The 72,089-nt window shown below is 39.9% G+C and overlaps 1 long non-coding RNA gene across 1 annotated transcript; it reads left to right on the forward strand.

Annotated features, from left to right (window-relative positions):
* Nucleotides 1-3,081: 3,081 nt before the first annotated feature.
* Nucleotides 3,082-54,816, forward strand: LOC128664179 (uncharacterized). The gene is made up of 3 exons (XR_008402927.1): nucleotides 3,082-3,172; nucleotides 32,531-32,677; nucleotides 54,278-54,816. It is a non-coding gene; the product is annotated as an uncharacterized LOC128664179 (long non-coding RNA).
* The last annotated feature ends 17,273 nt before the right edge of the window (nucleotides 54,817-72,089 follow it).

A 72,089-nucleotide genomic window follows, 5' to 3' on the forward strand; every position in this document is an offset into this window, starting at 1 on the left:
GTAAAAGAAAATACAAACAACCCCCCCAACAGTAAAGCCCACCACTCACATAACCAAACCCCCCAAATAAAAGCCTATCTAAAAAACCTAAGCTCCCCATTGCCCTGAAAAGGGCATTTGGATGGGCATTGCCCTTAAAAGGGTATTTAGCTCTTTTTTGGTGCCCAAACCCCTAATCTAAATATAAAACCCACCCAATAAACCCTTAATAAAACCTAACACTAACCCCCGAAGATCCACTTACAGTTTTTGAAGACCAGACATCCATCCTCATCAAGCTGGGAGAAGTCTTCATCCAAGCAGCAAGAAGCCGTCCTCCAGACGGGCAGAAGTCTTCATCCAGACGGCATCTTCTATCTTCATCATTCCGACGCGGAGTGGCTCCGTCTTCAAGACATCCGGCGTGGAGCATCCTCTTCATACGGTCCAAGCTGTACACTGAAGGTTCCTTTAAATGACATCATCCAAGATGGCATCCCTTGAATTCCGATTGGCTGATAGAATTCTATCAGCCAAACGGAATTAAAGGGTAAAAAATCCTATTGGCTGATGCAATCAGCCAATAGGATTGAGCACCAATCCTATTGGCTGATCCAAACAGCCAATTGGATTGAGCTTGCATTCTATTGGCTGTTCCAATCAGCCAATAGAATGTGAGCTCAATCCTATTGGCTGATTGGATCAGCCAATAGGATTAAAGCTCAATCCTTTTGGCTGATTGCATCAGTCAATAGGATTTTTTACCCTTTAATTCCGATTGGCTGATAGAATTCTATCAGCCAATCGGAATTCAAGGGATGCCATCTTGGATGACGCCATTTAAAGGAACCTTCAGTGTACGGCTGGGACCGTATGAAAAGGATGCTACGCGCCGCCTGGAGGACGACTTCTTGCCACTTGGATGAAGACTTCTCCCGGCTTGATGAGGGTGGATGTCCGGTCTTCAAAAACTGTAAGTGGATCTTCGGGGGTTAGTGTTAGGGGTGTTAGGGTTAGGGTTAGACTTAGGGATAGGGGTAATATATTTATTTAGTGTTAGTGATGTGAGAGGCCAGAGGTTTAGGGGTTAATAACTTTAGAATAGTGGCGGCGGCGATGTTGGGGGCAGCAGATTAGGGGTTAATAACTTTAATGTAGGTGGTGGCGATGTTAGGGGCCGCAGATTAGGGGTTAATAAGTGTAGGTAGGTGGTGGCGATGTAGGGGGCGGCAGATTAGGGTTTAATAAGTATAATGTAGGTGACGGCGATGTCGGGGGCGGCAGATTAGGGGTGTTTAGACACGGGGTTTATGTTAGGGTGTTAGGTTTAAACATACATTTTCTTTCCCAATAGGAATCAATGGGGCTGCGTTACAGAGCTTTATGCTCCTTTATTGCAGGTGTTAGGCTTTTTTTTAGCCTGCTCTCCCCATTGATGTCTATGGGGAAATCGTGCACGAGCACGTAAAACCAGCTCAAAGCAGCTCTGGTATTTGTGTGCGGTATGGAGCTCAACGCAACCATATTGCCCGCAAATGCAGGTTTTTGGAAAACCTGTAATAGCAGCGCTATTAAAGGTGAGCGGAGGAAATAACTTGCAAGTTATTGCCGAGCCAGCCATATCACAAAACTCGTAATTTGACTGCAAATTTGAAAAAGTAGGAATGTAAGCTTAAGATCCGGGCCCATTTTTGGTTCAGCACCTGGGTAGCGCTTGCTGATTGGTGGCTAATTGTAGCCACCAATCAGCAAGCGCTACCCAGGTGTAAAACCAATAATGGGCTGGATCTTAAGCTCCTAACCTTACATTTCTGCTTTTTCAAATAAAGATAGCAAGAGAACAAAGAAAAATGATAATGGGCGTTAATTAGAAAGTTGCTTAAAATTGCTGTTCTATCTGAATCATGGGTTTAGTGTCCCTTTAATATAACAAATACAGTAGAGACACAGCACAGAGTGCTGCAGCTTGACCCATAACCAAGCAACTAAGCTTGGTTTGGAAATCCTTTTAAGAATTCAATGAAGTTTCCTTGGTTGCAGTTGTGCTACCTTCATGAGTGAGGTATAATTAAAGGGCTAGTGTCAGATTATGACAATTTAGTTGGTGGGGCTACTCGGTAAAAAAAATTTTTGGAATAACCATGTACTGTATATGTGGAATCAGTTGCTGGTGTGTGTCTCATTTTCTGTCTCCTGCCTAGGCTTGTGGAATGGGTACATTTGTTTTGTGTGGCTACTTGGGAAGTGAATGTTCTAGGTATTATTTTGTGCAAAACACTTTTTTGCTTGGAATGGCCACTTGTTTGTGGATTGTGGGGTGGATATCTCTCCCACCTAATCTTACTGAACTGATTAATTTGCTTGGTGTAGGGACATGGGATGTGAGCATCATTACCTATTATGCGCAAGAGTTTTGTGGCTGGAACGAATATCTCTCTCCCACCCCTAGCCTTGTGGAACATATGAATTGGGTTACTACTCAAGAAGTGGGTGTTCCAGGTCATTCCGTTCAGATCCATATTATTGTTTTAAGTTTTTAAACTCTAACATATTGTTCTGAAGGATCTTCTCTTTTTTTTATTTTTATTTTTACAAGGGGAGCTCTAAATATCGCTTGAGCTCAAGCAATATTAGCACTCCACTGAGTAATAAAACCACACGTTAATGTGCGCTGGTATTACAAGTTAAGCACAATGCGAACGCAAGCTTATGTTTGCATTGCTAGGAAGCATTGTGCTTACAAGAGCGCGTTTCTATAGGCTCATGAGAGTCTCGTTCTGATGCTCAGTGAATTTAGCAGCCTACAGTGGACTGGCAGTTACTAAAATCTCTAGAAGTAAATTGCTTCAAAGTTTTTGAATAAAGTTGGGAACATTTGACTGTCCTGGGAAAATAGGGACAGTTTTCAAGTATAGCAGCATGGGTTCTGATTTCTAATTGTTATATATATGAAATATTAGTCATGAGAAAATAAATAACTATTGAATTTTCCCATATAAACAGTACTGTATTTACCTTTAGGGACGGGATACCTGTTCTGCAACTCTTTTCATATAAAGATTGCAATTGCTTTTAGTTTCATTTCTTTGTTACTGAGATTAACTCTACTATATAAATGTGTGTTTATTTTCACTGCAGATATATTTTGGCAACTCCTCGATGGATTATACTCTGCTGTAACTCCATAGACTTGGTAAGTAAATTTGTATGTATTTTAATATGTGCAAAAAATATGTTAGCAGAAAAATGTCAAAATTTAGTCTAGATTATCTGGTAACTTCCCCAGTTTATCATGTCTTTTCATTTTAGAAATCAAACATTTACTACATTTTATTTATCTCTCAGTTTCTCTGCAAATAGGTTCCATAAAATAATATAAAATCTGGAAAGACTGGATTGATTGCACAAGACTAATATGCAATATTCTAAAATGTCCTATTTTTTTCTTCATTGATTAGTATAGTCATTAGAGAGGATTATCTCTGTACAGGAATTTCTCATCCTATTGATTAGGATTAACTCATGGTATCTAATGGAAGTTTGAAATACATTTAAATATTATTATGTTTAATTAATTGTATAAAATGGTTTGGTTGAGATGGTATTACACTGCTTTCCAAACATACGGCTAGATTACGAGTTGTGCGTTAGGCTTAAAAAGCAGCGTTGGCCGGTCCCAACTCTGCTTTTTAACGCCCGCTGGTATTACGCGTCTTGCAGGTACAGGTGTACCGCTCACTTTTTTGGCCAGACTTGGAAATACCGCAAATCCACTTACGTCAATTGCGTATCCTCTTTTTTCAATGGGACTTGCTAGCGCCGGTATTACGAGTCTGACAAAAAGTGAGCGGTAGACCCTCTCCCTTCAAGACTGGTACCGCATTCTAAAGTCAGTAGTTAAGAGTTTTACCCTACAACGCTGTAGCATAAAACTCTTAACTAAAGTGCTAAAAAGTACACTAACACCCATAAACTACCTATTAACCCCTTAACCGAGCCCCCCCCCACATCGCAAACACTAAAATAATTTTTTTAACCCCTAATCTGCCAAACCAGACATCGCCACCACTATAATAAATATATTAACCCCTAAACCGCCACATTCCTGCCTTGCAAACATTAGTTAAATATTTTAACCCCTAATCTGCCGTCCCTAACATCTCTGACACCTACCTACATTTATTAACCCCTAATCTGCCGCCCCCAACGTCTCCGCCACTATACTAAAGTTATTAACCCCTAAATCTAAGTCTAACCCTAACCCTAACCTTTCCTAACTTAAATATAATTTAAATAAATCTAAATAAAATTCCTGTTATTAACTAAATAATTCCTATTTAAAACTAAATACTTACCTATAAAATAAACCCTAAGCTAGCTACAATATAACTAATAGTTACATTGTATCTAGCTTAGGGTTTATTTTTATTTTACAGGCAAGTTTGTATTTATTTTAACTAGGTAGAATAGTTACTAAATAGTTATTAACTATTTAATAAACTACCTGGCTAAAATAAAGAGAAATTGACCTGTAAAATAAAACCTAACCTAAGTTACAATTACACTAAACACTACACTATAATTCAATTAATTCCCTAAACTAAATACAATTAAATACAATGAAATAAAATTAGCTAAAGTACAAAAAAACCCCACACTAAATTACAGAAAATAATAAACAAATTACAAGATTTTTAAACTAATTACACCTAATCTAATCCCCCTAACAAAATAAAAAAGCCCCCCAAAATAAAAAAAAGCCCTACCCTACACTAAATTACAAATAGCCCTTAAAAGGGCCTTTTGCGGAGCATTGCCCCAAAGTAATCAGCTCTTTTACCTGTAAAAAAAATTACAAATCCCCCCCAACATTAAAACCCACCACCAACACAACCAACCCTACTCTAAAACCCACCCAATACCCCCTTAAAAAACCCTAACACTAACCCCTTGAAGATCACCTTACCGGGAGAAGTCTTCACCCAACCGGGCTGAAGTCCTCAACGAATCTGGCAGACGTGGTCCTCCAGATGGGCAGAAGTGGTCCTCCAGATGGGCAGAAGTCTTCATCCAGACGGTATCTTCTATCTTCATCCATCCGGCATGGAGAGGGTCCATCTTCAAGACATCCGACGCGGAGCATCCTCTTCTTTCCAAGGCGACTGAATAATGAAGGCTCCTTTAAGTGATGTCATCCAAGATGGCGTCCCTTAGATTCCGATTGGCTGATAGAATTCCATCAGCTAATTGGAATTAAGGTAGGAAAAATCCTATTGGCTGATGCAATCAGTCAATAGGATTGAACTTCAATCCTATTGGCTGATCCAATCAGCCAATAGGATTGAGCTGGCATTCTATTGGCTGTTCCAATCAGCCAATAGAATGCCAGCTCAATCCTCTTGGCTGATTGCATCAGCCAATAGGATTTTTTCTGCCTTAATTCTGATTGGCTGATAGAATTCTATCGGAATTGAAGGGACGCCATCTTGGATGATGTCACTTAAAGGCACCTTCATTCTTCAGTCGCCGTGGAAAGAAGAGGATACTCTGCGTCGGATGTCTTGAAGATGGACCCGCTCCGCGCCGGATGGATGAAGATAGAAGATGCCATCTGGATAAAGACTTCTGCCTGTCTTGAGGACCACTTCTGCCGGATTCGTTGAGGATTTCGGTCCGGTTGGGTGAAGACTTCTCCCGGTAAGGTGATCTTCAAGGGGTTAGTGTTAGTTTTTTTTAAGGGGGTATTGGGTGGGTTTTAGAGTAGGGTTGGTTGTGTGGGTGGTGGGGTTTAATGTTAGGGGGGATTTGTAATTTTTTTTACAGGTAAAAGAGCTGATTACTTTGGGGCAATGCCCTGCAAATGGCCCTTCTAAGGGCTATTTGTAATTTAGTGTAGGGTAGGGCTTTTTTATTTTGGGGGGCTTTTATATTTTGTTAGGGGGATTAGATTAGGTGTAATTAGTTTAAAAATCTTGTAATTTGTTTATTATTTTCTGTATTTTAGTGTTTTGTTTTTTTTGTACTTTAGCTAATTTTATTTAATTGTATTTAATTGTATTTAGTTTAGGGAATTAATTTAATAGTAGTGTAGTGTTAGGTGTTATTGTAACTTAGGTTAGGTTTTATTTTACAGGTACTTTTGTATTTATTTTAGCTAGGTAGTTTATTAAATAGTTAATAACTAGTGATGTCGCGAACCTAAAAATTTCGGTTTCGCGAACGGGCGAACCGGGCGAACCGCCATTGACTTCAATAGGCAGGCGAACTTTAAAACCAACAGGGACTCTTTCTGGCCACAATAGTGATGGAAAAGTTGTTTCAAGGGGACTAACACCTGGACTGTGGCATGCCGGAGGGGGATCCATGGCAAAACTCCCATGGAAAATTACATAGTTGATGCAGAGTCTGGTTTTAAGCCACAAAGGGCATAAATCACCTAACATTCCTAAATTGTTTGGAATAACGTGCTTTAAAACATCAGGTATGATGTTGTATCGATCAGGTAGTGTAAGGGTTACGCCCGCTTCACAGTGACAGACCAAACTCCACGTTTAAAGGTACAGTCTACACCAGAATTTTTATTGTTTTAAAAGATAGATAATCCCTTTATTACTCATTTCCCAGTTTTGCATAACTAACACATTTATATCTGTTTATGTTACAACAGATATGAGTGGTGGCACTGTGGGCAAGTGGGCCTGGCACACACGCTGGCAGTCAAGTAACTGCAATTAGATTACACTAGCAGACTGATGTTTCACAGTCAAAAAAGTTTTTTTTTTAAATTTACACTACTGTTACAACAGATATGAGTGGTGGCACTGTGGGCAAGTGGGCCTGGCACACACGCTGGCAGACAGGCAACTGCAATTAGATTACACTAGCAGACTGATGTTTAACAGTCAAAAAAGTTTTTTTTTTTTTTAAATTTACACTACTGTTACAACAGATATGAGTGGTGGCACTGTGGGCAAGTGGGCCTGGCACACACGCTGGCAGGCAGGCAACTGCAATTATATTACTCTAGCAGACTGATGTTTCACAGTCAAAAATTCTTTTTTTTTTAAATTTACACTACTGTTACAACAGATATGAGTGGTGGCACTGTGGGCAAGTGGGCCTGGCACACACACTGGCAGGCAGGCAGGCAACTGCAATTAGATTACACTAGCAGACTGATGTTTCACAGTCAAAAAAGTTTTTTTTTTTAAATTTACACTACTGTTACAACAGATATGAGTGGTGGCACTGCAGGCAGGCAACTGCAATTAGATTACACTAGCAGACTGATGTTTCACAGTCAAAATTACACAGGCAAAAAAAAAAGACTGATGTTCTAGCCCTAAAAAGGGCTTTTTGGGGTGCTGTCCTTACAGCAGAGATCAGATGAGTCCTTCAGGACTGTAGTGGACACTGAATACACTAGCCTAAGCTATCAATTTCCCTATAAAATCAGCAGCAGCTACACTATCCCTCCTCTCACTAAGAATGCAGGATCAGAATGAATCTAAAATGGCTGCTGTCCAGGAGCTGGGAGGGTCTGGGAGGGAGTGTCTGCTGCTGATTGGCTGAAATGTGTCTGCAGACTGTGAGATACAGGGTCAAAGTTTACTCAATGATGACGAATGGGGGGCGGATCGAACATCGCATATGTTCACCCGCCGCGGCGAACGCGAACAAGCTATGTTTGCCGGGAACTATTCGCCAGCGAACTATTCGCGACATCACTATTAATAACTATTTAGTAACTATTCTACCTAGTTAAAATAAATACAAACTTGCCTGTAAAATAAAAATAAACCCTAAACTAGATACAATGTAATTATTAGTTATATTGTAGCTAGCTTAGGGTTTATTTTATAGGTAAGTATTTAGTTTTAAATAGGAATAATTTAGTTAATTATAGTAATTTTATTTATATTTATTTAAATTATATTTAAGTTAGGGGGTGTTAGGATTAGGGTTAGACTTAGTTTTAGGGGTTAATAAATTTAGAATAGTGGCGGCAACGTTGGGGGCGGCAGATTAGGAGTTAATAAATGTAGGTAGGTGGCGGCGATGTTAGGGACGGCAGATTAGGGGTTAATAATCTTTAACTATTGTTTGCGATGCGGGAGTGAGGCGGTTTAAGGGTTAATATGTTTATTATAGTGGCGGCGACATTGGGGTGGCAGATTAGGGGTTAAGAAGTGTAGGTAGGTTGCGGCGACATTGGGGAAGGCAGATTAGGGGTTAATTAATATAATGTAGGTGTCGGCGATGTTGGGGGCATCAGATTAGGGGTTCATAAGTATAATGTAGGTGGTGGCGGTGTACGGAGCGGCAGATTAGGGGTTAATAATATAATGTAGGTGTCTGCGATGTCGGGGGCGGAAGATTAGGGGTTAATAAGTGTAAGATTAGGGGTGTTTAGACTCGGGTTCATGTTAGGGTGTTAGGTGTAGATATAAAATGTATTTCCCCATAGGAATCAATGGGGCTGCGTTAAGGAGCTTTACGCTGCTTTTTGGCAGGTGTTAGACTTTTTTTCAGCCGGCTCTCCCCATTGATTCCTATGGGGAAATCGTGCACAAGCACGTTACACCAGCTCACCGCTAACATAAGCAGTGCTGGTATTGGACTGCGGTAATTAGCAAAATTTTGCTCAATGCTCACTTCTTGTCTGGGTTGTAAAAACCCGTAATAACAGCGCTGTCTGTAAGTGAGCGGTGAGCATAAACTGCTCGTTAGCACCGCACAGCTCAAAATGAAAAACTCGTAATGTAGCCGATAAAGAGCTAGTTTACAAATGGTGAGCTAAAATTGAAGGGGTATGACTCTCTAACAATGTTAACTTGTAATTAGCGTGCCTCTCTCAATCAGTAGTGATTTGTAATTCAGCCCTAAGTATACTATTTACCAATGCATTTAATTATTCAAATTACTTTCATTGTAATTTAAATGGATCAGATGTATATAACAAAGAAGAAAAAGAAAAAAGAAACATACATTAAAAATCTTTCTATTGTCTTTTTAAATAGGTGTCAGCTTTGCAGGTTTTTTTTTTTAATTATTTTTTTATTGAGGTTAAGAAAATACAATTGCAAATATCAGTTACAGCAACAAATCAAAGAAAAAACAGTACCATGACGTGACATTGTTAACAAGACATCAGTACACAAAGATAAATGACAAACAGCAAATGCAATGTAACATAGACCTCTTTTAATTGTATAGATTATTTATCTCCTTCTCCATGACGTCACTTGTGGGTTTTCTCACAAACAAGTACATCTACTTAGAAGTAAATATTATAAATAAGAAGATATGAACATCTGGAACTTGTAATCATGTATACCAAGGCCCCTATTTATCAAAGGTATTGCGGACCTGATCCAACAGTGTGGATCAGGTCCGCAAGACCTCGCTTAATGCAGAGAGCAATCCGCTCTCCGCATTTAACATTGCACCAGCAGCTCACAAGAGCTGCTGGTGCAACGCCGCCCCCTGCAGACTCGCGGCCAATCGGCCGCAAGCAGGGAGCTGTCAATCAACCCGATAGTACTCGATCGGGTTGATTTCCGGAGATTCCTGTCCGCCTGCTCAGAGCAGGCGGACAGGGTTATAGAGCAGCGGTCTTTAGAAAGCTGCTTCATAACTTGTGTTTCTGACGAGTCTGAAGACTCGCCAGAAACACAGGCCCACAAGCTCCGTATGGAGCTTGATAAATGGACCCCCAGTATCTCTCTCACAAGCCAGGTCTATCAATCCACCATAAAGCTCTTGCAGATCTAATGACTTAGTGCTTTTGTGAAGTTTGGTTTGAGGGGTAGAGGGAGGTGGAGTTGTAGGTAGGTAAGTGATGTTGCAAGTTAGAAGAAGGGGGAAAAATAAGGAGTTCAGTTTTGGAGAGATTTAGCTTAAGGTAGTGAGAGGACATCCAAGATGAGATATGAGAAAGACAGTTAGTGACACTGGTTAGTAAGGAAGGAGGTAGTTCTGGTGCAGAGAGGTAGATTTGGGTGTCATCGGCATATAAATGATATTGAAACCCATGGGACTTTATTAAGGAACCTAATGATGACGTGTAGATTGAAAAGAGAAGGGGACCGAGGACAAAGCCTTGAGCTACCCCAACAGAAAGTGGAAACGGGGCAAAGGATGCTCCAGAGAAGGCTACACTTAGGATTAAACACAAAATCCTCACTCTGACATACAAAGCCCTCAACAGCACTGCTCCCCCCTATATTTCAGAACTTGTCTCCAGATACTCTCCCTCCCGTCCCCTTCGATTTGCTCACAATCTCCTCCTCTCTTGTTACTTCCTCACATTCCCGTTTACAGGACTTCTCCAGAATGGCCCCCATCTTGTGGAACTCCCTGCCTCACTCCACAAGACTCTCCCCTAGTTTTAACAGCTTCAAGCACTCCCTAAAGACTCTACTATTCAGGGATGCATACAACCTACACTAACCTTTCCTAACTCCATTGCTTTCCCCTTGAACCCCTTATAATGTAAGCCTATGAGCCCAGCTGTTTGCAGATCGCCTTCATAATTGCCGACTACAACAGTGAAACTCTCGGCAGGGCCCTCTATCCATTTGATCCCTACAAAAGTTATCCTGTATACCGACTATGTTTACAGCACTGCGGAATCTGTTGGCACTCTACAAATACCTGATAATAATAATAATAAGGAGAACAAAAAGGAAAGAAGGTAGCACTCTGGTAACAGGAAACACCTTTATTGGAGCAAGGCTACTTGCCTCTTTCTCAAGCTTACATATACTAAATTGTGAACAGAACTTTATTCACAAGGCAATTAGTGAAGGGCCAATCCCCAGGCTCACAAGGGGCGTGTGCAACAAAATTACATCACACAACAACTTAGTGTCAAAATTCATCAATTATTAACCCATTAGAGACTGACTGGAGGATTGGTCCAACAAATATATACAATTTAAAAACAATATAGCTACACAGAATAGGAGGAAAGCACAATAGGATCTGATTCACAATGTTAAACTAGAGCAAAAAGATCAAATTAATGGCATAAGGTCAAATTCTCTATTAAGCCCCTTTGGTGTCATAGTATCTAATAACCAAATCCATTTGGCTTCTTTGTATAATAAATCCCTCAACCTGTCGCCTCCTCTGGATTTTTTACTGGCATGGTCTATGACCATGAATCTTAATTGATTGGCTTGATGGCCTTTATCAAAAAAGTGGGAGGGGACAGGAAGATGAGATTGTTTATCATTACCAATATTGGATTTGTGCTGACAGAAGCGGTCCTTGACCTTCTGAGTGGTCTTGCCTATGTATTATAGGCCACATGGGCGCGTACACCACATATTTGGAGATACATGTAAAATACCCTGGGATCTTAAATTTCTTGCCTGTATAGGGATGCGATATTTCTCCTCCTTTAATAACGCTATTACATTGGGCACACCCCAGGCATGGGAATGTCCCATTCCTAGGGGTGCCCAAAAACATTTGACCCTTGGTAGTGGTATTAGTATGTGCACAAACCAATTTCTTACCCATGGTATTGCCTTTACGGAAAGCTGCTCTGGGGAATTCTTTAAATTCCTGTATGTCAGGGCAGGCTTCTTTTAGCATAAACCAATTTTTCTTAATAATGTGAAAGATACTGTTACTCATATTGCTAAATGTACTAACAAATGAGATCCTATTATGGAACCCTCTAGTTTTAACCACAGCATCAACAATAGGATCCATCTGGATCTGGCTAAGTTCATGTGGGCTATACCCTCATGTGAAAGATACTGTTACTCATATTGCTAAATGTACTAACAAATGAGATCCTATTATGGAACCCTCTAGTTTTAACCACAGCATCAACAATAGGATCCATCTGGATCTGGCTAAGTTCATGTGGGCTATACCCTCTCTTGATGAATTTCTCCACCATTTGGCCCGATCTTTCCTGACGTTTCTCTGGATCACTAACAATTCTATTCACTCGTATGAGTTGAGACTTAGGTACACTTCTAAATACTCTAGGCGGATGAAAACTAGATCTATGCAACAAAGTGTTGTGATCAGTCGGTTTGGTATACAAATCCGTCTGTAATTTGCCTTCAGAAACATATACCATGGTGTCAAGGAACTCAATATTAGTCATGCTTGTTTACACACTAAACCTTAAGAATGGGACTTCCCTCTCTATATCACCTTTAAAAGCACTAAGTTCCTCAGGGGTGCCCCACCACAAGATGAACAGGTCATCTATATAGCGGACCCACCAAATACACCTTTTCTGAAATAGAGGATGAGTGTATACAAATTTCTCCTACACCCAGTTCATGGTAAGACATGCATAAGATGGGGCCACATTTGACCCCATCACCGTCCACTTCTTTTGTAAAAAGAATTGATTGTCATACATGAAATAATTATTAGTTAATACCATCTCAAGTAACCGGATTAAAAAATCACATTGTATATCACTGTACAGACCACATTGGGACAATGCACTATGTACACTCTCAACCCCCACGCCATGGGGGATGACAGTGTACAGAGATGTCACATCCCAAGTTGATAACAGAACATCTTGTAAGCCCTCATATGGTTAAATTTTAGAAATAAAATCCAAAGTATCTTTGACATAAGACTTGCCAGTACTGACTAGAGGTGACAGTATTTTATCCAGAAACTGGGCTGTAGGACTTAACACTGAGCCTATGCCTGCCACAATAGGGTGGCCAGGGGGATCAGTGAGTCTCTTATGAATTTTGGACATCACATAGAAAACTGGAGTGATAGGATTCTTAATTAACAAAAACTGGGCTAGTTTTTGACTGATAATCTCATAGCGTAAGCCCCTTTCAATCTCTTTCTTCAATAATTTTATAATATCTCTTAGAGGGTCACTATCCAATTTTTTGTAAACAGCAGAATCTCCCAACTGTCTCAATATCTCAGTGTTGTATTTATCAGTGTCCAAAATAACCAGGGCCTCGCCCTTGTTGGCCGGCTTGATAATAATGTCCTTGTCATTCTGTATAGAGCTAAAAGACTGACATTCTTTTTTAGTCAAATTGTGATGTATTTTTGTATGTGCTTATCAACCACAGTTTTAAACTCAGTCTCTATGGTTTTAATGTAGGTCTCCACAGCTGGATTGTCCCCTGAAGGGTTGAAGGTACTTTTATTACATAATCCCAGGTTACTGATGTCAAATGGGTCTGTGTTAGATTCAAATGGAGCATTCATAACAGGCCTATTAGGAGTATTAAAAAAGGCCTTCAATCTAAGGAGCCTAAAGAAACGGGTCAGGTCAATCATCAGGGCAAATGGATCAGGCTCCTCAGTGGGGCAAAACGATAACCCCTTGTTAAGTACAGACATGTCATAAACAGATAATGTCCTTGAAGACAGATTAACCACATTTACCTCTTCCTGCGTTGTTGATAGGTTCTCGCTTGAGTGTCCACTCCTCTGCCCACCGCCGCATCGCCTTGTCCGGTGCCACTTGCAGGACTTGTCCCCGCACCTAAAAAAGAAGAAGAGGACGGAGTAGTGGAGATAGCCACATAATTTGGCTCTGTCACGGACCCTTCAGACCTAGATGATGATCTAGTGTTGGATCCGGCATTCCGCTGAGTATAATAATTAGGTCTCCTGGCAAAAGTATTGCCTGTTCTCCTCCTGCCGCGGATCCACCTATAGACACTTCCGGTGGTATAGTCCTGTTCGTCGCGCCTGAACTTCCGGCGCTTTCTCTCCTCCACTTCCTGTTTGAAAATATCAGTGACCTCTTTGATGTCGGTAACTGCCTTTTCGTATTCTTCCTCACCGGTCGTTTCCCGGGGTTTGTTTTGTTGTGCAGTGATAGCTGGTCCCAATGTATTCAGCTCCATATTGGAGAATTCAATGTTTAGAGTCATAATATCCATAGATGATTTGTTGAGAATCTGATATTTAGTGCAGAATTCAGGGTTATCCGCGAAGAAGGTGGGCTGATATTAACTAATAATTATTTCATGTATGACAATCAATTCTTTTTACAAAAGAAGGGGGGACGGTGATGGGGTCAAATGTGGCCCCATCTTATGCATGTCTTACCATGAACTGGGTGGAGGAGAAATATGTATACACTCATCCTCTATTTCAGAAAAGGTGTATTGGGTGGGTCCGCTATATAGATGACCTGTTCATCTTGTGGCGGGGCACCCCTGAGGAACTTAGTGCTTTAAAAGGTGATATAGAGAGGGAAGTCCCATTCTTAAAGTTTAGTGTGTAAACAAGCATGACTAATATTGAGTTCCTTGACACCATGGTATATGTTTCTGAAGGCAAATTACAGACGGATTTGTATACCAAACCGACTGATCGCAACACTTTGTTGCATAGATCTAGTTTTCATCCGCCTAGAGTATTAAGAAGTGTACCTAAGTCTCAACTCATACGAGTGAATAGAATTGTTAGTGATCCAGAGAAACATCAGGAAAGATCGGGCCAAATGGTGGAGAAATTCATCAAGAGAGGGTATAGCCCACATGAACTTAGCCAGATCCAGATGGATACTATGGTTGATGCTGTGGTTAAAACTAGAGGGTTCCATAATAGCATCTCATTTGTTAGTACAGCATTATGAGTAACAATATCTTTCACATTATTAAGAAAAATTGGTTTATGCTAAAGGAATCCTGCCCTGACATACAGGAATTTAAAGAATTCCCCAGAGCAGCTTATTGTAAAGGCAATACCATGGGTAAGAAATTGGTTCGTGCACATGCTAATACCACTACCAAGGGTCAAATGTTTTTGGGCACCCCTAGGAATGGGACATTCCCATGCCTGGGGTGTGCCCAATGTAATAGCGTTATTAAAGGAGGAGAAATATCTCATCCCTATACAGGCAAGAAATTTAAGATCCCAGGGTATTTTACATGTAACTCCACATATGTGGTGTACGCGCTTAAGTGCCCATGTGGCCTATTATACATAGGCGAGACCACTCAGAAGGTCAAGGACCACTTCTGTCAGCACAAATCCAATATTGGTAATGATAAACAATCTCATCTTCCTGTCCCCTCCCACTTTTTGGATAAAGGCCATCAAGCCAATCAATTAAGATTCATTGTCATAGACCATGACAGTAAAAAATCCAGAGGAGGCGACAGGTTGAGTGATTTATTATGCAAAGAAGCCAAATGGATTTGGTTATTAGATACTATGACACCAAAGGGGCTTAATAGAGAATTTGACCTTATGCCATTAATTTGATCTGTTTGCTCTAGTTTAACATTGTGTATCAGATCCTATTGTGCTTTCCTCTTATTCTGTGTAACTATATTGTTTTTAAATTGTATATATTTGTTGGACCAATCCTCCAGTCAGTCTCTAATGGGTTAATAATTGATGAATTTTGACACTAAGTTGTTGTGTGATGTAATTTTGTTGCACACGCCCCTTGTGAGCCTGGGGATTGGCCCTTCACTAATTGCCTTGTGAATAAAGTTCTGTTCACAATTTAGTATATGTAAGCTTGAGAAAGAGGCAAGTAGCCTCGAAACGTTGCTCCAATAAAGGTGTTTCCTGTTACCAGAGTGCTACCTTCTTTCCTTTTTGTTCTACTTATTCCATTGGACCTTGGAGGGGGGGTCTTTGAAGGTTTGAGCACCTATTTCCTGCAGACCTTGCAGTGTTACATTTGGATGGGGATGACCCTGGAGTGCTGATCCAAATACTGACTTTACCTAATAATAAGGAGAACAAAACATTTTTAATATGGCAGCCCTCTACTAACTTCTTGCATAACATATAACAAGATTTCTATTTATTTAAGTATAACTGCCTTTATATAGATATTAAGGAGTTATTAATGCACACTTTGTACTTACTCTAACTACTAGGAAGCAATGAACCTGAAAGCAGGAAAATGTTGCCCCAATCTTCCATGAACTAAGATTAAAAATTATAATCTATCTTCCTCTACATAAATATATAATCTGATAGTGAGAAAGACTGCTAAAAAAAAGTGTACACAGTTTATAGTAACTTCTATGTTGTTATAAATGCAAATAACAAGATATAATACACATGTATATCAAAGGGCATGGAGCTCACTATACAGAGTCTGCTTCTACTGATTGTGCAATGTGCTTGTGTCTGCTAGTTTGCAATAGACTTATGAATGTAACTGTAGAAGACTGTCAATACTCAGTTATAATAATAGGTGGTACAGAAGATGGCTAAGAATAACTTATATTATATAGCAGACCTTTATACTTACAAATACAAGAGAACAGAATCTACTTTACTATGCAGTTTAACTAACAAGGTATACTTTACACATATATATATATATATATATAGAGAGAGAGAGAGAGAGAGAAGTGCACTCACAGGAACAAACAACTGGCTCAATACTATTGTTAACCTGTTCTATGGTGATTTCCCACCTGGGTGCAACTTTTTAGCCCAGTAATGCTTCTCACAGAGTAGAACTTTCCTGTAGTATATCAGTCTGATCCCGCCTATTACGGTCAGTCCAGTGCCGAAATTCCAGGCAATTCCTCTTTGAACAAGGAACATAGCAACACCAGACGATTGTTTCGGCCTTCGTTGGGCCTCGTCAGTGAAGTGTAGCCATATTTCTCTAAGCACACTGAGCAAGGAGTCCACATCTCGTTGCCCCTTTTTCCCATAGGGAGACTAAATACATACAGAGAGAAGTACACTCACAGGAACAAACAACCAGCTCAATACCATTTGTTAGCCTGTTCTATGGTGATTTACCACCTGGGTACAACTTTTTAGCCAAGTAATGCTTTTTACAGAGTAGAAATTTCCTGTAGTATATCAGTTTGATCCCGCCTATTACGGTCATTCCAGCGCCGAAATAACAGGCAATTCCTCTCTGAACAAGGAACACAGCAACCCCAGATGATCGTTTCGGCCTTCATTGGGTCTCGTCAGTGAAGTGTAGCCATATTCCTCTAAGCACACTGAGCAACGAACAACTGGCTCAATACCATTGTTATAATGGGAATCCCCCAAGCGCCTACCAAACCGGAGGCAAAGAAGGGATAATATGATGTAATCTGGTAGATAAAAAATAGATATTTATTACATAATCTAAAAACATATATTCCAACTTATGGATCCATGAAGAATAATAAACCAGACTGGTGAATAAAAGTTAATAAAAACACATAAAGAAGTAAAAAACAATGACTGGTCACAGGTAGGTGGCCTATCTCCTGCGTTGACCTAGGTACAGAGTTAAAGGTATCAATGTGATAAATACAACAAATATCAAGTGTTGAAAAACTCACAAGTGTTGAAAAATAAACGGGATAAAAGTCTCAGTGATAAACCTCAAAAAAATCCAATAAAATTGTGTCAATGAATGTCAGTAGAAAAACATCTTATGAATTGCAATTCAGATCTAAAATATAGTGAAAAAATAGAAAAAATAGTAAAAAATAGTAAAGAATAATGGTGAGAAAAAAAAAAAAATTTGTGCGAAAAAATTAAGTGAAAATAGTCACCCAGACCTATATGGATATTCCGTGCAGAAGTCCCATATGTAGTCCCATATGTAGATGTATCCTTGGGGATGTGGAAAGATGAAGAGCAGTGCCCACAAACGTGTGGAACAAGAAATCAGATATCAGTGTAGAAGTCAGATTAACTCAAAAAACGATATCCACCTAAAAATATGTGAAAAAAAGAAAATATAGTGCAGATTGTATCATACAATGTTTTTCTTGTTCCACACGTTTGTGGGCACTGCTCTTCATCTTTCCACATCCCCAAGGATACATCTACATATGGGACTACATATGGGACTTCTGCACGGAATATCCATATAGGTCTGGGTGACTATTTTCACTTAATTTTTTCGCACAAATAATTTTTTTTTTTTCTCACCATTATTTTTTACTATTTTTTTCTATTTTTTCTATTTTTTCACTATATTTTGGATCTGAATTGCAATTCATAAGATGTTTTTCTACTGACATTCATTGACACAGTTTTATTGGATTTTTTTGAGGTTTATCACTGAGACTTTTATCCCGTTTATTTTTCAACACTTGTGAGTTTTTCGACACTTGATATTTGTTGTATTTATCACATTGATACCTTTAACTCTGTACCTAGGTCAACGCAGGAGATAGGCCACCTACCTGTGACCAGTCATTGTTTTTTACTTCTTTATGTGTTTTTATTAACTTTTATTCACCAGTCTGGTTTATTATTCTTCATGGATCCATAAGTTGGAATATATGTTTTTAGATTATGTAATAAATATCTATTTTTTATCTACCAGATTATATCATATTATCCCTTCTTTGCCTCCGGTTTGGTAGGCGCTTGGGGGATTCCCATTATACATTCAATTCCATTGGTGGTTACTAGGTATCACCTCCCCCCAAGCCTCAAGGGTATTGAGTAGGCGCTAGTCCATATCCCCATCAATACCATTGTTAGCCTGTTCTATGGTGATTTACCACCTGGGTGCAGCTTCTTTTAGCCCAGTAATGCTTTTCACAGAGTAGAACTTTCCTGTAGTATATCAGTCTGATCCTGCATATTACAGTCAGTCCAGCGCCGAAATATCAGGCAATTCCTCTCTGAACAAGGAACACAGTATCCCCAGATGATCATTTCAACCTTCATTTGGCCTTGTCAGTGAAGTGTAGCCATATTCCTCTAAGCACACTGATCAAGGAGTCCATGTCTGGTTGCCCCTTTTTTCCATAGGGAGACTAAATACATGCAGACAGAAGTGCACTCACAGGAATGAACAACTGGCTCAATACCATTGTTAGCCTGTTCTATGGCGATTTACCACCTGGGTGCAACATTTTAGCCCATCAGTTTGATCCTGCCTATTATGGTCAGTCCAGCACCAAAATATCAAGCAATTCCTCTCTGAACAAGGAGAGCAATCCCAGACGATCGTTTCAGCATTTATTTGGTCTCGTCAGTGAGGTGTAGCCATATTTCCCTAAGCACACTGAGCAAGGAGTCCACGTCTGGTTGCCCCTTTTTCCCATAGGGAGACTAAATACATACAGAGAGAAGTGCAATCACAGGAATGAACAACTGGCTCAATACCATTGTTAGCCTGTTCTATGGTGATTTACCACCTGGGTGCAACTTTTTAGCTCAGTAATGCTTTTAACAGAGTAGAACTTACCTGTAGTATATCAGTCTGATTCCGCCTATTACGGTGGTTAGTCCAGCGCCAAAATACCAGGCAAATCCTCTCTGAACAAGGAACACAGCAACCCCAGACGATCGTTTTGGCCTTCATTGGGCCTCGTCAGTGAAGTGTAGCCATATTCCTCTAAGCACATTGAGCCAGGAGTCCACGTCTGGTTGCCCCTTTTTTCCATAGGGAGACTAAATACATACAGAGAGAAGTGCACTCACAGGAACAAACAACTGGCTCAATACCATTGTTAGCCTGTTCTATGGTGATTTACCACCTTGGTGCAACTTTTTAGCCAAGTAATGCTTTTCACAGAGTAGAACTTTCCTGTAGTATATCAGTCTGATCCTGCCTATTACGGTCATTCCAGTGCCGAAATACCAGGCAATTCCTCTCTGAACAAGGAACACAGCAACCCCAGACGATCGTTTCAGCATTCATTTGGCCTTGTCAGTGAAGTGTAGCCATATTCCTATAAGCACACTGAGCAAGGAGTCCATGTCTGGTTGCCCCTTTTTCCCATAGGGAGACTAAATACATACAGTGAGAAATGCACTCACAGGAATGAACAACTGGCTCAATACCATTGTTAGCCTGTTCTAAGGCGATTTACCACCTGGGTGCAACATTTTAGCCCAGTAATGCTTTTCGCAGAGTAGAACTTACCTGAAATATATCAGTCTGATTCCGCCTATTACGGTCAGTCCAGTTTCAAAATACCAAGCAATTCCTCTCTGAACAAGGAACACAGCAATCCCAGATGATTGTTTCTGCATTTATTTGGTCTCGTTAGTGAGGTGTATCCATATTTCTCTAAGCACACTGAGCAAGGAGTCCACGTCTGGTTGCCTCTTTTTCCCATAGGGAGACTAAATACATACAGAGAGAAGTTCACTCACAGGAACGAACAATTGGCTCAATACCATTGTTAGCCTGTTCTATGGTGATTTACCACCTGGGTGCAACTTTTTAGCTCAGTAATGCTTTTCACAGAGTAGAACTTACCTGTAGTATATCAGTCTGATTCCGCCTATTATGGTCAGTCCAGCACCAAAATACCAGGCAACTCCTCTCTGAACAAGGAACACAGCAACCCCAGACGATCATTTCGGCCTTCATTGGGCCTCGTCAGTGAAGTGTAGCCATATTCCTCTAAGCAAGGAGTCCACGTCTGGTTGCCCCTTTTTCCCATAGGGAGACTAAATACATACAGAGAGAAGTGCACTCACAGGAACAAACAACTGGCTCAATACCATTGTAGCCTGTTCTATGGTGATTTACCACCTTGCTGCAACTTTTTAGCCCAGTAATGCTTTTCACAAAGTAGAACTTTCCTGTAGTATATCAGTTTGATCCCGCCTATTACAGTCAGGCCAGCACCGAAATACCAGGCAATTCCACTCTGAATAAGGAACACAGCAACCTCAGACAATTGTTTCAGCCTTCATTGGGCCTCGTCAGTGAGGTGTAGCCATATTCCTCTAAGCACACTGAGCAAGGAGTCCACATCTGGTTGTCCCTTTTTCCCACAGGGAGACTAAATACATACAGAAAGAAGGGCACTCACAGGAACAAACAACTGGCTTAATACCATTGTTAACCTGTTCTATGGCAATTTACCAATTGGGTGCAACTTTTTAGCCCAGACGATCGTTTCGCCCTTTATTGCCTAGAGGGATATGGCTGCACCTCACTGATGAGGCCCATAATAGGCCAAAACATACGTCTGGGGGTTTGCTGTTTCTCTCGTTCAGAGAGGGATTGCCTGGTATTTCAGGGCTTGACTGTACTGTGAAGTCAGGATCAGACTGATATGCTTCAGGAAAGTTATTCTCTTTGAAAGGCACATGTTGAGCAAAAAGAGGTTGCTTCTTGGGTGGTAACTAACCATAGAACAAGCTTTTATGCTATTGTTTGTTCCCAGGTTGAGTGCTTCTCTCTTTTTATTTATGCAAATTATGACATTTTGGGAAGTCTCCCTAAGTGTGATGCGGGAATCCAGACGTGGACCCGTTGCTCAGTGTACCTAGAGGGATATGGCTGCACTTCACTGACAAGGCCCACAATAGGCCGAAATGATCAGCTGAGGTTGCTTCTCAGGCCTTTGGCTTGGATCAAGTGCAGTTTTCTTTGCTTGGTCTTGGTTTGCTGCCTGGAGACCTGCTCCTTCGGCCTGGGGTCCTTTCCCTTTGGGGTTTGGGCTCCTGCTGCTATTGGGGGGGTGGCTACTCCTTAGGCGTAGAGCAACTGGGTAGTAGGGCCGTCCCCTTGGCCTTGTGGCATCGTCCCTGGACTTCAGCCACATGCTGCTTTTGGGGGGTCGCTCTGAAATCCAGCCTAAAGAGGCAATAGGGCAAATATGGCTACCAATGTGCCAAATGTTCCCCATACACTTTGGGTGTTGATTTCTGAGGACTTTCGAGAGAAGATTGGTTTGGCTCATGTCCAGCAGGTGGTTTTGGAGGGTGTTTTGAAGATGCCAAGAGCAAGTTTGCATTGTGTTCAGTCATTCCCTTCAAGAGGGATTTTTGATGTGGCTTTCACCGATGAGCATTATTTACAGACCTGCTATCAACGGACTATTGATTTGACTGCTGCTCCAGAGTTGGTTGGCATGAAATTTGTTGCCTGTGTGCAGAGGGAGAGAAGAATCCCGGTGACAGTACATATGTACAACCCTTGGGTCACTACTACTTTGATGATGTTCAAGGAGGTAGCAAGCTGAAGAATCAGTTTGGGACTTTCAATGGAAAGCGCAGGTTCTGAGTGCGGTTTGTGCCAGATGAATTAGGTATTGGTGGAAAGAAACACCCTCCACAGACTTTCGCCATTGGTGGAAATAGAGGTTTCATATGCTATGATGACATGCCTCTTTTTTGCCGTAGTTGCAACCTGTTTGGTCACATTGCTGAAAATTGCCCAGGTGCCAGATGTCGAAATTGCAGTGAGGAGGATCATCTTGTTGCCCACTGTAGTAAACGCCGGACCTGTGACCTGTGTGGGTCTTCAAGTCATCTGTGCAGGATGTGTCCTTTGATGATGTTTCAGGGGCTTGATAGAGTGAAGCCTTCCTATGCTGATGTTGCAAAAAAAACATCTTCAGTTGCAGTTGAGCCATCTGTGAATGAGGAGGAGGTCTCTGATGAGGCATTGAACTCTATATTACCTCTTTTGTGTAAGAAATCTGCAGTTGGGGTCCCTGTTGGAGAGGTGTCTGATGTTCCTGTGGTGGTTCCTGTGGCTGAGAAGGTAGAGGAAGCCCAATCTCATCTTCAGGAGGTGGATCTTGCTACATCTAATGTGATAGCTGCTTCAGATGTTCTTGAAGCCCTGTTGCCCAATTCTGTGGATGATACTGTTGCTGTTCCTGGGACAGAGAATTTTTCCTTCACTGAGTCATCTTGTGATGCTGCTCCTGATGCTGTTCTTGGTGAAGGGGAGAACATTGATTGGTCTGCTGTTGTGTCCTCTAGTTCTGAGGAGGATATGGACACTGAAGGGAAAAAATCTGCCTCCAAGCGAAAAATAGATGCGGATTCTGATGGATGGGAGAGTCCTGATTTGAATCTTCCAGTAGTTAAGGGTGCAGATCCAGATACTACAAGTGATGCTGACTCTTTAATTTCAGAGTTTCCTTCTGTCTCTACTAAAGATGTTCCTTCTGACTCAAGCCAGTGTATAGGTGACTTTTCTGATGCCTCTTCTGTTGGTTATCTAGATAAAAGAGATGTGAACCAACTTGCTGAAGTTACTGGTTATGAGGCTGGCAAGGGGGAGCCTAGGAGGTCGGAACGTCACAGAGGCAGATTTAAAGGATTTCCTTTGAGTCCTAAGAAAAAGAAAGGAAAGAAGAAGTCCCGATGTTATTTCTTTTTTTGTTTTTCTTTAATTTATTTTTGTGATGTTTCTGACCATTTCTTCCCTTAATGTCAGGTGTATGACAACTATAGCAAGGAGAGCTGCAATTTTTTAATTATTATCTGTATGTTCTGCTAATATTTTTTGTTTGCAGGAATGTGGTCTCTCTGAACATCCTAAATGTGCTGACTGGGAATATGGTCCTAAAGTATGGTCTTGTTCTTCTGATAGGAATGGGGGGGGGGGGGGGGAGTTTTGTTTAAGGGGTTTAGTTTTTCTATCCTTAATGTAGTTCATATTGTCCCAGGTCGGGTACTTTTGGTTAGTTTTAGTTTTTGTGGGACTGTTTTTCATTTGTTTAATGTATATGCGTCTCCAAATAGGGTAGAACGTTTGCTTAATTTTGAAACTTTAAAGTTTTTTCTGCCAGGTCGAGAGACAACTTTTTTGTTTGGGGATTTTAATTGTATTATTAAGAATGGGGACAGAGAGGGTGGGAGTGATTGTAGGGTGGATAGCTCAGGGAAGTTTTTACTTGATTTGCTTAAATCTTTCGGTTTGAAAGATGCCTTTGGGTCTGTTTCTTTTTCAGGGGAGGGTTTTACTTTCTTTAGTGATAGTGGTGGGATAAAATCTCGAATTGATTTTTGTTTTTTATCTAAATTTTTATGTGTGGATGATTTTCCTTTAAAGCTGATGCCCTTTACGGATCATGCCCTTTTGATGTGTAAGGTGAATTGTGATTTGAAGATCAAGTATGGTAAGGGTGTTTGGAAACTGAATGTGGATTTGTTAGAAGATGAGAAGTTTAAGCGTCAGTTTGTTTGGATGTATGAAAGGTGGCGTGAAAGAAAATGTGATTTTAGTAATGTGCTTATGTGGTGGGAATGGTTGAAGGTGGAAATAAAGAGGTTTTTTTTATTAAGAAAGGCTGTGAGAAAGCTAGAATGGAAAGGGAGTTGTATGATAAATGGTATCTGAGGTTGTTGTATTTGTATGAATTGAGAAATTGTGGTATTGATGTGCATGAGGAAATTGCTGAAGCAAGAAAGATAATTAAAAAGTGTATGCATGAAAAAAAGGAAAGAAAATTGTTTTTATGGCAAGATTGGAGAAAATGGAAACGGATGAGTCTTGTAGTAAATATTTTTTTAAGAAAGCTTTTGAAGGAAAGACTGGTTTTGTTAGTGTTTTTGATAAGGTTGAGTGTGAAGTTAATGGTATGGATGGTGTTTTGCGTGAAGTTCATGAGTTTTACAGTGAGCTGTATAAAGAAAAAACAAGAGATGTTTTATTAGAAAATGAGTTGTTGGAAAACATTGAGGTTAAGTTGGAAAAATATGATATTGATTTGTTAGAAAGGGATCTAAGTTTGGATGAGATTGCAGAGGTTGTTAGGAGTTTTAAGAATGGGAAGGTACCTGGTTGTGATGGTTTGCCTGTTGAATTTTATACTTGTTTTTGGAATTTGATTGGGGTTGATATGTTGGATGTTTGTAAGTTTGTTTTTAGAATGAATGTTTTGCCTGTTTCAATGAGGAAAGGTTTGATTGTTTTGTTATTTAAAAAGGGTGATAAGAGAGATTTGAGGAATTGGAGGCCGATTACGTTGCTGAATGTTGACTATAAGGTTATTGCAAAGGTGTTGGCAAATAGAATGCGTGGAGTGATTGTTAAGGTTGTGGGTGAAGAGCAAGTGTGTGCTGTTCCTGGGCGTCAGATTTCTGAAAGTTTGTTGTTACTACGTGATGTACTGTGGTATGTGAGGGAGAGGATGAGGTCTGTTGCTGTTGCTATTGTGGATTTTGAAAAAGCGTATGATAGGGTAGTGCATGATTTTATGTTTCATGTTTTAGAACGTTTAGGTTTTTCTGGTAAGATTATTGGATGGTTTAAATGTTTGTATAGTGATATTGTGAGTCAAGTCCAGGTTAATGGTTTTTTGACTGAGGAATTTTGTGTTAAATCTGGAGTGCGTCAAGGATGTCCTTTGTCTCCTGTGTTATTTGCATGTGTCATTGAGCCATTATTAACTAGTTTGAGGAAGGATAAATTAGTTAGAGGTGTGAGTGTTCCTGGTAGTAATGGAAGGTGTTTAAAGGTGATTGGGTATATGGATGATGTGAGTGTGGTATGTGAGACTCAGGCTGGTTTGAGGAGGGTGAAAACTTTAGTTGAATGTTTTTGTATGGCAAGTGGTTTCAGAGTTAATTGGAATAAGTGTAAAGTTAAAGTTTTTGGTAATGATAGGGAGATTGATTCCTGTGGATGGCCTGTGACTGAAGGTGCAATTGAGGTGTTGGGTGTGAAATTTGATGTGGATTTGAAAGGCTTGGAAAGTTGGGAGAATGTTTTTGATAAAGTGAGTAGAAAACTTCAGTTTTGGTCTTTAAGGACTTTATCTTTGGAAGGAAAATTGTTTGTTATTAAATCGGTTTTGATCCCTATTATGTTATATTTGGCGTTAGTTTTTCCGCCACCTGAGAGGATTTTTCGGAGAATTTTGAGAGTGTTGTTTTCTTTTTTCTGGAGTTCTGGTATGGAGCGTTTGAAAAGAGATGTTGTTGTTAAGAGTAAGAATGTTGGTGGTAAGGGTTCTCCAAATGTGGAGAGATTTTTGGCTGTGAAATATGTTAGTAGGTGTGTGGTTCTGAGTGGTAAGGATAGCATGGCTGGTTGTATGGTAAAATATGCTTGTGGAAATGTTTTAAGACGATATGGTTTATTTGAGATTGATAGAAAGAAACCGGTATGTTTTGCTGTTCCGTGGTTTTATGTAAGGGTGGAATGTTGGATTAAAAAATATGGTTTGGAGAATGTTAGTAGGGAGATGTGGTGTGCAAACAGAATGGTGTTGAAAATGTTGGAGAAGAAGGAAGGTCTTGAGTTGATTGGGGGTTTGAATGAAAATGAATGTGTGTTGGTATGGAAAAATGTGTGTAATAAGTATTTGATGAATAGGCAGAAAGATATTAGTTGGATGAGTGTGCATAAGTGTTTGCCAACAAGGGATTTTCAGAGAATGCGTCGTTTAGTGGCTTCAGAAGTGTGTCCTAGAGATGGTTGTTTTCAAAGCGAGAGTGTTATTCATTTGTTTTGGAATTGTGAGTATGCTAGGGATGTTTGGAGAAGTTTGAAAAGGATGATTAAGGGTTTGACTGGAGTGCAGTTTTTTACTTTTAATATGATGATGTATGGTTTGTGTGGAAGTGGTGTGGAAAAGGAGAAAGCAAGATTGATATGGTTGTTGGCATGTTGTGTGAAGGAGGTGTTGTGGGATGTGCGTAATATTTTGATTTTTAAGAAAGAGGTAGTTACTGTAGGTAATTGTGTGGGTATGATCCGTGGGAAGTTGTTTTTGTATTTTTCTTTTGATAGGAGGCGATATGGGGAATTAGATTCTGAAGGCATCTGGAAGACAAAGAAGTGGAAGGATTAAATTATTTAGGTTTTTTTTTTTTTTTCCTCCAGTTTGTTTTTGTCTGTATTTGAAATATGTTTAATTTTATTTTGTGTGATTATTTAAGTTTAATGTTTGCATTTTGATTTTTTTTCTGATGACAAAAATTTGGGTCAATATTTCAGTTTTGTAACAAGAGATTTTTTGTTTGCATTTGTTATTATGATTTTATTTTGTATATATGCATATATGATTATTTTTCTAATAAAAGAATTACGAAATGTACGACTGGGGTTTTGCTGTTTCTCTTGTTCAGAGGGGGATTGCCTGGTATTTTGGGGCTGGACTGTACTGTTAATTCAGGATCAGACTGATATGCTTCAGGAAAGTTATTCTCTGTGAAAGGCACATGTTGAGCAAAAAGAGGCTGCTTCTTGGGTGGTAACTAGCCATAAAACAAGCTATTATGCTGTTGTTCATTCCCAGGTTGAGCGCTTCTCTCTTTTTATTTATACCTTACATATATATCTAAAGATATGGAACTTTCCATACAGAATCTGTCAACAATGATTAGTCACTGTGTTTGTATCTACAAGCTTTTAACAGCCTTATGACCTTAACTATAAGAGATCTATGAGTCTATAAAGAAGCTCACTCCTACAAACTAATACAGATTGCAGTGGATTATCTGTAGCCCAATGCATCAAGCAGATAATACCATTACAGCACTAGTACAACTGCATCATCAGATACCACATTTTATATATAATCAAGTAGAGCTTGCAGAGGCTAATGTACAAATAACCTGTAAGAGGGGCACACATTACAGGAGTTAAAACGTATTATAGTTTGCAAGAATATAACAATCAGCATCAGACTAAAATGTCATCAAATATATATACGCAATATATACACAAATATATATACTTGTACAAATATACGCAGACAAAATACACACAGACACCCATAAACATAAATCCATACACGCAAATAGACAAATACAGACACTGATAAAAAATAACATATACTACAGAGGCGCACAAATAAACACATATACAAAGAAGGCAAATATACTGTGGATTTCTATTTCTTTAAAGCTAATTTATAGTTTTTTTCACTTGCTCCCCTCAAGATTTATTAAATCATGTTTACATTTCTTACTCTTAAGTGTTGGGATGTGTTTACAAGATTTTTAAGAAATTGATTTAACTTATTTCACTGCAAACTGCAATATCCCCTGGCAGTGAAATCGTTAAAAAGTGCTTAGAGACAAAACGGCAGGGTGAGGGAGGTAGTATTACCCTGCTTACGACCTACAACCTTTTTAGATACGCAGAAGCAGTAATTGTAATGTGTGTAGAAGATATAGCAGCAGAAAAAAATTAACTAGCAAGGGGAATACATCTTACGCTCTCAATTGCTTGTGGTCTGCCTGTCAGCACTGAACAGTCTGCTTGAATGTTAAGCTACTGGGGAGATGTTTGCTCTGTATTCAGTGAGGAATCAGAGAGTATAAATAAACTAATCACCTTAGCTGACGCAGGAAAAGTAAAAGCTATGAGAGCAGGCACACACTCAACTTTTCCTCCAAGCTTAGATGTGGGGTTGGCATCTGATAGCTAGACAGGCCCCTCCGCTATGTTTCAAAATAACGTTTTTCTCCCCATACACGGTACAATCTTACCTCCAGAGACAAGAGTTGATGCATCGGTGGGCGGGGTTAAATCTTTTTCCCGGTAGCTTATTCAATTTCTTATAGGACAATGGTATGGTCCATTAGCAGGTCCCTTCTTCCCAGAAGAATGTGCTCGTGGAGAAGAAGAGGGAGGCCAGAGGGGTGGTGAATATACAACGTTAGTGATGAGTATGTGACTATGTGACATCACACTGTGGAGGCGGACCATAGGAGTTACTTAGGCAGGCAAGGCAACGATGCCTGCGAGTCATTAACAGCAGCTTGTTTGAAAACTTACAAGTAACTATGCAGCTGCTCAGGTGTCTGGCTAGCTGCTGTTGAGTGTTTCACCATTGCTCCCTCCTTGCCTGCTCCCTGTCACTGGTTTCACTGAGCACACCGCACCCACTATAGCGCATCCCTGGCTGTGCAGTAGCTTTCCTTGCGCCCCGGGCAGTTGCCCGCATCGCCCACCCCTAGAAATGGCCCTGACAGTAACCATAGAAGTAAAATAGACAAGGGGTATTTACATGCAAACAGCATTGTTTTCTCCACTGAATATTCACTACACAATCTGTAGTATTAAAAAACATTTGGGTGTGTTGAAAGGAGATGATATTCTACAACCTTTAATAAAAGATTGTAAATTTATAGCAAAGAAACCACCTACCCTAGCTTTGAAATTGTCGCCTAGCTTAGTTACTTCAAATCTAACTCAGATATCTACATGGCTTTGAGGCAAGGGTAATTTTAGATCACATCTCACAAATTTTCTAACATTTGATACTATGGACTTTGCAAAAATGTTTTATAGTAATATCACAGGAGAATCCTTTGAGATATTTTTATATGCAATGTGTCTTACTGAGTACATGGTATATTTATTGGATTGCCAATTATGTGGAGCTCAATATGTGGTCCAATCAACCAGAGCCCTCAGATCCCGTGCTAGAGAGCACTTAAGGGATTTTAAAAACTTTAATAAGGATTCTGCAGTGGCCAAGCATTTTAATTCTATACATTTTACAAATGTCCCCCAATTTAAAATAAGGGTTATAGACATAGCCAGGATCCCACAAAGAGGTGGAGATAAGGCTAAGATTCTTGACAAGAAAGAATTATTTTGGATCTATAAACTCAGAACAAAACCCTGATACTTCGTAGAATAAAATGTATATTATCTACTAATATAACAAACTGGGGCAATTCCAATTTCATAACACTGTCTTTATAATAAACTCATAATAAGATTATAAAGATCTTTTATTGGGGATTGTAAGAAGATCAGAGCTTTATATAGAGGCACTATTCTTATATCTCTTTCAATATTAATATAGCAGCACCAATTGTATAAGGCATTTCATGTAACATTGTTTCAAAAAAATGAGTCTTGATACTGTAATAATCCTGTTTTTTTCAGCATGCAGTACTTATTAAGTTTGCATAACACTGTGAAGCAATGTAACATATTATCAATATGAATAGCTTAGGTATATTACTTAACTGATGCCTGGTACTTTTGCGCTGTTTTTGTTCCAATAATATTTGAGTTTGTTTTTTTCTATTACAAGTATTTACTATTAGTAATATTTTTTTTTTATCTTCTTATGTAGCCATATTGTCACTTTCTACAAGTATTGACTAAATGTTTTTATTTGCCCACTACATTGTGAGGGCGTTACAACCGCGACTTTGATGAATGTCTATACGACAGTGGCTGCTGTTGACGTCAGTTTTGACTCACGGTTTGATTGTTTGTCTAGCGTTCAACTGTAGTGGCGCTTTTACTTGTGCTCAAAGTCTATGAGTAAGCGCCTCACGGCATGAAAGGCGTAAGACAGTTGAGCCCTCTTCATCGTGTCTGTGTATCTTTTTTATTGTTGGAATAAAGATGTCTGTTTTTTTGCTGTTGCTCAGTAGTGTTTTTTCTTTGCTTTCACTACTGACGTGTGGTCTGTCCACCGCTTTGCTACCGGCTCCACTCCACCTCGTTTTGGCTTGACCTGTTTCTCACACTCACAGAGGTTCTCTTGTAGCGGTATTCATCTCTTTTTAAGGTATATTCAGTGACTCTCGTGTGGCAAAGTGACCATGTCATGGTTAACCCTATGCCAGATCTTAGTATCTTCCCTGGGGTTTCCATCCACTGTGATACAAAAAGAGAAAAACAATCCCATAGCCCCAAAACAAGGCCCCATGGAATAGACAAATATGTCCCACATGTGTCCTTCAAGAACTACAGACTCTACCAAATTTGTGCCCCACAATTTTCAGTCAACAGTCCCTTTGCAAACATGCTTCAACACCACTCCACTTCACCAAAGAATCTGCTACTTGGTCTCTGGAAAGGCTCATATCCTGCTCAGTGGAGTCCAGCTGCTCCACCCCAGGCAGTAACAGAAAACTATGTAACCTCTTACTCTCTCATGCACCCCACAGATGAGATGCCTACTGCATCATTCTTTCCTGCAAATCACTGTAGCGGGAAACTAATCTCTACTCCTTTGTAAGTACCTCCAGAATCTCCAGTTCGTTACGTTTGCCATCAGTATGGGATTCCTCCTGTTTACAAGAGTCTGCTGGTCATTGACTGGCAAAGATCTCACTTTGTTCCCCTATGCATATCTCCATATCTTGTCCACATTGCAGTAAGTAACATGCTGGAGAGTTCACTTCCACCAGTCCTTTCACAGACTCTAAATTCAAAGTCCTCCAACATTGCCTTCAGCATTATGTAGAGCTCCTCCATATTCGTACTTAGTATAGGTAAGGTAACTGCTTATACGAGTACAATATACAATATACAGACAGTTTTAAGATGGTATAACAAAACAGGCTTTAAGCAATGGTAGAACAAAATACTCCCCTTAAAGTACAACTGCTGCCTTCCCTCAGTCTCTCCCAATGACACTGGGAGTAGGATATGGATTTGGAAGTAGGTGGGGCAGGTTTAGGGGGTTTAAGCCTTTTATTCACTCTAGAGAAAAATGCATTGTAGCGTTGAAACGTGTTGAGCTGTTTTATATTAAACACTGTTCCTAAGACCTAAGGACTTTTGTTTTTTCCTTTTTTGACATCGCTGACACCAGAAATTTATACTTGTGAGTATACTACACGTATACACCTGAATTTTGTGTATATACATCATGGAAGTTTTCTACTCCTAGTGCACCTGTGAAATTCTACTACCTCAAGGGTCGTGAGGATCCTATTTGCAAAGAAAGAATCCCTTAAACCTGCTCCACCTACTACCGAATTCACAACTGCTTTCAAGAGAAATGTACAACTCACACTCGGCGTTAAGATACGGCAGTGACCTGAAGGTATTCTGCTGGGGGGGGGTCAGTGGAACCCCTAAACCGCCGTCCCCCCACATCGCAATCACTAATAAAATGTATTACCCCTAAACCGCCATCCCCCCACAACACAAAGTACATAATAAAACCTAATAACCCCTAAACCGCCATCCCCCTACAACACAAAGTACATAATAAACCAAATAACCCCTAAACCGCCATCCCCCACAACGCAAAGTACATAATAAACCTAATAACCCCTAAATCACCATCCCCCACAATGCAAAGTACATAATAAACCTAATAACCCCTAAACTGCCATGCCCCACAACGCAAAGTACCTAATAAACCTAATAACCCCTAAACCGCCATCCCCTCACAACGCAAAGTACATAATAGACTTAATAACCCCTAAAACCCAATCCCCCCACAAAGCAAAGTACATAATAAACCTATTAACCCCTAAACCATCACCCCCCACAAATTATTAAAAGTGGGGCGATGGCGGTTTAAGGGTTATTAGGTTTATTATGTATTTTGCGTTGTGGAGGGATGGTGGTTTAGGGGTTTTGAATGGCGTTTTGACTTGTCGGTTTATTATTTTCTTTCATGGTCGATTTTTACGTGTGGATTCAACATTTTAAAAAAACTACTCTTTATTTTTAACTTACACGTGCAATATACTGGTAACTGGAGACACCAGAAATAGGGTAGTTGCGCATATTTCTGAACCTCGCCAGTTTTATCCGGCTTACTCCAGTATATAATTTGACGGTGTGTGTTATGTGATTTACCCGATGTGCAAGGTCAACTTACGAGCGACGTGGTTTTCAGCAGTTGCGCTGAAAAATACGCAACATATGTGATCATGCCCAAAATATATATATTTCAGTACAGACTGATTTTAGACAGCAAAATCTTCAAAGCTGGAGCAGCAAACAAAACTGCGACCAATTATGGCCACCACCCGGAAGTTCCCTGTGTTTTCTTTTTATTATAAATCTTATCATCCTAATTTTTTAATGTTCTTTGTTTTATTACATTGCTCTATTTATCTGTATTGCTAATTCAAAACTATCTACTGTATTATTTAACTATCATGTTTAATTAATTCTTTTCTTTTTCATATGTTTTGTTTTTAGAGAGAGAAGAAAAATACAATTATTGTACAACAATATGACCAACAAAGGGAAAACAGAAATAAAACAAACCTAGCAAATAGAGGTGTTAGTCTACTGAACATCAGTCATCTTATGGTCATTTCTTCTTCAGTTTTAAGCAGTGCAGTGGTATGTACCCATCTGATCTTGCTGTTTTGTATTGTTGCTGAACAGTTGTGCAGAATAAGTTTTTTTCTTGAAGCACAGTGTACTGCACACACATACAGCAAATTTTTTCACTCTTGGGACCAGGTAATTATATCATTTTCTTTATTTTTGTGTTGAACAGGTTTAGCTTATAGGTATATAGCAGTAGGGCATAGCTGTGTGACTAACTGCACAGTTTGCTGCAAATATGTTTGCACTCTGGGGACCAAGAAATTATATTTTTTCTTTAGTGTTAAAGAGTTGAAAAGTTTGATGCTTAAATGAATAATAGCAGTGTGATATTTGTAGTTATTTATATAATAGGCCAGCTGCCTTGGTCAAAGAAAAAAATGTAGTTTCACCCTTTCACCTGCACTAATAGGAGAATTAATGCGGCAGATCCCAGAGCTTACGTTAAAGGAGAAAAGGAGATTGCATCTTCTCAAGTGTGCTAACCCGACATGAAAATATGAATATTTAACATTCCAATGTTCTCCACATAGCAGAATGTGTTTTATGTATTCATAAATACATATTTCTACATATATCTAAATGTTTTTTTGGTGAAAAAAATAAATAAATATATAATTATTTATACTGTATATAAAAAAACACAAAAGAGAGGAGCTCAACTGGGAATGGATGGAATGGATGGTGCCCAATGGCCCACTCTATGGGATGGTCCCCACCCAGCCTCTTTCTGCTCAATCTGTGCTTTTCACAGATGAGAAATTTCCTGTATTATATTAGTCTGATCCCATCCAAAAGGACAGTCCAGCCCCAAAATACCAGCCAATTCTCATCTGAACAAAGGATTTGTACAGCCAACCCCATACGTACGTTTTAGCCTATATGGGCCTCGTCAGTGGAGGTGCAACAATATCCCTCTATGCACAGTAAGCAAGGGGTCCACTACTGGTTCCCCCCATTAACCTTAAGGAGACTAAAAACACAAAAGAGAGGCGCTCAACTGGGAATGGATGGATTGTCAGTATATAACAGGGTTAGAAATATAATTTATTTATTATTATTCTTTAAAATAACCTCCAATTAAAATGTATATCTGAAACAATTGAAATTAATATTTATTCCTAAATTCTAGAGATTAGTTAAATTTATAAACACATTGAAATATATTAAGTAGAGACTAGCGTATGAATCAATTATACACGTTTATTCCGTTATAATATTCTTTACAAAATAAACCAAACATATATCTCTAAAATGAACCTTACTTACAATAAACACCACGCAAGAGAATCCCAGCTCAGTCTATATTTATCCAGCTTAGTTCACTCTCAGAATGTGGACTATTAGCTTAACAATGCTTAGTTAAACAATATAACAAAATACTTTAACATCCAATCGATATGCCAATTTATCTGAGCTGAAATAACCTCTTATCTAGCCACCATACAACAAGTTTTAAAATATATCACAATAGCTACAAATTACTTAATACACCAGAGACATTTAACTGCAATAATAAACCTGACTTAAAGATATAAAATACAGAAAACCTTTTTCTAGCAAGTAAAATTATTTAGCATTAATGTGATTAGTTAAAACTACACAGGACTATGGATATAAATTTAAAATACCAATTGTGCTCTTTAAATTACCAGCTGCAATCTAACTGTAGCAACAAAATACCTTTGATTTAAATATAAAAGTATGAAACAACCTTTTATACGTTACAAGATCACCAGTTTGAGAATTCAGTTAATATTCAAATATGTTTATCGTCATATGTCTTGGGGGAATTATGCACATTTGTAAGAGAATTAATCTTGATAGTCTCTTATCCACAAAGAGTGTCCCAACGTATTTGTCTTATAGAAAACTGTGTTTGCACATTGGTCTCTTCAGCCAAGTTCTTTTTTTCTGTGTGCAGTCAGTTTTTTTGTCTGAGACCAAACTCCTCCCCATTTCTTAATCATTTGATAGATTTGGATACGCTCTTTTCTCTGATTGGCTACTGGGAAATGCCATTTTTAACAGCCAAATATTTTTTGGTTGTAATACTGGATTTAGGCCATCAGGGGCAGCAGACAAAGACAAACATTTTCATTTTCAACACTGCTAACAGCTTAATATCGGCTAGATTACGAGTCTTGCGTTAGCCTTAAAAAGCAGCGTTGCCCGGTCCCAACGCTGCTTTTTAACGCCCGCTGGTATTACGATTCTTGAATATACAGGTGTACCGCTCACTTTTTTGGCCAGACTCGGAAATACCGCAAATCCACTTATGTCAATTGCGTATCCTATATTTTCAATGGGACTTGCATAGCGCCAGTATTACGAGTCTGACCAAAAGTGAGCGGTAAACCCTCTCCTGTCAAGCCTGGTACCGCATTTTAAAGTCACAATGCCGTAGCATAAAACTCTTAACTAAAGTGCTAAAAAGTACACTAACACCCCTAAACTACCTATTAACCCCTAAACCGAGGCCCCCCCACATCGCAAAACACTAAAATAAAATTTTTAACCCTAATCTGCCGAACCGGACATCGCCGCCACTATAATAAATATATAAACCCCTAAACCGCCGCACTCCTGCATCGCAAACATTAGTTAAATATTTTTAACCCCTAATCTGCCAGCCCTAACATTGCCGCCACCACCTACCTACATTTATTAACCCCTAATCTGCCGCCCCTTATGTCGCCGCCACTATAATAAAGTTATTAACCCCTAAACCTAAGTCTAACCCTAACCCTAACACCCCCTAACTTAAATATAATTTAAATAAATCTAAATAAAATTACTACAATTAACTAAATTATTCATTTTTAAAACTAAATACTTACCTATAAAATAAACCCTAAGCTAGCTACAATATAACTAATAGTTACATTGTATCTAGCTTAGGGTTTATTTTTATTTTACAGGCAACTTTGTATTTATTTTAACTATGTATTATATATATGTATTTTAACTATGTACAATAGTTATTAAATAGTTATTAACTATTTAATAACTACCTAGTTAAAATAAATACAAAAGTACCTGTAAAATAAAACCTAACCTAAGTTACAATTACACCTAACACTACACTATAATTAAATTAATTACCTAAATTAAATACAATTAATTACAATTAAATAAAATTATCTAAAGTACAAAAACCCCCAATAAATTACAGAAAATAATAAAATAATTACAAGATTTTTAAACTAATTGCACCTAATCTAATCCCCCTAACAAAATAATAAAGCCCCCCAAAATAAAAAAGCCCTACCCTACACTAAATTACAAATAGCCCTTTAAAGGGCCTTTTGTGGGGCATTGCCCCAAAGTAATCAGCTCTTTTACCTGTAAAAAAAAGTACAATCCCCCCCCCAACATTAAAACCCACCACCCACAAAAACAACCCTACTCTAAAACCCACCCAATTCCCTCTTAAAAATAATAACACTAACCCCCTGAAGATCACCCTACGTCTTCACCCAACCGGGCAGAAGTCCTCAACGAAGCCAGGAGAAGTCTTCATCCAACCGGGCAGAAGTGGTCCTCCAGACTGGCAGAAGTCTTCATTAGTGATGTCGTGAATTGTTCGCCGGCGAATAGTTCCCGGCGAACATAGCTTGTTCGGGTTTGCCGCGGCGGGCGAACATATGCAATGTTCGATCCGCCCCCTATTAGTCATCATTGAGTAAACTTTGACCCTGTATCTCACAGTCTGCAGACACATTCCAGCCAATCAGCAGCAGACATTCCCTCCCAGACCCTCCCAGCTCCTGGAAAACAGCCATTTTAGATTCATTCGGAAGCTGCATTCTTAGTGAGAGGAGGGACAGTGTAGCTGCTGGTGATTTTATAGGCAAATTGATAGCTAGGCTAGTGTATTTAGTATCCACTACAGTCCTGAAGGACTCATCTGATCTCTGCTGTAAGGACAGCACCCCAAAAAGCCCTTTTTAGGGCTAGAACATAATTTTTTTTCCTGTGTAATCTAATTGCAGTTGCTTGCCTGCCAAGCCACTTGCCCAGTGCCACCACTCATATCTGGTGTAACAGTAGTGTAAATAATTAAAAAAAAAAAAAAACTTTTTTGACTGTGAAACATAAGTCTGCTAGTGTAATCTAATTGCAGTTGCCTGCCTGCCAGCGTGTGTGCCAGGCCCACTTGCCCAGTGCCACCACTCATATCTGGTGTAACAGTAGTGTAAATAATTTAAAAAGAAAAAACTTTTTTGACTGTGAAACATCAGTCTGCTAGTGTAATCTAATTGCAGTTGCCTGCCTGCTAGCGTGTGTGCCAGGCCCACTTGCCCAGTGCCACCACTCATATCTGGTGTAACAGTAGTGTAAATAATTTAAAAAAAAAACTTTTTTGACTGTAAAACATCAGTCTGCTAGTGTAATCTAATTGCAGTTGCCTGCCTGCCAGCGTGTGTGCCAGGCCCACTTGCCCAGTGCCCCCACTCATATCTGGTATAACAGTAGTGTAAATAAAAAATTTTTAAAATCGTTTTTGACTGTGAAACATCAGTCTGCTAGTGTAATCTAATTGCAGTTGCCTGCCTGCCAGCGTGTGTGCCAGGCTCACTTGCCCAGTGACACCACTCATATCTGGTGTAACAGTAGTGTAAATTTAAAAAAAAAAACTTTTTTGACTGTGAAACATCAGTCTGCTTGTGTAATCTAATTGCAGTTGCCTGGCTGCCAGCGTGTGTGCCAGGCCCACTTGCCCAGTGCCACCACTCATATCTGGTGTAACAATAGTGTAAATTTAAAAAAAAAAACTTTTTTGACTGTGAAACATCAGTCTGCTTGTGTAATCTAATTGCAGTTGCCTGCCAGCGTGTGTGCCAGGCCCACTTGCCCAGTGCCACCACTCATATCTGGTGTAACAGTAGTGTAAATAATTTAAAAAAAAAACTTTTTGGACTGTGAAACATCAGTCTGCTAGTGTAATCTAATTGCAGTTGCCTGCCTGCCAGCATGTGTGCCAGGCCCACTTGCCCAGTGCCACCACTCATATCTGGTGTAACAGTAGTGTAAATAATTTAAAAAAAACAAAACTTTTTGGACTGTGAAACATCAGTCTGCTAGTGAAATCTAATTGCAGTTGCCTGCCAGCATGTGTGCCAGGCCCACTTGCCCAGTGCCACCACTCAAATCTGGTGTAACAGTAGTGTAAATAATTTAAAAAAACAAAACTTTTTTGACTGTGAAACATCAGTCTGCTAGTGTAACTTTTTTGACTCTGAAACATCAGTCAGCTAGTGTAATCTAATTGCAGTTGCCTGTCTGCTAGCGTGTGTGCCAGGCCCACTTACCCAGTGCCACCACTCATATCTGGTGTAACAGTAGTGTAAATAATTTAAAAAAACAAAACTTTTTTGACTGTGAAACATCAGTCTGCTAGTGTAACTTTTTGGACTGTGAAACATCAGTCTGCTTGTGTAATCTAATTGCAGTTGCCTGCCTGCCAGCGTGTGTGCCAGGCTCACAGCGTATACTGTGCCCACTTGCCCAGTGCCACCACTCATATCTGGTGTAACAGTAGTGTAAGTGTACATTTAAAAAAATAAAAACTTTTTGTACTGTCAAACATCAGTCTGCTTTTTTGTGTCAGGCTCACAGCTTATACTGGGCCCACTTGCCCAGTGCCACCACTCATATCTTGTGTAATAGTAGTGTAAGTGTACATTTAAAAAAATAAAAACTTTTTGGACTGTGAAACATCAGTCTGCCTTTTTGTGTCAGGCTCACAGTGTATACTGTGCCCACTTGCCCAGTGCCACCACTCATATCTTGTTTAATAGTAGTGTAAGTGTACATTTAAAAAAATAAAAACTTTTTGGACTGTGAAACATCAGTCTGCTTTTTTGTGTCAGGCTCACAGCGTATACTGTGCCCACTTGCCCAGTGCCACCACTCATATCTTGTTTAATAGTAGTGTAAGTGTACATTTAAAAAAAACAAAACTTTTGGGATTGTGAAACATCAGTCTGCTTTTTTGTTTCAGGCTCACAGCGTATACTGTGCCCACTTGCCCAGTGCCACCATTCATATCTTGTTTAATAGTAGTGTAAGTGTACATTTAAAAAAAAAAAACTTTTGGGATTGTGAAACATCAGTCTGCTTTTTTGTGTCAGGCTCACAGCGTATACTGTGCCCACTTGCCCAGTGCCACCACTCATATCTTGTTTAATAGTAGTGTAAGTGTACATTTAAAAAAAAAAAAACTTTTTGGACTGTGAAACATCAGTCTGCTTTTTTGTTTCAGGCTCACAGCGTATACTGTGCCCACTTGCCCAGTGCTACCACTCATATCTTGTTTAATAGTAGTGTAAGTGTACAATTAAAAAAAATGACAGGCAGAGGCAGGCCACCCCGCAGGTGCCGCCGTGGTCATGGTGCTGTGATTCCCTTTGGCCATAGAATAATGCCCAGTGTTCAGAGGCCACGTCCCATGAACTCGAAAAATCCTGAGGAAATGGTTGACTTTTTAACACAGGACATCCAATCTTCTATAGCTTCCGCTCCGAACCTTGACGCACCATCCTCCTCCAGCTTATCTTCGGGCACCTCTCAAGTTACCACTCACCCGCCTGCCGCCGCCACCAACACTAGCACCACAGCCGCTTCACTTGATGTGTCAGAGGAGTTATTTACACATCAGTTGGAAGAAATGAGTGATGCGCAACCATCATTGACAGAGGATGTAGATAACAGTGATATGTCTCAGTCAGGCAGCATTACAGACATGGATGTACGGTGTGATGATGATGATGATGTTGTACCCGCTGCTGCTTCCTTTGTTGATTTGTCAGATACAAGTGAAGCGGTTGATGATGATGATGCGTCCGTGGATGTCACGTGGGTGCCCGCTAGAAGAGAAGAAGAACAGGGGGAAAGTTCAGATGGGGAGACAGAGAGGAGGAGGAGGAGACGAGTTGGAAGCAGGGGGAGGTCGTCGCAAGGAGCTAGTGGCACAGTCAGACAGCATGCATCGGCACCCGGGGTCAGCCAGACAGCACGCCAATCAACGCATGCTGTTGCCATCACCAGAATGCCGTCATCGCAGAGCTCAGCAGTGTGGCATTTTTTTTGTGTGTCTGCCTCTGACAACAGTGATGCCATTTGCAACCTGTGCCAAAAGAAACTGAGTCGTGGGAAGTCCAACACCCACCTAGGTACAACTGCTTTGCAAAGGCACATGATCGCACATCACAAACGCCGATGGGATCAACACATGAGAAGAAGCAGCACACAAACTCAAAGCCGCCATCCTCCTCCTGGTCCAGCATCTTCAGCCACATCAACCACTGCTGTCCTCCTTGCCCCCTCTCAACCATCCGCCACTCCATCTCTCTTACGGAGCAGTTCCTGCTCATCTGCCCACAGTCAGGTGTCTGTCAAGGACATGTTTGAGCGTAAGAAGCCAATGTCACAAAGTCACCCCCTTGCCCGGCGTCTGACAGCTGGCTTGTCTGAACTCTTAGCCCGCCAGCTTTTACCATACAAGCTGGTGGAGTCTGAGGCATTCAAAAAATTTGTAGCTATTGGGACACCGCAGTGGAAGGTACCCGGCTGAAATTTCTTTTCACAAAAGGCAATTCCCAACCTGTACTCGATTGTGCGAAAGGAAGTAATGGCATGTCTGGCACACAGTGTTGGGGCAAGGGTCCATATGACCACTGATAGCTGGTCTGCAAAGCATGGTCAGGGCAGGTATATCACCTACACTGCGCATTGGGTAAACCTGCTGACGGCTGCCAAGCATGGAATGCGTGGCTCTGCAGAGGAGGAGTTGGTGACACCGCCACAACTTGCAGGCAAGCCTGCTGCCACCTCCTCTACTCCTCCTACTCCATCCTCTTCCATAACCTCCTCGGCTGAGTCCTCTTCTGCTGCTGCGTCTTGCTCCACATGAACGGCACCCCCCCAGCTCCGCAGGTACTAGTCCACATCCCGGATATGGCAGTGTCATGCCGTCTTGGGGTTGACTTGCCTGAAAGCAGAGAGTCACACCGGACCAGCACTCCTGTCCACCCTGAACGCACAGGTGGATCAGAGGCTGACTCCGCACCAACTGGAGATTGGCAAAGTGGTTTCTGACAACGGAAGTAATTTGGTGGCGGCATTGAAATTGGGCAACTTGACACATGTGCCGTGCATGGCACATGTGTGTAATCTGATCGTACAACGCTTTGTGCATAAGTACCCAGGCTTACAGGACATCCTGAAGCAGGCCAGGAAGGTGTGTGGCCATTTCAGGCGTTCCTACATGGCCATGGCGCACTTCCGATATCCAGCGGCGAAACAACATGCCAGTGAGGCGCTTGATTTGTGACAGACCGACATGTTGGAATTCAACACTCCTAATGTTCGACCGCCTGCTCCAACAAGAAAAAGCCGTTAACGAGTATTTGTATGACTGGGGTGCTAGGACAGCCTCTGCGGAGCTGGGAATTTTTTTGCCAAGTTACTGGGCGCTCATGCGCAATGCCTGGAGGCTCATGCTTCCTTTTGAGGAGGTGACAAACCTAGTCAGTCGCACCAAAGGCACCATCAGCGACATCATACCATTTGTTTTCTTCCTGGAGCGTGCCCTGCGAAGAGTGCTGGATCAGGCCGTAGATGAGCATGAAGAGGAAGAGTTGTGGTCACCATCACCACCAGAAACAGCCTTATCAGCATCGCTTGCTGGACCAGCGGCAACGCTGGAAGAGGATTGTGAGGAAGAGGAGTCAGAGGAGGAATGTGGCTTTGAGGAGGAAGACCAACCAAAAAAGGCATCCCAGGGTGCTCGTTGTCACCTACCTGGTACCTGTGGTGTTGTACGTGGCTGGGGGGAATAAGATACCTTCAGTGACATCACTGTGGACGAGGAACGGGACATGAGTAGCTCGACATCCAACCTTGTGCAAATGGGGTCTTTCATGCTGTCGTGCCTGTTGAGAGACCTTCTTATAAAAAAGCTGAAGGAGAACGACCTGTACTGGGTGTCCACACTACTAGACCCCCGGAATAAGCATAAAGTGCCAGAAATGTTACCAAATTACCACAAGTCGGAAAAGATGCAGCATTTCCAAAATAAATTAAAAAGTATGCTTTACACAGCGTATAAGGGTGATGTCACAGCACAACGTGAATCTAACAGGGGAAGAGCTGAAAGTAATCCTCCGACTCCCACGACCACGCCGGCAAGGACAGGACGCTTTACAGATGTGTTGTTGATGGAGGACATGCAGAGCTTTTTAACTCCTATGCATCGCCACAGCCCTTCGGGGTCCACCCTCAGAGAACGACTCGACCGACAGGTAGCAGACTACCTCACCTTAACTGCAGATCTCGACACTCTGAGGAGCGATGAACCCCTTGACTACTGGGTGTGCAGGCTTGACCTGTGGCCTGAGCTATCCCAATTTGCAATAGAACTTCTGGCCTGCCACCCTTCAAGTGTCCTGTCAGAAAGGACCTTCAGTGCAGCAGGAGGTATTGTCACTGAGAAGAGAAGTCGCCTAGGTCAAAAAAGTCTTGATTACCTCACCTTTATTAAGATGAATGAGGGATGGATCCCGAAGGGACTGACATTGGGAGATACATTCAAGTAAAAAAGGCCTGATGAGATGAGCTGCCTTGGGCTAAAAATGGTCCACACGCTGCTGTATTTTATCTTCTAATGCCGGAAGACTTGCGTGATTTATACGCCTCCAACTAGGGTTCAAGCCGCAATGTTTTAGGGCACTTTCTGCCTGGGAAACAAACATCAATTTTTCTGGCCGCTGCTACAGCAGCGGCTGCAACAATGCCTAATTTTTCAGGCATGTGTACATGCCAAATTTTTCTGGCCTCTGGTGCTACACTGTGGCTTCAAAAACCACACCACTCATATCTGGTGGCACAGTAGATTGCACGCGCAGTGCCCCAAATTTGAAGTAGGAGGACCGACCAAGCATCTTTTTCCATCTCCCGGTTCCTAAAATCCATGCCATATACACGTCCCCTGATAGGGGACGTAACAGGGATTAAACTGATCAGAATAGTACTACTTAACACACCACTCATATCTGGTGGCACAGTAGATTGCACGCGCAGTGCCCCAAATTTGAAGTAGGAGGACCGACCAAGCATCTTTTTCCATCTCCCGGTTCCTAAAATCCATGCCATATACACGTCCCCTGGCACCGCAACTGCCTCTGGTAACCTTAACATGGGTCACAGCCGCATGTCTTGTAATTCTCTGTCTGGGACATTATCTATCTATCTATCAAATCTATCTATTTATCTATCAAATCTAGCTATCTATCTATCTATCTATCTATCTATCGTATCTATCAAATGTATATTGCATCTATTAATCTATCTATCAAATCTATCTATCTCGTGGCCGGACTGTTTTGTGACAGCCACTTGTGTTTCGGCCAAATGTCCGTCGGCCAAATGTTCATCGGCCAAATGTCCGTCGGCTAAAAGTCCGGCCACGATTGCACGAGCAGTGCCCCAAATTTGAAGTAGGAGGACCGACCAAGCATCTTTTTCCATCTCCCGGTTTCTAAAATCCATGCCATATACACATCCCCTGGTGCCGCAACTGCCTCTGATAACCTTACCATGGGTCCCAGACCGCACGTCTTGTAATTCTCTGTCTGGGAAATTATCTATCTATCAAATCTATCTATTTATCTATCAAATCTATCTATCTATCTATCCATCTATCTATCTATCTATCTATCTATCGTATCTATCAAATGTATATTCCATCTATTGATCTATCTGTCTAATCTATGTATCTATCTATCTATCAAATCTATCTATCTCGTGGCCGGACTGTTTTGTGACAGCCACTTGTGTTTCGGCCAAATGTCCGTTGGACAAATGTCGTCGGACAAATGTCCGTCGGCTAAAAGTCCGGCCACGATTGCACGCGCAGTGCCCCAAATTTGAAGTAGGAGGACCGACCAAGCATCTTTTTCCATCTCCCGGTTCCTAAAATCCATGCCATATACACGTCCCCCGATAGGGGGCGTAACAGGTATTAAACTGATCAGAATAGTACTACTTAACACACCACTCATATCTGGTGGCACAGTAGATTGCACACGCAGTGCCCCAAATTTGAAGTAGGAGGACCGACCAAGCATCTTTTTCCATCTCCCGGTTCCTAAAATCCATGCCATATACACGTCCCCTGGCGCCGCAACTGCCTCTGGGAACCTTACCATGGGTCCCAGACCGCACGTCTTGTAATTCTCTGTCTGGGAAATTATCTATCTATCAAATCTATCTATCTATCTATCTATCTATCGTATCTATCAAATGTATATTGCATCTATTGATCTATCTATCTAATCTATGTATCTATCTATCAAATCTATCTATCTCGTGGCCGGACTGTTTTGTGACAGCCACTTGTGTTTCGGCCAAATGTCCGTCGGCTAAAAGTACGGCCACGATTGCACACGCAGTGCCCCAAATTTGAAGTAGGAGGACCGACCAAGCATCTTTTTCCATCTCCCGGTTCCTAAAATCCATGCCATATACACGTCCCCCAATAAGGGGAGTAACAGGTATTAAACTGATCAGAATAGTACTACTTAACACACCACTCATATCTGGTGGCACAGTAGATTGCACGCGCAGTGCCCCAAATTTGTCTGTTGGACAAATGTCCGTCGGACAAATGTCCGTCGGCTAAAAGTCCGGCCACGATTCCACGCGCAGTGCCCCAAATTTGAAGTAGGAGGACCGACCAAGCATCTTTTTCCATCTCCCGGTTCCTAAAATCTATGCCATATACACGTCCCCCGATAGGGGGAGTAACAGGTATTAAACTGATCAGATTAGTACTACTTAACACACCACTCATATCTGGTGACACAGTAGATTGCACGCGCAGTGCCCCAAATTTGAAGTAGGAGGACCGACCAAGCATCTTTTTACATCTCCCGGTTCCTAAAATCCATGCCATATACACGTCCCCTGGCGCTGCAACTGCCTCTGGGAACCTTACCATGGGTCCCAGCCCGCACGTCTTATAATTCTCTGTCTGGGAAATTAGCTATCTATCAAATCTATCTATTTATCTATCAAATCTATCTATCTATCTATCTATCTATCTATCTATCTATCTATCGTATCTATCAAATGTATATTGCATCTATTGATCTATCTATCTAATCTATGTATCTATCTATCAAATCTATCTATCTCGTGACCGGACTGTTTTGTGACAGCCACTTGTGTTTCGGCTAAATGTCCATCGGACAAATGTCCATCGGCCAAATGTCCGTTGGCTAAAAGTCCGGCCACGATTGCACGCGTAGTGCCCCAAATTTGAAGTAGGAGGACCGACCAAGCATCTTTTTCCATCTCCCGGTTCCTAAAATCCATGCCATATACACGTCCCCCGATAGGGGGAGTAACAGGTATTAAACTGATCAGAATAGTACTACTTAACACACCACTCATATCTGGTGGCACAGTAGATTGCACGCGCAGTGCCCCAAATTTGAAGTAGGAGGAACGACCAAGCATCTTTTTCCATCTCCCGGTTCCTAAAATCCATGCCATTTACACGTCCCCTGGCGCCACAACTGCCTCTGGGAACCTTACCATGGGTCTCAGACCGCACGTCTTGTAATTCTCTGTCTGGGAAATAATCTATCTATCAAATCTATCTATTTATCTATTAAATCTATCTATCTATCTATCGTATCTATCAAATGTGTATTGCATCTCTTGATCTATCTATCTAATCTATATATCTATCAAATTTATCTATCTATCTCGTGGCCGGACTGTTTTGTGACAGCCACTTGTGTTTCGGCCAAATGTCCGTCGGACAAATGTCCGTTGGCTAAAAGTCCGGCCACGATTGCACGCGTAGTGCCCCAAATTTGAAGTAGGAGGACCGACCAAGCATCTTTTTCCATCTCCCGGTTCCTAAAATCCATGCCATATACACGTCCCCCGATAGGGGGAGTAACAGGTATTAAACTGATCAGAATAGTACTACTTAACACACCACTCATATCTGGTGGCACAGTAGATTGCACGCGCAGTGCCCTAAATTTGAAGTAGGAGGACCGACCAAGCATCTTTTTCCATCTCCCGGTTCCTAAAATCCATGCCATATACACGTCCCCTGGCGCCACAACTGCCTCTGGGAACCTTACCATGGGTCCCAGACCGCACGTCTTGTAATTCTCTGTCTGGGAAATTATCTATCTATCTATCAAATCTATCTATTTATCTTTCAAATCTATCTATCTATCTATCGTATCTAACAAATGTATATTGCATATATTGATCTATCTATCTAATCTATGTATCTATCTATCAAATCTATCTATCTCGTGGCCGGACTGTTTTGGCCAAATGTCCGTCGGCCAAATGTCCGTCTGCCAAATGTCCGTCGGCTAAAAGTCCGGCCACAATTGCACGCGCAGTGCCCCAAATTTTAAGTAGGAGGACCGACCAAGCATCTTTTTCCATCTCCCGGTTCCTAAAATCCATGCCATATACACGTCCCCTGGCGCCGCAACTGCCTCTGGGAACCTTACCATGGGTCCCAGCCCGCACGTCTTGTAATTCTTTGTCTGGGAAATTATCTATCTATCTATCTATCTATCTATCTATCAAATGTATATTGCATCTATTGATCTATCTATCTAATCTATGTATCTATCAAATCTATCTATCTCGTGGTTGTGCAAATGGACTGTTTGCGGTTGTTTGTGGTGCGTTTAACGGGGAGTTTAGTCTGTCACTGTGAAGCAGGCGTAACCCTTTCACTACCTGATCGATTCCACATCACACCTGATGTTTTAAAGCACGTTATTCCAAACAATTTAGGAATGTTAGGTGATTTATGCCCTTTATGGCTTAAAACCAGACTCTCCATCAACTATGTCATTTTCCGTGGGAGTTTTGCCATGGATCCCCCTCCGGCATGCCACAGTCCAGGTGTTTGTCCCCTTGAAACAACTTTTCCATCACTATTGTGGCCAGAAAGAGTGCCTGTGGGTTTTAAATTCGCCTGCCTATTGAAGTCATCGGCGGTTCACCCGGTTCGCCTGTTCACGAACAGTTGCGGATGTCAAGCTTGATAAAGGGGCAGGAGCCCCGAAACGTTGCTCTGTAATATAGGCACTGTTGCCATTTTTTGAGTGCCACCGGTGTGTTGCTTCATACTATAAAATTTGTTATTAACCCCTAATCTGCCGTCCCTAACATCGCCGCCACCTACCTACAATTATTAACCCCTAATCTGCCGCCCCCAACATCGCCGCTACTATATTAAATGTATTAACCCCTAAACCTAAGTTTAACCCTAACCCTAACATCCCCTAACTTAAATCTATTTTTAATAAATCTAAATAAAAATTCCTATCATTAACTAAATTATTCCTATTTAAAACTAAATACTTACCTGTAAAATAAACCCTAAGATAGCTACAATATAACTAATAGTTACATTGTAGCTATTTTAGGATTTATTTTTATTTTACAGGCAACTTTGTATTTATTTTTACTAGGCACAATAGTTATTAAATAGTTATTAACTATTTAATAACTACCTAGATAAAATAAATACAAATATACCTGTAAAATAAACCCTAACCTAAATTACAATTACACCTAACACTACTCTATAATTAAATTAATTACCTAAACTTCCTACAATTAAATACAATTAAATTAAATAAAATAAATTACGAAAAAAACCCACTAAATTACAGAAAATAAAAAAGAAATTACAAGATTTTAAACTAATTACACCTAATCTAATCCCCCTAATAAAATAAAAAAGCCCACAAAAATAATAAAATTCCCTACCCTACACTAAATTACAAATCTGAGGAAGCGTAATGTGAAACGCGCGTCAGGGGCACGAACACGGGGTTATTGAACCTCTAATTTTTAATTTGCTGACTCAGTCATAGCACTCTTGATACATCCATAATATCTATAGACAGTTAAAAGTAATCAGGTCTCCGCTATAGAAGAGACCTTTTGGTAGCTTAGTCCTTATTTACGATCTAACTTGGTGTTTGTTTGTAATGGGATATTTCTAAGCATTTCTGTGGTAACTCTCCTGCCGATAGTAGGGGTCAGATTTCTAAACTCATAAACTTACGTTATTAAAGCAGGCTAACTGCACAGCATTCAAACTAGCTTATAAAGCACTACTATGCGATGTGTTAAAATTGCGGCAAGGCTTGTTAGTTTGTAGTAAATAATATCGGTTTATGCTAATTTACTCCAATATACTCACCCCGAACATCAGGTCACACACAGCAAACTGCCATACTGTGGTTCAATAAGAGGCACTCACCATATTCTGTCTTTGAAATCAAGGCTTATACCTTATATCTATGGGGCCGATATACTGACCACTTACCATTACTAGCAATAGTATCGGAAATAATAACTATAGTGCAACTCTCACTTAGTTTAGGGTTTAAACACGTAGATATAGAAGACTGTGCAGGGATAGCTAATTAATGCACCAATACCCAGCACATCAGATTATATAGTGTTTTTGCCTATTTAACTTGGTGTAGACTTGCCTTTAAGGAGGACTAACTAATTTAGCAGTTATTTTTTCTTGCTGTCTATAGTTTATCATATACTAACAGGGTTCAATATTATAACACTATAAACAGTTAAGATTCCCTGTTAGTTATTATAATTTTAACATGTGAGTGCTATTTGATATACCAATAATATTACCTGAGTTCCAGCTAGTTTTAATTGTATGTGTGTGTGTGCATGTGTATGAGTCCAGTCGGACTTTTAAATATTTTTCACCAATAAAGTTATTTAGTACAAATGAGCATGATTGGATGATTTTGATCCTTATATTTACTTATTCTTTATTTGTCTGACCTTTACCTACAGTGGGTGCAGTTATTACACAATCCAGTAACCTGCAGTCTTTCTTTTTTTGTGTTGCAAATCTCCTTGCACACATATTTGTACATTTCTATGTATATTATTGCATAAGGTTCTGGGATTCTGGGACTACAAGTATTATAAAAAGTGATTTAGTCCTTGAATTTAAGAATTACAACCCACTTCCTTTCCCTCGCCATCCTCAGTTAAATTACAAATAGCCCTTAAAAGGGCCTTTTGCAGGGCATTGCCCCAAAGTAATCAGCTCTTTTTCCAGCCCTCAAAAGGGCTTTTTGCGGGGCATTGCCCCAAAGTAATCAGCTCTTTTACCAGTAAAACAAAATACAATACCCCCCCAACATTAAAACCCACCACCCACATACCCCTACTCTAAAACCCACCCAATCCCCACTTAAAAAAACCTAACACTAACCCCCTGAAGATCACCCTACTTTGAGCCGTCTTCACCCAGCCGGGCCGAAGGCTTCATCCAATCCGGCAAGAAGAGGTCCTCCAGAGGGTCCGAAGTCTTCATCCTATCCGGGCAGAAGAGGACATCCAGACCGGAAGAAATCTTCATCCAAGCGGCATCTTCTTTCTTCATCCTTCCGGAGCGGAGCGGCACCATCTTGAAGACCTCCGACGCAGAACATCCTCCTTGACCGACGACTAGACGAATGATGGTTCCTTTTAATGACGACATCCAAGATGGCGTCCCTCGAATTCCGATTGGCTGATAGGATTCTATCAGCCAATCGGAATTAAGGTAGGAAAAATCAGATTGGCTGATCCAATAAGCCAATCGGATTGACCTCACATTCTATTGGCTGATCGGAACAGCCAATAGAATGCGAGGTCAATCTGATTGGCTGATTGAATCAGCCAAACGGATTTTTCCTACCTTAATTCCGATTGGCTGATAGAATTCTATCAGCCAATCAGAATTCGAGGGACGCCATCTTGGATGACGTCATTTAAAGGAACCATCATTCGTCGTCTAGTCGAAGGTCAAGGAGGATGTTCCGCGTCGGAGGTCTTCAAGATGGTGCCGCCCCACTCCGGAAGGATGCAGAAAGAAGATGCCGCTTGGATGAAGATTTCTTCCGGTCTGGATGTCCTCTTCTGCCCGGATAGGATGAAGACTTCGGACCCTCTGGAGGACCTCTTCTTGCCGGATTGGATAAAGACTTCAGCCCAGCTGGGTGAAGACGGCTCAAGGTAGGGTGATCTTCAGGGGGTTAGTGTTAGTTTTTTTAAGGGGGGATTGGGTGGGTTTTAGAGTAGGGGTATGTGGGTGGTGGGTTTTAATGTTGGGGGGTATTGTATTTTTTTTTACAAGTAAAAGAGCTGATTACTTTGGGACAATGCCCCGCAAAAAGCCCTTTTAAGGGCTGGTAAAAGAGCTGATTACTTTGGGGCAATGCCCCGCAAAAGGCCCTTTTAAGGGCTATTTGTAATTTAGTGTAGGGTAGGGAATTTTATTATTTTGGGGGGCTTTTTTATTTTGTTAGGGGGATTAGATTAGTTGTAATTAGTTTAAAATTTTGTAATTTATTTTTTATTTTCTGTAATTTAATGTTTGTTTTTTTCGTAATTTAGTTTATTTAATTTAATTGTATTTAATTGTAGGTAGTTTAGGCAATTAATTTAATTATAGAGTAGTGTTAGGTGTAATTTTATTTAGATTTATTAAAAATAGATTTAAGTTAGGGGGGTGTTAGGGTTAGGGTTAGACTTAGGTTTAGGGGTTAATACATTTAATATAGTAGCGGCGACGTTGGGGGCGACAGATTAGGGGTTAATAATTGTAGGTAGGTGGTGGCAATGTTAGGGACAGCAGATTAGGGGTTAATAACAAATTTTATAGTGTTTGCGAGGCGGGAGTGCGGCGGTTTAGGGGTTAATACATTTATTATAGTGGCGGCCATGTTCGGTCGGCAGATTAGTGGTTAATAATTGTAGGTAGGTGGCGGCGGTGTCCGGAGCGGCAGATTAGGGGTTAATAATATAATGCAGGTGGCGAGGATGTCGGGGCGGCAGATTAGGGGTTAATAAGTGTAAGGTTAGGGGTGTTTAGACTCAAGGTTCATGTTAGGGTGTTAGGTGTAGACTTAGAAAGTATTTTCCCATAGGAAACAATGGGGCTGCGTTAGGAGCTGAACGCTGCTTTTTTGCAGGTGTTAGGTTTTTTTTCAGGCGTCTCAGCCCCATTGTTTCCTATGGGGCGATCGTGCACGAGCACGTTTTAGCCAGCTTACCGCTACCATAAGCAACGCTGGTATTACAGTGAGAAGTGACAATAAATTTGCTCAACGCTCACTTTTCTGAGGCTAACGCAGCCATTCAGAAAACTTGTAATACCAGCGTTGTTTAAAGTGAGCGCTGGAAAAAAAAGGCTCGTTAGCAATGCAAGTCTTTACCGACAAAACTAAAACTAATCTAGCAGTTAGGGTTTATTTTATAGGAAAGTATTTAGTTTTAAATAGGAATAATTTAGTTAATTGTAGTAATTTTATTTAGATTTATTTCAATTATATTTAAGTTAGGGGGTGTTAGGGTTAGGGTTAAACTTAGGTTTAGGGGTTAATAACTTTATTATAGTGGCGGTGATGTTGGGGGCGGCAGATTAGGGGTTAATAAATGTAGGCAGGTTGCGGCGACATTGGGGGTGGCAGAGTAGGGGTTAATAAATATAATGTAGGTGTCAGCGATGTTGGGGGTGGCAGATTAGGGGTTCATAAATATAATGTAGGTGGCAGCGGTGTCTGGTGCGGCAGATTAGGGGTTAATAATATAATGCAGGTGTCGGCGATGTCAGGGGCGTCAGATTAGGGGTTAATAAGTTTAAGATTAGGGGTGTTTAGACTCGGGGTTCATGTTAGGGTGTTAGGTGTAGACATAAATGTATTTTCCCCATAGGAATCATTTGGGCTGCGTTAGGAGCTTTTCGCTGCTTTTTTGCAGGTGTTAGGTTTTTTTTCAGCCGGCTCTCCCCCATTGATTCCTATGGGGATATCGTGCACGAGCACGTTCAGCCAGTTCACCTCTAACGTAAGCAGCGCTGGTATTGAGGTGAGATGTGGAGCAAAATTTTGCTCTTCGCTCACTTTTTTGCGGCTAACGCCGGGTTTGTAAAGACCCGTAATACCAGCGCTGTCTGTAAGTGAGCGGTGAGCATAAACTGCTCGTTAGCACCGCACCCTGAGTTAATGTAAAACTCGTAATCTAGGTGTATATCTTTTAATTGTATATTTAATATAGTCACTATTTCCTGATATTAATAAACCTGTCTGGTCACATATATGTCCCATCTAATATAATCTAGCATGCATTCATAGATACCAAATATGAGTTTACTTCAATCCTATAATATTTTAGAAAATGCCTTTAAAGTTGCATTTTTATGAGGGACTAGTAGTATCAATCAATAAGATATATGTCTATCTGACTTATTCCGTATATCAGCTCATTTGATATACTGGTACATATTTCATTTCCTAGTCACATCATATATCATAGCTATACATGAGTATTATAGTTATTTATTAATACATGTTTCAACATTGCCCAAGACATGGGCTCAAAATCTATGATGCATCTATATGTCAACTCATGTCATCTTATTTATAACCCTCATCTTCACATCAGTTCTTCCCTGTAATGTTCATTAGACCTCTGGAAAACAAAGAAAAAATATTTATCTTGAAATAAACTGGTTAAACATTTTTAATTGACTACATAGCTACTTATTAAATTCAGCAAATACTTATCTAATATGTTATTGTCAGGCATCTCTTCTCAGATCCACAAATATACATTTTTATACAATACTGAGGTATATATCTTAACTTAAAATTATACATAAGTTGTACTTTAAAATTAATTTCAACTTACAATGCAACATGTGTTTCTGCTAGCCAGCATGATGTGTATCTGAGGTTCAGGGTCAATTAACAGGCCTGTGCTAATTACTATATTTTCAGAATTTTGTTTGCATATCTGACTTATGTAGAAAATCTTGTCTCCAACACCCCAGGATGGATCCTGACTTGGGTAATTGCCAGCCCATGTTTACACTTCCTGTGAGCTTCAAAGGACTAATTAGTGATCTATCTTCACTAATTGATCAATTGTATCATCTCCTTTGTTCTCAAATTGTCTTAAGCAGTGAGGGGGCAGGGGCTATAGTGAGTCCAAGTCATATCAATTTAGATATTAGCTAAAAATGAAATATTAGATAATGTGACACATCTGTAGTTTATTTAATGTTATTTCACATGTACCCTGACAGATGGAAGAAAGAGTTAGTAGTTAACAGTAAGTCATTAATGAAGGGGTGATAGAATACAGTTTAACCCCATAGCCTGGCCAATGTATATCTATCTATTATCTATCTTTTCTTTCTTTATTTCTATTATCTATCTATAATCTATCTAATCTATCTATCTATCTATCTATCTATTATATATCTATTATATATATATCTATCTATAATCTGTGAAATCTATCTATCTATATCTATCTATCTATCATCTATTTATCTATCTATCTATCTATCTAATCTATCACTAATGCCTCTATATATCTGAATCTTAGAACCATATTTCTCCAGTTAATAATCTAGCTGTCCTTGTAAAAACTAAAATAAATACACCAGTGGATTATCTTTGCTTTTTTATGTGCCTATTACTTATTTTATTTTGTGGTTTTAGCATTTTTTTCTTTTAAATATGGTTTTTATCAGTTAAACAATAAGTACAAAAAAATAAACAGAATAATTAAATCATAGACAATTTTTTAAACTAACAAAAAACACTGGTTCATAAAGACAACTTCCATAGAACATATAATAACCTGTCTATACTCCAGATTACAAAAGCACCTATATATAGGTTGTAAATCATATCGCTATGTTCTTGCACCATTGGCCCCTATTTATGAAAGGTCTTGCGGACCTGATCCGACACTGCGGATCAGGTCCGCCAGACCTTGCTGAATACGGCGAGCAATACACTCTCCGTATTCAGCATTGCACCATCAGCTCACAAGAGCTGCTGGTGCAAGCCGCCCCCTGCAGACTCGCGGCCAATCGGCCGCCAGCAGGGAGGTGTCAATTCCTGTTCGCCTGCTCAGAGCAGACGGACAGCGTTATGGAGCAGCGGTCTTTTGACCGCTGCTTCATAACTGCTGTTTCTGGTGAGTCTGTAGACTTGCCAGAAACACGGGCCCATCAGCTCCATACAGAGCTTGTTAAATGGGCCCATTTACCTGCAAACAGAAATCATCCTGGTAGAGGAAAAAATATTTATGCTTTTAAATAATGTCTAAATGTAATATTTTTTTTGTACATAAATAGATATTTATTATCCTTTTTTAAACATACTTTTATCCCTATGTATGCTGCATAAGAGCCAGATTACAATTTTGCGGCCAGGCAATAAGGGGTTTATCACGGGTGTTTGTGCTTGTCGGGCTTACCACTCGTATTATGAGTTGAAAGTAAATGTGATCGCAACTCATAATACGAGCGCAACCCGACGAGCTCTAAAATCTTAATTCTAGCGTAATTAACGCTCAAGTGCAAGAGTTAATTTGCGCTCCACTCATAATCTAGCCCTAAATATGTATTTTAAAGCTTACAATTTTCCTAAAACAGCAGATAATAATAATATCATTATCATTTTTATTATTATTCAGTAAATATTTAACATCTCTGTTTTCTAGAGCATGTGATTCACCTGCATCTTGAAAGACGTGAAATTGTTACCTTCTGTCAACTCATCGAGTTCCTTAATCAAAGCAATTGTCTCATTAACCACTAACACCTCCGAAAGAACAACATCATAATGGCCCCGAAATTTAGATCCCACAAATCTCTTAAGTGCATTGGAAGAGAACTAACAGAAAGTTTTCATGAAATAGCACAATTAGTAAGAAATGCTGTGTATCTATTGTTTCTTATCATTCACTTGCTGTTTAAAATGCTCATGTTCATAGCTGTTTCATTTTTATTAATATGCAATGCACTTTGGGATAGATTTATTACAGTGTTCTTTGAATTACTGACCATTTCTAACTCTTTGTGTAATTTAATTTTGACTGTGTTGAAGTTTGGTTTATCCACATGCAATATTGTTTGGCTTTTACTCCAAAGTGTGAAAATTATGGTTAAAGATGGGTATTTCCAAGAATACATCTTTTGAACAATCTAAAGTTTTTTTTCTTTCTTTCCAATATCACCAAGAGGATAGCAAAAAAGAAGAAATGAAAAACAATAAAAAGAAAAAAATTAAATGATCCAAACCTTTTGAAACTGATGCTATCCCAAGATAAATGCTTATATCTGTACACATGTTTAAGAACCTTATGTTTAAAACCTTTCCTCTCATGTAAGATTATTTAAAATGATCCTCCAGCACTGCAAGATCCTTAGTGAAAATTTCAAAAGGCAGATTTTGCTATATTCCTCCAAGGGGCATTGAATTCTGTATGTGAAGGAGAGACAAACCCAGTGCAATATAGCACTGCATGACTATATAAAAGAAGTCTGCTGCATTCACACTGCATTTGCACTTTTTATCACTTCAGATTAACTTTTTATCACATTTAAACCTTGCACTTTTTATTTTGTATTATATTTTGTATACAGCAGTGCATTTAGGATTGTGTTTTTACACATTATGATTATGCCATCACAGTTTCTGTGTAACTTAAACAAATTAAGATCATACTTTGTATATTTATGTGTAACTTATACAAATAGATTTTCACTTTGCATTTCTTCTATTTAAATTAAAACTGAAAAACTGTCAGCTTCAAATTCCCAAAGAACTTCATTACTTTTTATGGGCTAGATAATCAAACATCCTCTAGTTTGGATAGAGATTATAGTGCAGACTAAACATGTGCGCAGCAGAAAAATTTGCCAGATTGAGTATATAGCACAAATAAGACTATTTTAGAACAATCATCAGCTTAATTTTATATACAATAAACAATTCCTGTGTGTCCAGTACTGTGGATTTCTTACTGCAATCATTCATATGTTTATGAAGGGAACTTAATTTCCACTACGTAGAAGACTTATGAGATCTAATCTTTTTGATTTTCTGTGTTGGATATGTTTATTAGATTTAATGACACCGGTGTCTATAAAGACTGTGGCTACTGATTGTTTGTATACATTTTAAATATATTGATGTGACTTTTCACTGTTTTCTTTCCATATCAAGTTTATATAAATTGCTTTTTTAGCACTAATTCTGTTTTGTAGTTTTTTTTTTTTATTTTGGATACTTTTATTCCCTTGTCTGCAATTGTTGTCAAATAAATGTTTTAGCCCCCTTGTGGTATTGTAAAGCTTCCTCCTTGTATGTTATCGCACAAGTAATTAGAAGGTATATAATTTAGTTACCAGAACTATATGTGGACAGTTTGCTTAAAGGGATATTAAACTCACAAATGTTTTCTTCATAAAACATGTAAAGAAGCAATAAATACTGTATAATTGCACAATCAACAAATGCATAATAAAAGACAATGCAATAGCACTTACTCTGAATTGCAAATGAGCAGTGGATTTTTTTTGACACATTTTAAAGTTGCTAACAATTTTCACTGCACTCTGTATCAGGTGATAGTCAACAGCTGATCAAAAATGTATATATGTATGTACTAGGAACTCTTGCACATGCTCAGTAGAGTGTGCATTTAAAATTATTGTGCACATTTTGATTATATAGGCCCGTATTACAAGTTGCGCACTAATGCTAGCATGGGATGTAATAAGCAGTACTACTAAAATTAGAGCAAAACAGACTTCCGGTGGGCGGGGTGACTGGAGAGCAGCAACGGTTCGGAGCTCTGTAACTTGATTCAGCTATTCATATTAAAGTCTGCTTTCCCGGTCGCCCCCGGGATCCTTTCTTGCCAGACAGACGGGAGGAGTATCCGTCGCAAGATCATGACTGAAATTACCATGCAGGACCTTCCATCCGCCCCTGGTCCATGGAGGGCAAGTGATAGAGGCGCAAAAACATGCCATCTTGGTCAGGGACCCGGGCAAGCCCCATCATAGCCCGTACCTCGGCTGAGACTGCAACACTGCACATTGGTGCACCTAGGTGAGAGGAGTGGACATCCTCCTGTTAAGGGGAGTCACTGGCACTACTTACAGCCACCACACCTAAGGGGATAAGACCCACAGAAGTAAAGCCAACGCCACGTTGGAACATAGCCTCACAACACAGACCTAGCCTGTATAAATAGCCACACAGACAGCATCTGGGCAATGAGTGGTGCTTGTTTGAGGTGTCAAGAGGGGGTCAGAAAGATCCTAACAACCATGTTACAGAGCGAGTCCTTTCCATCCTTAGTGGGCATAGGTTGTGGTAAAAAACAAACTTATTTCCATTTACATGTAACTGAGATAAGGGATATTTCTCTTGAGTAATGACCCACCTACCTTCAGACAGCTACATTTGGCCTACCCACAACATAATTAGGCCATTCAATGTCTCACTTTGCCTGTCTATTTGAGCTTGTGCTGGGACTGTGCCTAATCAACAGGCTCCTCAATTTTCTGTTATCATAATACCTACTGTCTGTTGTGGTTAGTCGGCAGCTTGATTTGGCTTGATTTGGGATTGCACTATATTACTTTACATGCTAAATTACTTTATCAAGGGAAGAACTTTACAGCTCACATTCTCTACTTAGTCAAGTTTCATTACCCTGCCTGATTTCTCTCCATGCTCAAACTGCGATTGCTCCCACTGCAGGCCACTATTGTTTTTTCATACAGGCTGATAGCACCACCTAGTGATCGAATTGTAACAAAAGCCCAGTCGGTATACAGTGGTGTATTGCACTAATATAACTCATCAAGTTGTAGCCTATTCTCAGGTTGTTACTGTTTCCCGCTACTTACTGTTTATATAATGTATGCTAACTTTTATCTGCAGATTTTGCTCTTATTCATATCTTTTTTTATAAAGGGATTTTTTTTTACTCAAAGCATAACAAACTGCTATATTGTCTCAGGAAAGACCAGAGTTGGTTTGTTAATCCATACAGAGTCTGTATATTCCACTTTGTAATTCACCAAGTTATGTTTTTTCTCAGGTGACTACTGGTTTTTATCATCCATTGTTCTGCTGCTATTGTTATGGTGCTTGGGGAGTGCAGCCCTCTGTCTCTTACTATTTTTGCAGATACCACTTAATTTTTTGTTTAAGTATCACATCTGTGCCTGCTGTGAGATGGTGTTGTGCTCCCTTTGTTTTCATATTCCTTGTCTATTTTTTAACCCACATGTAAGACAACCCTCTCTGTCAGCTGTAAACAAAATATCTGCTGAGGAACACAAAAAATTGAAATCTCATTGGGTGGGCCAATTATTATACTCTCCTACTGAGGGCAGAAAAAGAGGGGTAGCTATTTTGGTAAGAAAGGGCCTTTCGATATCCTTTTCCCAAATGGAGATAGATCAGAAAGGCAGATACATCTTAGCACTCCTACAAATAGATAATTTCACTTACACCTTATGTAATGTTTATGGCCCTAATGAGTTTTGTCCAACTTTCTGGGCGACCCTGTTAGCAATACTGGCCACTTACACTTCCCCCATAGTCATAAGAGGAGACTTTAACTTGGCACAGGCTCTCCCACTAGATAGTTTTAAAGATCCGACAATATCCCACACCTCAAAACAACACATAGCAAGATATAAAAGAGAGGTATCCCTGATAAACACCTTCAAAAACACCTTGGGTCTGGTCTGGTGTGGAGGGCGCAAAATCCGGTGGGTAATGATTACACTTGCTTATCCAAATCACATAACACATTGTCAAGCATCGATTACTTCCTCACCTCCTCTAGGATAACACCCCAGATTCATTGAACAACTATAGAGCAGATAACAATTTCGGACCATGCTCCAATCCATTTCATACTTCAGTCAATACCTATTAAACCCCCAGAAAAGACATGGAGATTTCCATCCTATCTATACAGCAACATAAACTTTTGTCAGCATCTCAAGACTTCCTGGACACATTATGCATCAGATAATGATCAACATAAACATGACTCAAACCTGTTTTGGCATGCCTCTAAGACTTATAACATCCTTCACAGCACACTATAATAAAGATGTTAAGAGAGTGGATGATGTATTTCTTGCAAACCTCACTGCAGCTTACAATGATTATCTCTCAGACCCCACTTTCATATCCAAACAAAATTATTACAACCTCAAGCTTACCAGAGATACATTCCTAGACGAAAAGGATAATAAACTCAACATACATAGACAGGGACGTTACTTTAGACACGGAAATAAGTTGGGCAAATTATTGGCAAATTTAGTCAAAATGTATACTCCTAAATCGTATATAATGGCCATCAACTCTCAATCTCATTTGACATCCGACACTAAGGAAATTATGTCAGAGTTCGTCAGATATTTCACCTCCCTATACACTAGTCAAAAGATTAACAGTTTCTGGATCTCACTATGCCTCCCCACACTATCAGATGAACAAAAAACACTTCTCAATGCATGTATTCACCCTCAAGAAGTAATTAAAGCCACCCGTAGAGCCAAGTTAGGGAAGGCCGCAGGCCCAGATGGATTACCTGCAGAATATTATGCAGGTAACGACATAGCTCCTACCTTGTCTGCTTTATACAATGCCTACCTAGAAGGAACATCTCAGATAGATAGACAACAGATTCACAGAAGCAAACATCTGCCTCATACTTAAGCCAGATAGGGAACCTACTTTAACTTCCTCTTAAAAACTATTAACTAAAATTTTGGCTGACAGGTTAGCACAGGTTTTGCCTTCAATTGTACACATTGACTAAACGGGATTTGTTAAGGGACAATCTTCAGTAATTAATATTCGGAAAACACTTGCGATTACATCACACTACTGGTATAACTCCTACTTCTCAAATCCTACTGAGTTACAAGATGCATGCTTTTTAGTACTGCATGCGGAAAAGGCATTTGATAGGATAGAGTGGGACAACTTACACACATCACTAGCAAAATTTGTCTTTTCTGGTCATTTTATGGGTTTCATTCAAAGGCTATATAGCGCTCCTAAAGCATCATTAGTAATTAACGGTGGGCTTTCTCCCTCATTTGAACTGCAGAGGGGCACGAGACAGGGATGCCCCCTTTCTCCCTTGCTATGATCCGATCATTGCCATGTCGCTGTGGCTCCCGGATCTCTCTCTGTATCACTGCATCATGTTGCCTAGCAATGGGATGCGGCCTTCCTGTGTTACGCCCCCACATGTCACCGGCCTTTAAATCTTCGGTAGGACTTTCCTCTGGTGCCCGTTTCCTCTGGTGCCTGACCACTCTGCTGCCTCATTCTTAAACCTGATTAAAGGGATATTGACTATTGCTTTGCCTAACCACTCTGCTGCCACATCCTTAAACCTGCTTAAAGGGACATTGATCATTGCTTTTCCTGACCTCTCTGCTGCCTTATCCTTAAACCTGCTTAAAGGGACATTGACCATTGCTTTGCCTGACCACTCTGCTGTCTCATCCTTAAACCTGCTTAAAGGGACAATGATCATTGCTTTGCCTGGCCACTCTAACAGATCATCCCCTGCCTGCTTTAAAGTGATACTGACCTATGCTTTGCCTGACCACTCTAACTGATCATCCTCTGTATGCTCAAATGTGATACTGACCTCTGCTTTGCTTGACTTCTCTAATGGATCATACCCATTACACTAGCCATAACCCTAACTCTGCTCTGAACCATAACTTTTGCCCTTTACCTAAACCTAGCTTAAATCTTAAATCTAACTGTAACCTTAAACCTAGCGCTACACCTACATAAAATTATAGCCTAAACCCTTACCATAATCCTAACCATTACCATAATATTATCCATAACCTTAGCTATAATCATGACACTAGTATAAACCACAACCCTAGCCTTCACTTTAACTAGCCTAAACTTAACCTTAAATCCAATAACCATAACTCTGCCACTACCCCTATATATAAACCTAGCCTTAACCCGAACCAATGTTTTTTAGCCCTGACCCTAACCATTATCATGGGTTTAACCTTAGCTCACCATAATCCTAGTCCTAACCTTAAGCCTAGCTCTAACTTTATCAAAATGTTGCCAGATAGTGGATTGAGATTGTCAACTGAGATAGTTTAAGCTATTTACCCATTACTCTCCCTTAGCGCCAACGCATCCTAACCTCTCTAAAATAAATAAATTAAAAAAAATCGCAAATCTACACATCTTTAATCTAAAAAATTACAAGTAACACAACAATTACATCCAACAACTACTAGCAAATAAAAAACCCTAATAGAATCTGACAACACAACAAACAACCAACAACAACAAAGACTCACAAAACCAAACAACAACAACACAGAAATACAGCAATAAACAACAATAGTCAAAACTAACACCTACAAAATAAAGAAATCCTAAAACTATCTAACACTACAACAAAGCACAACTAAAATTAAGCATACTACCAAAAAACAACAAAACACATTAAACATTTAAATGCATTTATAAACACAAATAGCACGCACAATAACCAACAATTATTTTATACTCACAATCCTGACGTCTTAATCATATCAAAATCAATTGGATCCTGGCAATGACGAAAAGCCAAAAAAACTTAACAAAAAGCACCCCCCCCCCCAAAAAAAAAGTCCATTGCTCCACTCCTTTTCTTCATCAGATGTAAATCCAATTGATCCAGGAGACGAAAACCATCAAAAACCAAAAATAAAATGTTGGCCCACAAATTTTTTTTACAAAACAAATCCAAGGGGAAAAAAAAGGCTCCTCTTCTTTTCTTCATCAGATGTAAATCCAAGAGGTCCTCGGGGGTGTCAGCAGTGGTCTTTCAGGTCAGCAGCAATAGGATTTTCTATTGGCCACCATAGAGGAGCTGTTGCTGGTGTGGACCACTGCTGTTGCTGCTGACCTAGATGACCACTGCGGGCACCACTGAAGACGTGGATTACTAATGACCCTTCCTGGATATTTTTTTAACTTTTATTTATTTATGTTTTTTTCATCGCCAGTAACGGTTGGCCACCTACCATAGCAAAAGCACTGATATATTCAGCGCTACGATAACTGCAGCTCCTCCTGATATAAATATTTGGTCCATAATTGATACAATTGAATATTACTCAGATACGCGACTCCATATAGTGGAAAGCCACTGAAATTGTACACAATATTTTCTGTCAAGGCAGCATTCCAATTATTAAACCTAGGAGTTCAAGTAATTTAAAATGACGTATGTGTGTGTGGTGCCTGTTTGGAATTTTTTTAATAAACTTAGTATAAATGAATAAACACAGAATTGCACCTGTGAATATTAAAATAAGAAGCACAGCAATCTTTATTGACACATTTATCTATATGTGCTTATTAGTGTAGAGATCCCTGCTTGTACACAAACTCTTACCTTGTTGCCTTTGAGACTCCCACCTGTGGCTAGATCAGAGGAAAGAGGGAAAGGTGAGCAATTACCAATGGTTTCTCTTCTTGGCTTACTGACTTCCGTTTCACAATGTGACTTGGAGACTCTTGGATCACCTGCAGAAATGTGTAGGTTGACTTTTTCATCCCAGCGATTTTCTAGCAGGACCAAGGGATTTTGCTTCTGTGAGAGCTACTGGGATCCTGGAAGTGTACTAGTAATACTTTGTGAAGTCACACCCGGGTGTGCAGCTAGCTCCCATTTGCACGGCATAGGTGCCCAGGAGATACTGTTGAGGACCTGCCTGGGGTTGTCTGTCCTTCATATTTTTAAACTGGTGGATACACTATACTGGAGAATGGGTGTGGGCTAGCTGCACATCTGTCTGATGGGATTTGGGAGAAATGTGTCACTGCTCATTCAGTCCCTGCAAGTTTAGACGCCTATAATTTTGTACTCTTCAGGCAAGATGAACTGGACTTTCACATTGTAATATGTTGGAGTCTTAGATCTGGTACTGATATATACGTCATGACAGTGTCCTACTGTTGCTCCTAGTTTTCTATTTTTTCACGACAGTGGAGAATTATTATGCATATGATAATCTTTATTGCATATGATAATCTATACTGATAATAAATTAAACAAGTATATAGACATTGCATAAGACGTACAAATGTGCTTAGGACTACATGGCATATGTCAAATATATTTGTGTTTAGTACTGTCTGGGAGATATTCATTGGAGCAGATAATTATTTTGCCTTTTTTTTCATCTCTTTCTTAGGGCCCAGATATTCAAAACAGCGACAGACCAATGAGAAACTTGGGTTCTCTAGGCTCATATATTAAAATAAAAGGGGGCTGACCCTCGAAGTGCCAACGAGTGGCGATGTGTCTCCCCAAGGATATAGGGATTGCGGCTTCTGTAAAACTCCACTAACATCACCACTTGTCGGCACTAACAGCGGGAGGTGGGGGGTTGGGGGGGCTGTATTTGAAGTGTTCCTACACAGCACGGATTCACTGAAACAAAAAACACTTTCTGTTTAGGAACACTTCCAATAATACATACCTAACCTAGCTGTAACTAAACATTCACTACCTGTGACACTGGGAAATCTCACCACTGAAAAGGTGATACAAATATGTCTGAAACCCTGTACCTAACCTGCAGGGCTGCCTTGGAATATATCTCACTACTAGAAATGTATCACAATTAAAATGCAGGTTACTCCCCTGCTAACTCCCACAGGACACCTACATCTACGTCATGTCTTTGCTATACGTGACTATTAAAGATAAAAAAAACTGCCTGTTATAACTATAGGAGCTATGTCAATAAATTTATATACAATATTTAAATGATATGCATTTTCTTGTTTAATAAAATTATGTTATAAAAGACAGTGGCAAATTTATCATTTTCTGCTACTGACTTTGATAAAACAATTATATATTTATGTTTAAAATAATAAAGCGAACACGTAAAAAAAAAGTTTAAAATCTATGCAATAATTAAAATAATATGCATTATACAAGAAAATGCATATCATTTAAACATTGTATATAAATGTAATGCTACTCTTAACTATTAACCCCTTATGCACTCTCACCCCCAGCATAACCTAACTCTACACTATTAACCCCTACTCTGCCATTACTTAATAACCTAACCACCCCCTAACCTATTAACCCCTATATTGCCAATACCCCACTGCAAGAAACCCCCTAACCTATTAACCCCTAAACTGCTAATACCTCCATATCAAACTACGCCTACACTACTTAACCCCATAACAGCTAAACGCCCGAGACCCCTAACCTAACACCTCCTAAATTACACAAAATAAAAAATAAAATTACAAAAAACAAAAAATAAATAAAACACAACAAAAATAAAAACAAACAAACAGTAATGCCTACCCTAAAACTAAAGTCCCCACACCAAAAAAAAAACCCTATACTAACACCTACTCTAAAAAAATGCCCTGAAAATTGCATTTTGTACGGCATTGCCCAAAGGGATTTAGCTCTTTAATTTAGTTAAAAAAAATCTCATTCTAAAACCAAAGTAACCCCCAATAAAAAGCCTATATTAAAACTAATAAGGGCATTTGGTACGGCAGTGCCCTAACGTGAACATAGCTCTTTCACTTTTAAACAATAAATTCCTATTCTAAATAAAAACTGTCCTTAAAAAAAACCTATTGTAAAAAAAGATTGCCCTGATAAGGGCATTTGATTGGGCCGCTAGCAGGGGGTGTTAATCATCCCGATAGTATCAGATGATTGCAGTCTGTGGCGGACAAGTTAAGGAGCAGCAGTCTTCTTAAGTTTCAGGCGGACTTGAAACTTTGGGGTTAAAGCTTGTTAAATCTACCCCTAGCCTAAAAAAATAAGGTAAAAAACCCTGTAGCCTAACAAAAGTTGCTCTGAGAAGGGCATTGTATCCTATTCCCTTTAGGACCTTTCAAACACACTCCTGAGTGAGTAACCAACCACTCCTCTATTTAACTACTACGCTCACGCTACCAGGTGCTTTGTTATTTTGTTCTCTAGCAATGGACACGGCCAGATAGTGTTCTCATCTGAGCAGCACTATTCTACTTCATTTTGGATTGATAAATTCTCATTCTACACTTAATGGGATCACGGTCCCTGAATAACCTCAATCAGCTTTGACAAGATTATTTCCTTTCCTATGTGATTCAGTAATCCATATTTGCACACATAGATTTTCTTCACCAGACTGTCTTGAAGATCGGACTTACTCAAGCATACTAAGCATACTACACTTCAACGGAGCTGCTTGTAACAAATACCAGGACTGGTAAATCTCTCTGTAACATGGAGTTCTGACACGCCTTCCTCCTACGTCATCTCAAGTGTGCGTACGGAACAGAGTACAGCCCTACCATTGGTAGTTTAGTAATCTGCTGCAACATTATCCTGAGGTCTTAGCTAAGACCGTACAGCCTCTTATCCTAAGCAAAGGGGTGCCAAGCAGAGCTGCAACTTCCTTAAGGTAAAATACTCGTAGCTCATATAAACAGTCTGGTATAAGTAGAATCTGCCAAACTTGCTCACATCAAGTTGTTACAATTATACTTGGGCATGTATTTATCAAGCCGTCCACCGCAAATACGCTGGAATTCCGCAGCGTATTTGTGGCAAGCCTGATTCGCCTTAGTTATCAAACCCTACAGGCAAAAGTAGAATTTAGTGACGTAACATACTATCCGTCGGACTCAGTCTGACACAGATCGATGCTTACATCACTGCAGATGTTCTGAATGCAAGTTCGGCACAATCTGACTACTTTTGGAAGTTATCAAATTCATACCAGGTATGCTCAGCACTATTCCGGCCCAGCGTACCTGGTTTTCAATCCACCGCCCTGGAGGCGGCGGATGCCATAGGAATCAATGGGAGTCGGAAAGCAGCGAGAGCTTATGTTCTAAACACCCCTAATCTGCCCCCCCTACATCGCAGCCACATACATTATACTTATTAACCCCTAATCTGCCGCCCGACACCGCCGTCACCTAAATAAAACTTATTAACCCCTATCCCGCTGCTCCCGGACCCCGCCGCAACTAAATAAACTTATTAACCCCTAAACCGCCGCTCCCGGACCCCGCCGCAACTAAATAAACTTATTAACCCCTAAACCGCCGCTCCCGGAGCCCACCGCCACATACATTATACTTATTAACCCTTAATCTTCCACCCCCTAAGCCGCCGCCACTATATTAAATTTATTAATCCCTAAACCTAAGTCTAACCCTAACCCTAACACCCCCTAACTTAAATATAATTTAAATAAATCAAAATAAATTATTCCTATTTAAAACTAAATACTTACCTATAAAATAAACCCTAAGATAGCTACAATATTAACTATTTAATAACTTCCTAGTTAAAATAAATACAAATATACCTGTAAAATAAAACCTAACCTAAGTTACAATTACACCTAACACTACACTATAATTAGATAAATTAAGTAAACTAAATACAATTAAAAACAATTATCTAAAGTACAAAAACCGCCCACTAAATTACAGAAAATAATAAAATAATTACAAGTTTTTTAAACTAATTACACCTAATCTAATCCCCCTAATAAAAAAAATAATAAAAATCCCTACCCTATACTAAATTACTAATAGCCCTTAAAAGGGCCTTTTGCGAGGCATTGCCCCAAAGTAATCAGCTCTTTTACCTGAAAAAAAAAAGTACAATAACCCCCCAACATTAAAACCCACCACCCAAACACCCAACCCTACTCTAAAACCCACCCAATCCCCCCTTAAAAAATCCTAACACTAACCCCTTGAAGATCATCCTACCTTGAGACATCTTCACCCAACCGGGCCAAAGTCCTCCACGAAGCCGGCAGAAGTGGTCCTCCAGACGGGCAGAAGTCTTCATCCAAGCCGGGCAGAAGAGGTCCTCCAGACGGGCAGAAGTCTTCATCCAGGCGACATCTTCTATCTTCATCCATCCGGCGTGGAGCGGGTCCATCTTCAAGACATCTGACGTGGAGCATCCTCTTCCAACGATATACAACGACTGAATGACGGTTCCTTTAAATGACGTCATCCAAGATGGCTTCCCTTGAATTCCGATTGGTTGATAGAATTCTATCAGCCAATCGGAATTAAGGTAGGAAAAATCCTATTGGCTGATGCAATCAGCCAATAGGATTGAGGTTCAATCCTATTGGCTGATTGGCTGTAAAAATGCTGAAGAGCAGTGAGATTGATGACTGTTAGTTAACAACAGTCCACTGCTCATCGCACCGTACTTGGTGTGCGGCTTTTTGACAGCTTTTTTGGTAACTTTGGAGAACGTATTTAGGTCCGTGGCCGCGATGTTAGGCGATCTTAGGCGAGAGTATTGGTGCTATCGAATGCAAGAAAGTCGACAGCTTGATAAGTAGATGCCATTGTGTCATTTGTGTTACAAAGTATCTTTTTTTACTCACGCAGAGAGAGATCTTTTGTTTTAGACTGATCTATTGCAAAGTGATACAAAACATATTTTCCTGCAGTTGTGGTCCCCAAGCTTCACTGAATCTATGTTCAGGCCTGAGAGGCATTTAGAAGGAAATTGCCCTTACGAGATTAAGCTCTTTTGCATAAAAAAAAAAAAAAAATTCTAAATAATAAACAGTAGCTTATAGGGCCTATCTTATAGGGCTGACTTTCTTCACTACAAATCCATCTTGAACTCTTATTATTCTGCACTTAACCTCTCTAAGCAGGATTAGTTCTTTACTGTTATCTCTACTCTTTCTCCAAACCTAAAATATCCATTCTCCACTTTCAATGCCCTTCTCAACCCACCCTCACCTCCTACTTCTCTCTCTGCTCAAGATTTTGCCAGCCACTTCAACAACAAAATTGTTTTCATCAAAAACAAAATCATCTCTCAACATACTACTGGTTTCCAACCCCCTCAATAGCTTGAAATCATCTAAAACCCATAAACCCACAAATTCTGCTCTTTTTCCCCTGTTACGGAAGAAGAAGTTTCTTCCCTTATATCGTGCTCTCACCTCACTATCTGTCCCCTTGATACTATCTCCTCACAACTACTCCCCTCCCTCTCTCCTACCCTTACCCATATTCTCACACATATTTTCAACCTCTCTCTCAGCACCGGTATATTCCTCCATCTCTTAAACACGAGCTAGTCACAACTATCAAAAAAAACTTTTCTCGATCCAAGGTCCCCATCTAACTACTGCCCTATTTTCCTACTTCCCCTTGACTAAAAACTTCTTGAAAAGCTAGTTTATACATGTTTATCACATTTACTCACATTAAACCCCCTCCTTGAACCACTTTCATTCAGGTTTTTATCCCAACACTCCACAGAGACTGCAAAAGTCAAGGTTACTAAAGACCTACTTACAGCAAAATCGTAAGGCCACTTCTTTCTGTTAATCCTTCTTGATCTGTCTGCAGCCTTTGATACTGTTGACAATCATCTTTTGCTCCAAACCCTCCAATCTTTTGGCATTTGCGACATTTTTGTGGTTCTCCACCTACCTGTCTAACCGTGACACTAGCCTTTTCTGGTGCATCCTCCACCCTCTACCACTTTCTGTTGAGGTACCACAAGGCTCTGTCCTTGGCCCCCTTCTTGTAATGCTTGTGGGATATTCCACTATCAGACCAAACTTGGCCAGCAGTCTTCTTATCCCAGCATCAAGTTGGAATGATAGGGAATATCCCAGAGCAGAGAAAATTCACAAAATGAGATAAGCGGTACTCATAATAGGCAGGGTAGTCTTTGGCGGCAACAGGTAGGGAATCCAGCGGTATGGCAGTTCAAGGGTAAACCAATAGAAGGACCAGAAACAGGCAGGAATCTGCAACAAAGGGAATCCAATAAGCTCAGCTGTTTATACATCCCCTTAATGAGAGCTGATCTACAACAGTGCAACTCTTGGCAGGGTCCTCTACCCACTTGTTCCCTATAAATGTTACCTTGCATAAAAGATCTCTGCAGAATCTGTTGGCGCTCTACAAATAACTGATAATAATAATATTAAATACAAATACACCAATGGCTCATTTTGTGCTTATCCCCTGGCGAGGTTTTCGTGAGCTGGTAAAATGTAATGCAAAACTATATAAACTCTGTGTAACACGAAAGCAGAAGTTGGATTTTGCAATATTTTTTACTATTTTAAATCTGCCAATTATCTGCAACTATGTAAACTCGGCTTTAGGGCTCTATTTAGGAAGCTACAAATGCAGCTTTGGAGCTCCTTTGGCTGCAGGCTCGCATCATCAGAACACTGCTTCTTAACCTACTACACCAAACCCAAAAGGGGCGTTCCTCAATCCCTGGGACATCTCCAATACCCCCTGCTCGCAAACGATTGGCCACTGATAAATGCGAGCTGTGTATTGCTGACCACTAGCTGAGAAGCTGGGCGGATAGAGGCGGAGATATCCGTCCAGGGGTTGTTTAATAGAAGCCCAAATCTTTTTTTATTCTGTTTTAAAGTTTGCATATGTTACAGTGGGCTGTTTTATAGAGTGAAGATTTTCCACTTTTGATTAGATAGCTCTGTAAGGTTTTGAAGACTTTTTTAAGATGATCTTCACCACGGATATCTTTCTATACACTGATATGGGAATTGTTCAGAGATAGGTGCTACTGTATTAAAGGGACACTACAGTTAAAATTAAAATATCCACGCTCGATGGCTCCGCGGTCACCTGTCTTTTGTTCCGCGCTCATCTCCGCTCCGCGTTGGCCTGGTCCTGGATGAAGATAGAACACGTTGCCACGATGGAAGAATATATCGCAGCTTGGAAGAAGACTTCACTGCTTGGAAGAAGACTGAAAAATATCTGAATGCCCTTTTAAGGGCAATGCCCATACAAATGCCCCTTTAGGGGCAATGAGTAGCTTAGGTTTTTTTAGTGTTAGTTTTTTTTTATTTTGGTTTAACTTAGGGCAATGCCTTTTGGTAGTTTAGTATTATATTAGGGAGGGTTTATTTTGAGGGGCTTTTAATTTTCATAGGGATTAGGTTTAATTTTTTTGTTGATAATTTGGTTTATTATTTTCTGTAATGTTTTTTTTATTTTTCGTAATTTTAGATTAATTTAAACTTAGTTTTTTTATTTTTAAAGTAATGTTAGGTTTTTAATTGTAGCTTAGTATTTTTTAATTTAGGTAACTGGGGTTAATTTAGGGGGTGTTAGGTTAGGGGGCTTAGTAATTTAATTAGTTATTTGCGTTGTGGGGTTTGGCAGTTTAGGGGTTAATAGATTTATTAGGTTTATTGCGATGTGGGTGAATGGTGGATTAGGGGTTAATAGATTTATTAGATTTATTGCGATGTGGGTGAATGGCAGATTAGGGGTTAATACATTTATTAGGCTTATTGCGATGTGGGTTAATAGTGGATTAGGGGTTAATAGTTGTATTAGTTATTGTGGTGGGGGTTGGCGGTTGACAAGTAGATAGCTATTGTGCATGTGTTAGGTGTTAGTTAATATTTTCAGGGACTTACGGTGCTAACATTTTCAGCACAAAGCTATGTGTGGTGAGGTGAAAATGGAGTAAAATGTCTCCATTTTTGCTGCGTAAGTCCTTGCGCTTAATATGTGATACCGATTTGCAATGCGGTTTTATGTTAGCTTTTTGGAGTAAAAATTCTGGTTGATGGGTGAAATATACGTGCCATATTTATATGCGGCGCCATATATGTAATAGCAAAACCGCATTAAAAAAACAGCGTTGCCGTCTTTTGTGGGCGACACTGCATACATAATCTTGCCCTGTGTTTTTACGTACAAATAACATATTTGCTGGTAACTGGAAACTACCTTAGATGTGTTACAAAATAACTACAAAACATTCAAATATTTTTTTATACATTTAAAGGTCCTAAAGCAGCTTAGTTATAGATATAGCTAGTGGAATTCAAAAGTATATAAGAATGATGTTTTTGTAGTTTACTTTGCCATTTTAACAAAAGGCCACTAGGTGGAGACATTAGTGCACAAAGTTTACTATTTAATTTGCGTTGCTTTTCGTTTTTCAAAAAATAAATAAACTTATACTACCCTGTGAGAAAAAGAGACTTGGGTATGGACTTTATAAGTTTAATGAGTTATTTTCTATATATCTGCACCTTAAAAGGCAGCAAAATGAATTATATCAGCGGTCCCCAAACCTATACTGCAGATCTATTCTGAACATAACAGTTTTACCATACTGATTGAGACACCTGTGCTGACGTAACACTTGCCATAGCACACTGCTTGTTTAAACAAAGTTAGCTTTAGGAATGCTTTTTACTTTAAGCTACTTGGCAGACATCCATAAAAATAAAACTGCTATTATAAAACTATAGCAGTGTAAGGTTATTTTATGACCTATGGGGGTTGTCTTTATGAACCATATCAACTGAGCACTTATTGTTAGTTTCAAAATAAACAGCTTTAATTTAATATGCTATGGGGGCCTCCAGAATTTGTTTCCTCCCCTGTGTTTGAACTGGAGATTCTGGCTGTTCCCACTGAAACATACTGGAAACGTTATCTACTCCCCTAAACCCAGACCAGACCAAATTGTCATATTTACAACATTAAAATACAGGAATCATAGTGTTTCCATGAAAAAAAGACAATTTACAATTGGAATATTTGTAATCAATGATGGAGTGTATTATATGGTTTATTTGCCTTTATTTTGTCATTTGAAATAGCTGCTTTTGCCTCTTGAAACCACTATGTATACTAAACATTTTAGTAAAGTTGTACTGAACATAGAAAACCTATTTAAACAAGAAGCAGCAGTTGCAATCTCCTAGTGGGGGTGGGAGAGATAGGTACTAAATGCTCATTTTGTCTCTAAGGGCCCAATGTTCAAAGCATCATCATAGCAGTTCGCACTGCTATGTCATCAAGGTATCCGCATCAGAAACAAAATGTACTTTTGCAAAGAGGCGATTAGTACACTTGTGTGATGCGACGGCTGTCTGCCATTAGTGGACTATTCCAAGCAGCATTGCCATATTCATTATGGTTTTAAAGTAAATTATCCCTTTAGACAGTGTGGAATGGCAATACAATTACATGTGTGAAACTGAAACTCTTTTGTTACAATACAATAGTGAAACTTGTACGTGCATAATAAACCTATATGAGCAGATGAATTAGATTTTTCCCTATTTTCTCTTTCCCCTTCTCTTCCTTCCTCTCTTCCCTTCCTCGCCCCTTTTTATAGAGGACTTATAGTTTCGCGTGTCAGGTAATTAGCCTTTCAGATACGCTGCATTTTCCATGAGCAGAAACCGCTATAGTCCATCCACAAATTAAATTCAGTTTGTGAACCATGAAAACATCCAAGACCATCTAACTGGCACTTATGTGGAAGGTGTGACTAACCATCAAGCAGTTTTTAAGATTCGGACAGGCACACATGTAGATAGTGTTACTGTGTATTTATTCTATGTGCTTTGTGCCCCATATCAATGGTTTCAACAACCCTC

The sequence above is a fragment of the Bombina bombina genome, chromosome 6 (assembly GCF_027579735.1).
Source record: "Bombina bombina isolate aBomBom1 chromosome 6, aBomBom1.pri, whole genome shotgun sequence".
NCBI lineage: Eukaryota > Metazoa > Chordata > Amphibia > Anura > Bombinatoridae > Bombina > Bombina bombina.